Below are 72089 nucleotides of genomic sequence, written 5' to 3'. Positions count from 1 at the left end.
ATTGCCTTGGACAGGACAAATACATGAATCACCTGAGCAAGAAATAGTTTTTTACAGTTTTCGTCTGTCTGTGTAAAGCATGTCTGATGTCTTAACTGCTTGCTTGGATGGGAAGGTCACTGAAACAGAGTATTTCATTCCAGAGCTGGATAGGGAAGTAGAAGGCCCTGGCTTCAGAGCTTAACTGAGGGGAGAGTGGCTCCAGGAAGGAGGGTGGAAACCTTCAAAAACTGAATCAGGTCATAGTGTCACCCAGTTTGATATTCCCAGAAGCATCAAAAGGAATAAAGCTCCCGGGCTTATCCAGAGGAGTGGAACCTGTGCTCCTAATTGTTACACATGAATATCGATGGGAAATCCCTGATGCACAGAAAAAATGCTATTGATTTCCACTGCACCGTAGCAATGGCTGTGGCATATGAGGCAGGAAGTATTACAATGACTGTTTCTAATGTGATGGATAGAACAGATTCTCTGAATTGCCAGAACAAAGATGGCGTTCAAATTTGGAAAGGGAAAATCTTGGTGGTATTGCTTTCAGTACCATAACTTCTTGAAGAAGTGGGGACTTAAAGAACACATGGTGATATGAGGGAGCCGAAGTGGCGTGCTGCTTGCTTTAACCAGGAGTGTGGCATGATGTGAAACTTCGCTGTGAGATTCAGACTTAGGCACTCAATTTCTGCAAAAGATCAAAGGCTGGTGAAAACCATCAATCAGATGGAGCGTGAAATACCAAAGAAGATCTCTTTTGGCTCCTTCAGCCTTCCCATTTTCTGAAGCTTTCCCTCAGAATAGGGTATATGATACTGCCTTGCACATTGGAACAGATGCATAAGCATTTATACATGTCTGTCTACGTATACACCAGAGGTAGTAACTTGCATGCACGCTTGTGGAAAAGCTTTGTTCAAAATGCAGGAATTTATACTAAAGAGATTTTGGCTCAAACCAGTTCCATACATCTGGGTAGCCAAGAGTTCAGGCTGCCGTTCCCAGTAGCAAGGTAGATATTTGTTCCCTCTCTCCACTGATGTGACTGAAGATCTGTTTCAAAACATGAGTATGAACGTAGTTATGGTCCAGCTGAAGATTTTCTACTTAACATATGTTGGAATATTCTGCATACAAGATACGTTGCCTATCAGCACATACTTGCCTTTGCTTTCAATTATCACCAATAATACCATCAAAATATTTTAAATTCTAATGCAAATAAAATTGTCAGTCTGTTTCAATGCTATAAATATTCATAATCTCCTTGTATTTTTTTATACATTTGTCAAAATAAGCTATGTTTTTGTTGGAGGCCGGCTGCTTTTCTTACTGTATGCTCACCTACCTTGAGAAACAAGAAGCCCAAGATCACTTTCAAAGCTTGTCTCCCATGCCCTGGACTCTAAAGTGACCTGAAATCTTTTCACTGTTTCTTTTCTCAAGTGCTCCCAAGTCATCTGCTGAAAAGTGACCACTCACCTTTCACCATTTAGTGTTGCGGTTCTTTGAAAGAATGTCTGCTGCTGTCACTTCTCATACTATGACCACTTGCAGCCCCTTCAAGGGGGTTTCCTTGAGCATTCTCTGACGGCGCTGGTGTTGGAGCTGCCACGGCGTTACTGACACCCCTTTTGAGTCTCTGAGACGCCACGGAGAATGGGCTTCCGTGAACTCAGCTGAACTTGGAGCGGTATGAAAGAAGCACGTTGGGCTTTGTTCGTGGGGAATTGTTTTCCACAATATGATTTTGCAAGGCTGTGAAATACTGAAACATTAAAGGGAAAGCAGGGTGCAATGAAAGAAGCATTTATGTATGCCTCACACCACTAGTTGATTTCAGAGATTTTACAAATTTGTTGAAAATCCTTGGTTTAGTATACCTGCTTGGATTTTGAGCTCACAGCTGTCTTGTGGAGAGATACTAGGTGAATAATACAAGTGGTTGCTGGTGAATCACAGGAATATAATTTACAATCTGGTGAATTAACTACATAATAAAATAAAATGCTCCATTACTACAAATGAGGCTTAAACTGTTCGTGTTGTGGATATAGGTGTGTTTTAACAAGGTTCCAAATTAAAACAAGGTAATTATTGCTTACGGGCTAGCAACAAATATTTTATAAACAATTTAAATAACAAAAAAGCCCAGTAAAGCCTGAGAAGGTGGAGAAGATTCTGAGGAAACAAATATTGAATGTTTCATTAGAAAAAATATTTCAGTTAAGGACATCTTTCTGCAGAAGACGTGCTTTTGAGAGGAAAATTTCATGCAGATCATTCAGAATTTGGCAGTTTTATGTTAAATGCAATGTTTGTTCTTAGTATGTTTTAGTAACCTTTTTCCAGAAAACTACTTTTTGAAGGAGAAACGTGGTATCTGTGGACTTGTTTCTGCTGCTTTTACATCATCTACAATTTCATATTCACAATATGTGTATTAGTGTTTGACCAAAAAAAAAAAAGAATGCAGTGACCAAATAATTTCAACATATTCTTTAATCAAAAGTAACGTGTGTTGCTTCTGAACATCCATCTCTTTTGGCTTTAAAATTCATTTCTATTGTTAGGATAGCAAATGAATTTTGTTCTGTCCCTGTAGAGTTTGGTGATATAAACTCTGTTGTAGAGAAATAGGGTCAAGTGTGTCTTTGAAACCAGTAAAGACAAAGGATATTATATCAAAATAAATTTGGCCTCAGTGTTGAATGCAACTACTTTGAAAACATTTTTAGAGTCCCAGTTACACAAGCATCATACAGGGACGAAGAAAAATTGTCCTCTTAAAAAAAAAAAAAGTCTTAATTCAAAATATAAACACATCTTGACTATTAGTGCTAGACTCAGAAAGAGACCAAGGCAAGTCATACCACTTCTAGGCACCTGATGGTGTCATGAAAATTTTTTTTTTTTAATGCAAAATGGAACACTTGCATTGAGGGGGAAGTGCCAACATCTCAACCCACGGTGTTACGTATCACAGACTTGGGGCAAGCAGGAGGTGGAGATTTATGCCCACTCAGAGGTAGGAGTTGAAACTTGGGTCCTCAGATTTCTGGATACGGCTCCCAAGTCAGCCTTGTTAAGGGAATATAGGCAGACTGAAGTTATCCATGAAATACGTCCCTAGCTGCCTGTGACAGCAAAGTCTGAGGTGCCTCTGAGCAGAACAAGAGCCTTCAGAACTTTGGGCACCACTGTTTAGGACAGCAACTTGGAGGCAGCATTCTTGGCTTAATTAGCATGATTTGTAAATATCCTGTTTAGGGTAAGTCTGAGCCTTTACAGCTTAAAATATATAAATTCCTGCAATGTATACATCTGCTTACTGGAATTCTCTTTATTGGAATTAAATAACGTTAAACCAACATCCTTTTCATCTTCTCGGGATTTGCAGTAGCTTGACATTTTTTGGCAATAAAAAAGCTAGAATATTCTATTATTCATGTTGTGCCTCCATACTGTGCTTCAAGGATGCCTTGATCGATGAAGACTGCTTTTTTCCCTTTCTGTTTTTATAACACAAATCCTCTTCTAAGACCTAGTAAATAATGAGATCAATCACTGTGCAGTCAGCAGAAAAGCAAGGACAGTGACTGAGCCAACCTCAGACTGTGGGTGAAGAAGAAGGGGGGAGATATTTCAGATACTTAAAGCAAAAGAAGGACGTGGAGCTGTTGGAGTGAGTCCAGAGGAGGGCCGTGAAGATGATGTGAGGGCTGGAACACCTCTCCCATGAAGACAGGCTGAGAGAGTTGGGGCTGTTCAGCCTGGAGAAGAGAAGGCTCCGGAGAGACCTAGCAGCCTTCCAGTACCTAAAGGGGGTCTACAAAAAGCTGGAGAGGGACTTTTTACAAGGGCGTGTAGTGATAGGACAAGGGGAAATGGCTTTAAACTGAAAGAGGGCAGATTTCGATTAGAGATAAGGAAGAAATGTTTTACAATGAGGGTGGTGAAACACTGGAACAGGTTGCCCAGAGGAGTTGCGGATGCCCCATCCCCAGAGGTATTCAAGGCCAGGTAGGATGAGGCTTTGAGCAACTTGGTGTAGTGGAAGGTGTCCCTGTCCATGGCAGGGGGGTTGGAACTAGATGACCTTTAAAGGTCCCTTCCAATCCAAACCATTCTATGATTCTGTGATTCTGTGATAAAATCCTGGCCTGCTCAGGCAGATTGAAGGACTGCACAAAGGGATTCTTACAAAGGCTAACGTTAGTTCAAGGGGCTAGTCCTCTGGACAACCCATATCATCAATAAAAAGGGAGAGACACCCATCCAAACAAAGTGGGTGAAGTAGACTTTACTCTCATTTGCTGTATCTCTTTCTGGTTATCACTCAGGGAACTTTCTAGTAGCCCAACACAAGTGACACGAACTGCCTCCCTGCTGGATGCACCATCTGAAACGTGGTGAGCCAGCTACTAGAAGATGGGAGAAGGCGGTGGAGGGGAATGCTTCCTCAAAAAATTGTGGGATCTAGGACTGCAGGTTTCACCTGTACCACAGAGCAGATTCTGCTCCTCGGTTTTTTGTCCGGCTACTTTCAGGCTCATGAGTTTACTGCAGTTCTAGAGCTGGAGAAGGGATCAGTTCGTAACTGGGGCTTTAAGTCCATTTTAGTTAAAGTAATAAAAAAAATGATAAGAGGTATTGATTGTTGAGAGTTTAGTGGAGTTCATTCCATGACTACTACCAGGAAATACCAGTTTGGAGACGAAAGTGGCATCACATCTTTCTGTGCCACAAGTGAAACCTGTGAACTGAAATACTGTAGACTTTTCTGGTGTCCGCACATCAAGAAAGGTGTTGAAAAACTAACAAGGCTTCACAAACACATTTCCAGAATCACTGGGGGTCCATAAAACCCGATGTTACAGGGAGAGACACCCGAGGGAAGATTCAATACAAAAAAAAAGGTTGAAGGACCATTCGATGGCGAGTTATGTTGGTAAATGGCTTTTAGTCTAGTAGTAAAAAGGTGCAATGAAGCTCAGTGGTTAGAAGATGGAGTTAGCTGAAAGCAAGAAAGTGCACATTTTTATCAGTGAAAGGAAGAGCTTTTACCCAGATGAACTAAGCAGAGAACACCCCCAGCTGTCTGCTCTGCCCCACTGCTGCAGGTGACTGCTCTTACAAGAGCCTACAGAAGAAGGTGAGGGGCTGTGTCTCAGGTACTTCAGAGTAAATTTGGTATTTTTTAGTCAAACTCGCCTTCGCTGGTGACTGAAGCTGCAGTTCTGGGGAAGGGGGAATGGTATCATGCTAAATTACCATAGCAGTGTTTGCCAGAACTGGTGGGTTGTGCCATCGTTACACCGTGAGAACAGTATGAAAGGCCTGGTTGACTCTGACTATGTGTCACTTGGGGAAATAACTGTGACGAAGCAGGCTGGAGTAGTTCTCAAACACAGGATGCTGAAATTAGCTAACCTCGTGGTTTTAACTGGATCCTAGCTCCGAGGTCATTTCCAGTCTGGACAAGAAGTGTGACAAGCTATCCTCTGTGTGACATGGAGAGTTGGGTACCTATGCCTGGAAGACAATTAGGTACTGAAGATTACTTACGGAACGTAACATATAACTAAGCGTGTGCTAGGATATATCCTCTGTAATATATGAGCATGAACATGAGCCAGCAGTGCACCCATGCGGCAGCCAGTGGCACCTGGGGCTGCAGGAGGGGAAAGTGGAGGGAGGCGACCCTTCTCCTCTGCTCAGCACTGATGGGGCACATCAGGAGTGCTGGGACCAGTTCTCGGCTCCCCAGTGCAAAAAAGGCATGGACATAACTGGAGTGGGTCCAGTGAAGGGCCACAAAGATGGCTAAAACAGATCCTTGTATAAGCCCACAAAACATGCAGTCCCTTGGAATGAAGACACTTCAGCTATACTCCACTCTGGTGAGACCTCACCTGGAGTACTGCATCCAGCTCTGGAACCCTCAGTGCAAGAAAGACATGGACCTGTTGGAGCAGGTCCAGAGGAGAGCCATAAAAATGATTGGAGGGCTGGAATACCTCTCCTATGAAGAAAGGCTGAGAGAGTTGGGGCTGTTCAGCCTGGAGAAGAGAAGGCTCCAGGAAGACCTTATTGTGGCCTTTCAGTACCTAAAGGAGGCTTACAAGAAAGCTGGAGAGGGACTTTTTAGCAGGGCCTGTTGCAATAAGACAAGGGGTGATGGTTTTAAACTAAAAAAAGGTAGATCAGACTAGATGTAAGGAGGAAAGTTTTTATGATGAGGGTGGTGAAACACTGCAACGGGTTGCCCAGAGCGGTGGTAGGTGCCCCATCCCTGGAAACCTTCACAGTCAGGTTGGACAGGGCTCTGAGCAACCTGATCTAGTTGAAGATGTCCCTGCTTATTGCAGGGGTGTAGGACTAGGTGACCTTGAAAGGTCCCTTCCAACCCAAGCTATTCTATGATTCTGTGATTCTGTAGTTTTGTGACCTGGTTGTTAACTAGTTTTAAAAATTACCACTCAATATGTGTAACACTGATTTTGTTTAGGCTTATTTCTTAATGAGAGATTATGTCATATGTTTGGTAAAGACACTCTTTCAACCACAATCTTCATTATCGGTCTGATGCTTAATCTCATTAAAACACTATCGAATTTGTTTGACAGTCTGAGTTCCTGGGAAACCGTGCTGACTGACATTAATAAATCCGTAATCCATTAATTCTTTCATTAGTACCCCATATCAGCGTTTCCGTTAGTTTGCTTGATGACGCTTGCTAGCTAAAGCTGCCTGTGCTTACCCAGGCGATTATATTGTTTGAAAACATTGGCTCGACATGAACTTTTCTCTCTCTCCATGAAGTCTGAAGTTCGAAAAATTGACGGCAGAAGCACAGGATCGCCGCGCGGACCGTTTTGTCTTCAGTTTCTTAACCGTCCTCTGGTTCCCTAAAGGCGATGGACGGGGGTTTTGTCGCTTCCCCCCGCAACGCCGCCTCGTCGGTCCCAGCGGGCGGGGCGGGGCGGGGCGGAGCGGAGGGAGGCTGAGGGGGCGGGGCGGGGCGGCGGGCGCAATGGCGCTGCGATGCTCTAGGTGGGGCTTCAGCACCGGCCGAGGCAGCGAGCGGGCCCGGCCAGCGCTGTGAGGGTAAACCCAGCGCTGTAAAGGCTATGGAAGGGTCTGAAAGAGCTTTGGCCCGTCTTTAAAGTCGTCCCTGTTCCTTTCATCCAGCTGCCTTTCTGCACTGGCTGGCTTGCTGGGCTGTTTTCTTCTCATCGTGCTTAACGAGAAAACCTTTTTGTCTGGTCCTCTTTATTTTCATGGAATCATAGAATGGGTTGGGTTGGAAGGGACCTTTAAAGGCCATCTAGTTCCAACTTTCCTGCCACAGGCAGGGACACCTTCCACTACACCAGGTTGCACAAAGCCTCATCCAACCTGGCCTTGAATACCTCCAGGGATGAGGCGTCTACAACTTCTCTGGGCAACCTGTTCCAGTGCCTCACCACCCTCATTGTAAAGCATTTCTTCCTTATATCTCATCTAAATCTGCCCTCTTTCAGTTTAAAGCCATTTCCCCTTGTCCTATCACTATATACCCTTGTAAAAAGTCCCTCTCCAGCTTTCATGTAGGCCCCCTTTAAGTACTGGAAGACTGCTAGAAGGTCTCCCCGGAGCCTTCTCTTCTCCAGGCTGATCTTCCCTTAAAATTTGTATACATGTGGCAAGTAGCCAGTGTGCGTGGAGGTCGTTTTCACAGCAGTGCAAGGATGTCATCTCGTTAGTAGAAAGTACATCCACAAGTCCTCTAAACTGTTTTTAACATCTCAACCTTCCATCTTACTCTACTAGTAGGGAATGGTGTTGCCTTGATCTGGCACCGAGGTCTCTGCAGGCTAAAGGAGAGCTGGCCCAGCATGCAATTTGTGGTCTGGGCTATAGGCTGGGACTCTGTGTCTGCAGCAGTGGACCAAACCATGCTGGGAGCCTCTTGGTGACTCGGCTGCTCCTTGCTGTGGTCTGCCTACTTCCACACCTTTAACTCTCTTAGCCTCCACAGGATGCTTAAAGCCTGGTGAGAGGGAAGCTCAATAAGGTGGGTGGAAACCACCAGACTCCCTGTATAGAGTTTGTCAGGACTTTGGATATGTACTCCCACTCCTGGGGTTTAGCTGCTGGAGCTCAGGGCTAGCTGCTGCCGAGAGTGATCCTGTACCTCTGGGTCTTGGGAGGCTCCCAAATGTGTTGCAGAGAGCCTGCAGCCAGGACCAACCCTTGCCATCGGGAGCTGCTTTCAGCTGCGTGTCTTGTGCCAAGGGCACTGACCAGCAGATGAGACCTCTCAGCTCATCCATAGACGGCCCTGTGGTTGTGGACCAGCCTGGCGACTGCAGGGTCTGAGCTGACCCTGTCACCTCCTCAGCCTGGCCCTGCTCACCTTGCAGGTGCTGTGGGGCTAGCCCCAGCCAGTGAGACCCTCAGGGCCCCACTGTCACCCTCAGGGATGGAGTAACCCCATGCAGCAGTGCATGCTGGGCAAGCACGGGCCAGGAAGCAGCTTTTCAGAAAAAGCCCTGGGATCCTGGTGGACAAGAGGTTGAACATGAGTCAGTGATGCACCCTGGGACCCTCAGTACAAGAAAACACTGAAAACCTGGAATGAGTCCTGTAAAGAACCACCAAGCTAGTGAGAGGCTGGAGCGCAGGATGTTCAAGGAGAGGCTGAGGCCACTAGGTTTGCTCAGCCTGGAGAAGAGACACTTTGGGGAGAACTTACTGCTATCTACAGTTACCTGCTGGGAGGGTGTGGAGAATATTGATCCAGACTCTTCCCCGAGATGCCTGGTGGAAGGATGAGAGGCAGCTGGGCACACATTGCAACATGAGGAATTCTGACCCAACGTTAGAAGAAAATTGTTCACCACAAGGGTGGTGAAACACTGGAGTAGGCTGTCCAGAGAGGTTATGGAGTCTCTGTCCTTGGAGATACTCAAAACTTGACTGGACGCAGCCTCAAGCAAGCCAATCCAGTTGCCCCTACTTTGAGGAAATTGTCTGACTGATGGCCTCCAGAAGTCCCTTCCAAGCTATATTAGTCTGTGAGTCTGTGATCCTGAAATTGTGTAGCCATATCCAAACCAGCTGTGCTCCTTGGCTTGTGCTGCCTCCCAAACTGTGTTTGGGGATCACTGGGGAGAGTGCTAGCGACTAGGGACAAAGCCATGGCACTGGCCATGGTCACAATTTAGCGGTGAAGGAGAGCGAGTTCCAGTGTCTGGAATGGCTTGAGTAAATAAATAAAATATAAATATGGAAAATAAAAACTCTGCTTTATTGCTTTACTTTGATGCAGATGCTATTAGCTTATTCATTCCATTCATCTCATTTATGACAATATTACATGTGTGAAATCCTGATCCTTCTCAGGCTGCATACTGGACAGGTATCACCAAAGGCTGGTGCGCACCATTACGCCTATGTGCAAATATCTTTTCATTAGCAGTGATATTTGTCCTGGTTTCAGCTGGGCCAGAGTTAGTCCTTTTTAGCAGCTGGAAGAGCTCTGTGTTTTGGTTTTACTCTGGGATTTGTTATGAGAAGAACGCTGATAGTGCACTGATGTTTATAGTTGGCACTGAGGTCTCAAGGACTGTTTTCAGCGTGCCATGTTCTTGCCAGTGTGCAGGAGCACAACAGGATAGGGGGGAGCACAGCCGGGATGGGGGCTCCACAACTCCCCTTATGATTTGTGCTTAGACTTAGGATTGAGGGCCAAACTGGCCAATTAGTATTCCATATCATGCAGCGTCATGCCCAGTATAAAAATGACAGTCAGCCAGAAAGAGGGGACTTTGCTCTTCTGGGACTCTCACTCTCGGACTCTCAGTGCTCTCTCTGTCTTGCTCTCTATTTTCGGGCCTCTCACTCATCCAAGATTGCAGTATCGGGATTTATCTGTTTCGGGATCGTTAGTTCGGGACGAGACAGGCCTCGGTCAAGGGGTGGTGAGCAATTACACCGTACATCACTTGTTTGTATATATTTATCATTGTACATATGTATATATTCGTATATTAGTAGTAGTAGTATTAAATTGTTCTTATCTCAACCCACGGTTCTCTTTCCCTTTTCTCCTTTAATTCCCTTCCCCATCCCCAGAGGTAGGGGAGGGTGAGTGAGCGGCTGTGTGGAGTTTAGTCGCAGGAGTGGCCTAAACAATGACAGTCCTTTGTGGTGCCCAACGTGGGGCTCGAAGGGTTGAGATAATGACAGATTTGACCGGAATGTGTTAAAATAAATTTGCTGTAATTGTTCATTATGTTTTCTTGGATATCGCTGGCCGAAATGTTGTTTTATGTGCTCTCATACTTGTTGCCGGAGTTCTATAATTTAGCACCATTTGCTTTTTTGTGGATTGAAAACTCTTTTTGAAAATGAAAACTGACATTTCAAGACCAAACTAAAGAGTTCTTAATGTTTGACTGATTTTCTGTAATAATACATATATCTAATTGTTAATTCCTTATTCCTGGTTAAGATTCATTCATAAAATGTGATGACTTTTAGGATTGCTCAATTTTTTGCATGCAGAAGACAGTATTTGCTTTATACGTACATTTAAGCATGTTTTCTGGTAAAACAGGAAGCTGAGAATTTTTTCTGCACCTTCCAAGTTCACAGTGTCATTCCTGGGGGGGGGAGAAATATAATCCAAAGCAACTGAAAATGCCCTGCCATCAGCCTTTCTCTGTTTAATCTATTAGCCACTCAGCTGTATAATGTATTATCTGACACACAGTGATAAGCAGCTTAGCTGTCCGAGATCATATTAAATATGTTTGGTCTAGCCTAATTCTGCAGAGCTCCATGAGGAGACACCCTGATGTCCATCTGGAGCCCTTTTGAAGTCAGTGCAACTCTGCGTGGGGATGAGGACCCTCTGGCATGGCTCTTGGCCCTGGAGGAGAATATACTTTCTGAATGTCTGGCCCTTCCTCCTTTTCTAAAACCCTTTCTTCAGCTCCTGTTCATGTACTTAAGAAATGAAATATTCAAGTGAGTCCATGCCCTAGAAAACAAAAATATCCCTGTAGCAGATCATCCAGAAGTTTATAGGTTAGGATGGAACTGTCTTGATCTCTTGTTTAATGAGCACTGCTGGAAAAAAACACATTTTAAAAAGAACTCCTACCCTGCATTTTCCATACTTTAAAAATATATCTTTTTAGTATTTTTTGCACAGGTGCGGTAGCATTCTTTGCCTCTTTTTGACACCTCTCTGAGGTCAAAGGGATGAAGACTGTGTAATGACAGATCCTTTCAGCCCCCTCTCCACTGCGGCTCCAACTGTTCCTGGCATGGATGTGGAGACTCCTTTTGCTGTTCGGGGAGCTCCATCTGCAGCTCAGTGATCACAAGCTGAATTTTAACCAATAGATATAAATAGATTTGGTGGGGATGATGAATGTGATAGTCATCCCTAGACAGTCACTGCCAAGAAAACAGTTATGTTATTTAAGAAAAAAAAAATCCTAAATGTTTGGCTTTTGGCTTTTTTTTTTGAAAATGAGGACAAACTAAGGTGGAAGGAAGCAGTTAAGGCAACTGTAGAACTCAGAAATAGTATTAACTGATATTAACATCAACTAAATATAGTAAATAAAGCACTGACTAAAACACAGATCTACCAGTATTGGTGGGTGACCCTGAAGTAAGAATTGGTGAATACTGCTTGTGGTAGGAAAAGGAGAACAAGCACAAGTTTCTGACTCTTTTTTTTTTTTTTTTTTTTTGCTTGACTTGTCTATTCATTTTTTGCATATTTTTAAACACAATCACAGTCCTCAGATCATCAGCTTAAAAAAATATATGCTCAGGCTTCTTCTCCTTATAAATTCTAAAATGCCTATTTTAAGGGGATTGCTTGTACTCCTTTTGGTGGGAAATTACATTTGACATTGGAGTTAAAGGTCATATGACCTCAAACAAGATGGGTGCCAGTGCTGAGAAAACTGAATAGAGTGGTACAATTTCCACAGGATTTAAAATTAACCTCATTGCATGATTGGCTTACATTTCTAATCCGATATATAAGGCTAAATATAGCCTTTGAAGACAATTTCTTTCCATGCAAATAATAGCTGCAGGCTGAAAATGAGTAAAAATGCAAATTAAGAAAGAAAAATGTTAAATTAAATTATAGATAAACTGTCATCTTGCTAGAATATTGACCTGAAACTGCACATGTAGAAGATACCTACAAAGGAGAGAAGGCGAAAGGGAAAATATAAATAGAGAAATTATTATATGTTTGAATATATATTTATAGGAGGAGAGTTTCTGATGCTGTCAGCAATTTCTGACAAAGATCTACCTTCAGAGGCATTACTGTTGACTTTCAAACATTTCCTGTTTTATTACTGCATTTTAATCATTAACTATGAATGGCGTCCCTGGATGATCCGCAGGAGCTATGAATCATTCATTATAACTAAAACAAACTATCTATCTTTTCTTTTTCATTAAAATAAACAAATACAAAATAGTTTCCAAAATATCAGGACAGCAAAACCTTTAGAAAAGAACTAATATTTTGGGAAATGCTACAAATCAATTCTATAAAAAACTCCAAGGTCAGAGAAGGAACCAGAGAGTGGGAAGCCGACATTAAGACTGTATGCAGGTTTTTTTGTTTTCTCTTCTCCTGAAGAATGTAAATACCATAAAATGTGTTATGTAGGCAGATGCAATTGCAATTTAATAAGTCCATACTAATATTTTGTAGATTAGAGAGCTGCTTCTGTGTGAGAACCAGCTCTGTGGCACTAAACCCATTTGGGAACAGTCTTTCATTTCCCATATTAGTGCAAGGCATGAATTTCCATGTGACAGGCAAAAAGATTGACTTCACTGACAAAGGTTCCTATCTCTGTTGGAATTCAGCGAGCTCCAAACATAGAAGAAATATTATAAACCAGTTCACTTGATTTTGTTTATTTGCTAGTGTAACTTGTACCAAGAAGTATAAATAGCCCTTAGTTCCTGGGGAATTTCACGGCACTATTTTTGATCAGCATCACAAGAAATTTGCTCTCAATCCCTAAGGGGTTTATTATTCCAACCTATGAGAGAAACTACAACTTCAACTGTGATCTTCATTAAATCCAAGTTTCATAACAATCAGTCTCATTTGATTCCACATCTAGATGCAGCTTTCAGATAAAGAGGTGAGACAATCCAGGCTTGGAAGTGACAGCAACGTGGAAACAGCGTGAAGATGTCACAGGTTAAGCTGAATCTGAGCAAGATGGAGATGTCTGTAGGTGTGAAAACCGTGACTAACAAGTATCTACTGCTTGTCATGCTTAATGGCTGCATCCCAGTGAGTGACAAAATGGAAAGATCCTAAAAGAAGTATCAAAAGAGAGAGACTGTTAGAAATTGCTTTAAAAAAGATGTACCTGATGCACAGTCAGTCAAGTGCAAAATTCAGAATGAAGTCAGGTTTCCTGGCCTGTAGGCCAGTGTCTCCCCACTTTGTGAGGCCCTCAGTAGCCATATGCCAGAGAGAAGTCTGCTGTTTGAGTTCACATTGATTCACAGTTGCTATCTCACAGCCTGAATCTGCCACCCAGTTTGCTGAGTATCATCCATTCACACAAATACTCCCATTTATTTTATGGAATGCTACTTGTCTGAACGAGGTCTGCCGAACGAGAGTGAGGACTGCAGATACAGGCTTTATGATTAGATGGGGAGGCAGGCAAGTGGATCGAAATGACGAAGCTCAACTGGCTCTGTGGGCATATGAAGCAATATTTTCCTTTCTGGGAAGTCTTCCATGAGGTCTTTGCTGGACCCTTGCTCCTCTTGACCTACTGATGATGGGAGGGATCTCAGGAGGAACCCCTGACACTGGCCTCCAGTGCAGTCTATTCTATAGTCCAGAAACTCTGAGAAAGGGTCAGTTGTATGTCCTGTTATCTAGATTCCACTAAGAAATGCTGCGTCCACTTGTGATACCAAAGTATGCATTGCGCTAAGTTCAATATTTCTCAGATTTTCCCAGACTGCATTCATCAACATTAAAAAGTTAATATTGAGTCAGTTATCTCTTTAAATTGAACTTTTTTTTTTTTTTAAGTGTAGAAAGTAGACTGAGCATCACAGATATTTATCCATTTAGGGTTTGAAATAGCTGTGATATCATATGTTTGTTTATGATCAAAAGACAACTTTCTGTATACAAGTAAGGAAGTAAAACGTAGGTTTTTAAAAACTGCAGCTTCTTTTTCAGGAGTTATCTAAGAGCAGCCTGTGCTGACCAATTCATGGCTAAAACAATAGGTTATCATTGAGACAGGTATGCTATCTAAAATAGGATAGTTTGCATGCATTGCTCTTGTAAACCTTAAGATTTAAGGTGTTTTTCTACTTGCTAAACAGCCTCCTTAATCATTTTATCTTTTAAATTATAGTCCAATCTTTAGCATTTTTACACAGCCCAGGGTCATATTGTGCACTCAAATTCTTCCCCAAAAGCATCTGAGAGCGAAAGGTTGCTGTTAGGTTTAGTGACATAGTTGCTTGGCCATACCTTCATTAGTGATTTTCTATGTGCTCTTCCGAACGTAATTCTAGTTCAGTCCAACTGCGTTTAGGAAAGATCAATAGCAGCTGTGACACGCTTACCCTTGCCATGCCATTAGTGCAACAGCAGACTTGACCCTGCTGACTGCATATGTCTGTTGCTTAGTGAAACAGAAAGTATGTATCTCTAGAAAATGATTTTGATGACTTGAGCAAACAATATTTCTTGCAGCAAGATTAATTTTGCTAACCTCTCTTAACTTCTCGTTTGACTTGTCATGTTTGTTTTACAGATTTGTGATGAAGACCAGTTGTGTTCCTTTCACCATCTTTTTCCAATTAATTAAGAAAAAAAAAAAGTGTTGAATTACTTTTTGTTCTTACCATCCAAGTCATGCTCTGAATAGTCTGGAAGAGCTGTCCTAAGCTGTGCCTTCACTGACAAAAGTGATACATACTTATTGTGTCAACCGGCAGTTCTTCCAATGGCAAAACATGGACACAAAGCACGTCATTTTTTCTGCAAAGCAGAGCTGTTAAGGTCAAATGTGACCAGGGTAACAGTACTGAGTTTTGCAGCCAACTTTTGGGAAGTGCTAAAAATGCCACTTAGCATTTTTATCACTTCACATTTTAAAACTGAACACCAGTTATAGGTTAATTAGTCCTCTATGGAAAATACTACTTCCCAACCACTACCTCCCCACTACCTTTATGGCAGTAGAAAATAAATCTCAGGTAGCTCTGAGGCAGAGTAACAGCTGCGCTGAGTATCTGATCTGGGAAAACGTGGTGCAAAAACAGGACATGGAAATGCAAAATGTAACAAACTTTATGCTACAAATCTGAAAGGAATAAATAAATGTTGGCAAATTTTGCAGCGTTACTTTACCAAAGAATACAAAAACTGTATCTGCTTTGACAGGCAGGTCCATGCTTCGCACAAAAAAAGCCTGGGTTGAGACTGGTAAGATGATGCATGGAAGGGCAATGATTTGCCCACCCATTGCTTGAGACGTTGTATGGTTTCTCATTTATTTAGCTGCTGTTTAGCCTGGCTCACGTGGCCTCCTACATGCTCCTTTGCTCAGTGTGTTAGTTGCACAAGCTGTGCCTAAGCTTGACTGATGGTGCCAGGCCGGGCAGCTCATTTCCATCCAGTGTGCTCCTGCTCTGAATCCACGTCTCTTTCGCTTCTGTCCAGGCAGGAGAGAGTCCTCTCTGTTCAAACCAGCTCATGAAATTGCAATCACTTCCCATGTAGGTCAATATGATCCGCCTGCAGCACATCCCTAATCGCTGCTGCCACGTTTTCCTTTTCTGCCTTCTCCCTGCACCAGCTCTGGCTCCAATTTGCTAGTCCACTCTCCAGTTTGGGACGCAGGACCCACATGCTTTCCCCACCCCCTCATTCTCCTTGGCCCCTGCCCACAACACCTGGAATGCTGATAGGGTACCACACTCCTGGTCTAGAAGAATGCTGGTAGGTTGTCTGCAGCCATCTGAGCTGCTTTTATGGAGTTAAATTCACACCATTTACGTATCCTGTCTGCAGAGAAGGGCTCTGCCAGTCACCTACATCATCTCCAGAGAAAGGGGATACACTTGCGACAGGGCAGGGGCCAGCACAACACGCCTGGGCCACCCACACGGCACATGGGGACACACCTTTGGCTCTGAGCTGAGGATGAGTGCGGGTCAAAGACTGTTCCCTGTGGTCTCCTAAAGGTCACCTCAAAACTATGCCCAGGTACAATCATCTGTCCCTGCAATGTGAATGTGGCCTCCATTTGTGGGCTTGAACCCTTGCTTGAAACGCAGTGCACATGTAATCTTTATCCTCAAGTTTATGTCAGCTTTCCAAGTTTGAGATTTTTTTTTCCCCTCCTCTCTGTTCAGTGAAACATCTGAAAAACTCCTAAGTACTATAGAAATAATAACTATTCTTATTTTATTTGGTGCGAATGCTTTAGGCAAGTCACCAGTATTCATGTACTCAGCTGCTTCTTATTCTCCACAAGACTACTCACTCTTTGTCCTTGTATATATAAATATTATTGCTGACCCACTTCTCCTGTATCCTGCAAGAAATGAACCTTCTGAAGTGCCTTGTCAGAATGGAACTGGGCAGACATGGAAAAACAGCTGGAAAACAGCCAGAATAAGCGTGGTGGTAGATTGCTTTTCTAAGGGCTTGGCAGAAGGTCCCCCAGAAAAGGGCTGGCAGAAATGTAATGCTCTATGACCGCTCCCTGAGTGCACTTCGCATCTTGAGTGCTTGCTAGTTAAGTTTCGATGTAACTGCAGATGGGGAAATGAGATTTGTGGGGGCTTTCTTCCCTCATCCCTCTGCAGTAATGTAGATTACTAAAGGTTGTTCAAATTAGCAGAAATAAGGACGAGTCCTTTCCCTAAATTGAAAAAAAAAAAAAAAAAAAAATTGGAGAAAGCTGCTCAGAAGTTTGGTTTCACCAAGAAACACAAGCCTACCCGGCTTCACATCGTTGAGCCTGATTTTTTTGCGATATCTTGGGCTGAAAGGGCAGGTGAGGCAGAAAGGCACTGACTGAACCCTGGATGGATTCCTGCTCCTCATCCAGAGCCACTGGCTTCAGCAATGGTGGGATATTTAAAGGCACGACTGCAGAATGAACTCTGGCACTTCTTACACCATGCAGCTGTGAGTTTAAGGAATGATGGAAGATTTAATACAGACATTCTTACCTCCAGGTACAGTTATTGCATGTCAGACGACTGAGCTACATCATATGATGAATTTCACAGGAAAATGTTTTTCTTTTCAAAGGTCCTTAGTATTAGGAATCCATGGAGGGAATCAAAGCAGCCGCAGATACTAACAACTAGTCATTCTTCAACTAAAGGGCAGCAGATTGTGACTTCAACTGAAAGGCAGCAGCTGAGAAGAATGGACCCTTATTTACCTTTGGAATTCTCTAGGTATATTTAGATTTAAATGGCGTGAAGGAAGGTTTACTCAGCTCTCTGTGGTTTGGGGTTTATTTTGCTGTTGGTTATAAAGAGATGATACAGAAATTATTCTGAAATCAAGAACAGCTGTACCTTTCTGCTTTCCTCAACATGCCACAAAATTGTGAATGCACAAATCAAAACCTTTCTCAAAATTATTATTATTCCAGCTCTGTCTCTTCCCAAGAGCCTGCTTTAACACCTGCACTTCGTAGTAGCTTCAGAGTAACTCAAGGCAAAAGAGAAAAAGCTTTATCTTGGGACAGCATTTAATTCTGTTGATGTTATCTCAAAAACCTGACTGTGGGGAAAGCTGAGAAATGCTCTGAATGTAAACTTCTGGCCACAGTCAAGGTTCTGGAAAAAAGGGAGTCCTGCATGAAACGGAGTTTCTTATTGAGACACTACAGTGTGATTTACAAAACCTCCAAAGCCATTTTTTGCAAAGGATAGGGCGATCTTGACTAGGAGCTGCTTGACCTGTTGTGCGTGTAGAGGAGAAATCGTAGCACTATGCACAGCACAACTCATGACTGCAGGCATTAATGCACAACTGAGAGAGGGTACCCTGGAGGTTCCTTCTGTGATTAAATTGATGCCTTAAAAAATACAGTGGCTTCTAGGATGTATGTGCAGAGTCAGCTCCAAACAGCATTATCTCCTACGCTTTCAGGCTATGTCTAGCCAAGACATTTACAGGCTATCAGCCACCACACTGAGTGCCATCACTCAACAAGCGGAACAATCCTGTACTTACATCACATTACTTTGGCCATTTTATATGTTTTAGAGCCTTTATCTACTTTCTCTTGGGGTCTGCAGTGTGATATCAGCTGATGATAACTCTGTAGCTCTATTGCAGCTGGAGTATTCTGTTTTCTCTACTATTTATCTCCTCCTTTTGCTGCTTCCTGGCATGATGGCCACGTTTCTACCAAGGAGGATGGCTCAGGATTGTCAGAGCTTTTAATGACACTCTAAACCAGTAATTTTCAACATGTTTTGATACTTAGAATTTTTAAAAAGTGCTAAATACCCCTTTAGAAATGTCAAGAATGTGGATTATTGCAAAGTCTACGTGAATTTACTACTTCTTAGCAACCTTTCATAGAACCCAGAGAAATAATTGATGGGTACTGACAGCCCACAGACCAGAAACTTCGAAAATGCGTCAGACTGCTCCTTTCAGGTGGGAGGTGAAGCCATCTTAACCACTTTTTCAGTTCTGAGTATAATATTCCATTTCTCCAGGATTTTTCTCCTGTGCCTGTTGCATCTTGCTATACAAATAATCTTTTATCATAATTCGAATCTTCTTTGTTCGAGGTTGTACTTTTATACTTTTGTTTTCACGTGTTTGCAAGCCTTGGTTTTGTGTGTTCTTTGTTACCTTAGCAGCAGTAGAGTTCTGTTTAATCTTCCATGAAGATCTGGCATAACAATGAATCATTCTTACCATGAAATCCTTAGAAACTAACCCCTGCCCCCCGTAAATTCACATTTTCAGCTCCAGTCTGCACCTCCTGTAAACACGGAAAACTCTTCATAAATCATTTTAACAATGTTTTTAATTTATGGTATTTCTTCTATATAACTAAAGTGTTTGCACCATTTGATCTTCAAGCCTCTAGAACTGCAGAGTAGAAATGGAGAAATGGAGTTAAAGGTATGGCCTCAGGACCTTTAGCAGCAGCGGCTGCAGGACAGAGGATGATGGCCAGTCTTAACCTGTACACCATCTGAAAGTGCAAAATGTCACGTGGCGATCTCCAGTAGGTTTTACCCTCCACAGAGTAATAGTTTTCTGCTTAGGAGCCATGTAAAGTAAGAGGCCGCTCTACAATCTTTAAAATTATCAACTTCTGAGTGTAATGTTTCTTTGTCCTAACTTTCTGGACTACTTCCACAACAGAACTAGCTTCTTTGTGTGTATGAAAACACTAGAAAAGAGAGAAGTGGAAAAACTGTCTGGATTCTCAATGCCCATGCTACGTCAAAGTTGATACTGAGAAGTTATAGGTGCAAGATTTTTCACTCAAAATATTATAAATTTACTTATAATTACAAGAAAAGTAATTGAAATACAGCTTGAGGTTGTTCAAAATTTGTTTCAAAGATGTTTGAAAGGACACTTTAGTTAAGTTGCTGCATTCATAGTCAAGTAGTAGAATGCAGGCAGGATGCCCCTGGCCGTGTCTTTGATGGTGTCTCTAAATATGTGTGGAATAAGGATGCTGAAGTGTTGGCTAGAAGCTGTGTCAAGTGTGATGGATGGAATTTCTTCATGAGCCCTGGCACTTTAGCTCAATTTGAGTCTACCAACTCTGGCCAGAAGTTTGGCTGCTCAGACTCTATATTGAAGTTGAAGCTATAGGAACCTACTGACCCAAGGGCTACAGGAACAAAAGGGAGACTCTAAAAACAATCAGAAGAAAAACATACATTGGCTTGGCTGGCTGGGGATCAGTCTGGGGCATTCAAAATGGAATAGTGGGTTTGGATTCTTTTAACGAGTGCTGGTTTTACCTTTCCTACCAGCCGTTTTTTCCCCACAGCTTTTGAGAATTTATGCAGCTCAGTAATACTTTCAAGAGGACTGAAATGAAAGTTGTTTCTTTTCCAGATGGGAAAGGAGACTAGATTTGTGGCTTTTGGAGCTGACAAAGTACAGAACTCCTACAAGGAGAGGAAACAACTTTAAAAGTACCTTATTTAGAGTTTTTCCAGTCCCATTAGAATTTCTTTATTTTCTTACTTACATCTCATGCTTTTTTCCAGTTAGTGCTATTGTACTCTATTTCAGACTGTGCCACAGTTATTGGTAATGTATCAAGGTTGTCTCTGAGAGGTAGGAGCATCCTCTTTTGCCTAATGAGAGGGAAAGATGTGCAGCACCCTTCAGAATTAGACTTCACTACCTTTTTTTCTGTTTTGCTGTATGTAAGAAATGCAGTAGAAGGCAGGAGTTATAATTATAATTTAAAGGTATATATTAATGTTATGAGAGAATCAAATACAACCAGCTGTAGTGAGTTGCCCTGATTCTATTTGTTTCATGCAATAACAGTATGGCCAAAGTATAATATTAAAACCAGTACTTTCTAGTAGGGAGTAAATAGGGAAGTAAGGGGGGAAGTAAACATCTCTGGCTTTTAAGAAAACTTAGAGAAAGACAGGAAAATATGTCATCAGAAATAATGCTTCATTTTGAAGGAAATTCACTGAGTAAGGTAAAGAGGATTTTCCAGTGAATTCCTATAATTACTCACCTATCACAGAGTTTTAACAAGTTGCTTGGAGTTACATTACAAACCAACATAAAAAAAGTTTGTCTCCTTTGGTCCTTTTGCTGGTCGTGCAGCAGCAATTAACCAGTAAATACTTATTGGTCACTGGTTTGTGGTTCCCATAGTAAGAGTTGCGCTCAAATGAAGCCAGGAGCACTGAAGCCAGAAAACCTTGACCTTTGTACCTCTGTTTTCAGTAAGCACTGTCGTGAAAGCAAAGTAACGCATAGTTATAAATCTTTGCAAGATTGGTTCCTGAATTCCCATTACAGGATTGGACTTTATACTGCTGATATTGAGCTCCACTCCAAAGGATCATGAAGTCAGTGGAAAGTCTCCCAATGACTTCCACAAGATATAAATCAAGCTCAGAATGAGCACTGAACGTCCTGATTATTTTTTATGGCTCTTGCTAGGTACCTTCGACGAGACCTGCAGCATTTCAAAATAAATTGTTAATATTAAAATGTAAAGAAGGCTTTAAGGACGTATTTGGCAGCGAGTTGAGGTCTGCACTTAGTCTGGATGGTGGAAGTTCACTGAAGGTGGTGGCGATGGAAGGGTATGAAGGAGGCTGACACCACGCACTTCACTGTTGGGGTGAAATGGTGGGAAGGGAGAGTTTGGTCCGAGGTAATGAGTAACTGTCTGGCTGCGTGTAGGGAAGTAAGAAGGATGAGAGTTACGACTTCGGTAACACATATAAGGCTGTCAGCTACTTGTTTCTGAGTCTTTAATTATAAAGACAGGCCGCGTCCTCGCAGACCCAAAAGCTGATGAGGGCTGTAGGGATTCCCCTCAGTCGCTTGCAGATGAACTGACTGATGAAGGGTTATTTGGGGTGATCTGCTTATCCCGTTGATTTGCAACATCTGTTCCACCGCTGACAATATTGCGAACTCTACATCTATACCAGCAAGTGAAAATGGACAGCGCTGTTTAACTCCTTTGAGATGTTTGGTCTAGGAGAATCTTCTCGCCCAGCAGCCCACCTCCCTTGCCTTGTCCCTTTGCCTGCCCTGACAGGAATGCCCTTGTGTCCTGTCCACAGCAGCGCCATTTCCCACCCCTTCACTGCTGTAAATGGTGGTCAGCAGGGCCAGACCCGGGCCCGTCGGAGTGGAGGTGGTGGCTCCACATGAGACAGGAGTGCGTGGAGTGCCTAGGCAGGCTGAGCTGTCAGGGAGGCACAGCGTTAATGGCAGAGGGGACGAATTGAAGCGCGTTTGTAGTTCATCATGTGCTGGGGACACCTTGACTTGCAGGGAGCGCACCTGGAAGGTGGCACAAACCCCTTCTCGGCCCCTCAAACGCGAAGGGCGGCACTTGGCAGCCCCGGGCGCTGGGGGCGAAGCTGCCTGAAGCGGGCGGGCTGCCGGCTCGGCTCGGCTTTGCTGCCGAGGAACGGCCCAGGGAGCGCGGTGCCCCGCCCAGGGAGAACTACAGCGCCCGTCGGCCCCTGCGCGCCGCCCCCACCTTTCCCGCCTCTCGCCGTTGCCGCCTGTCAGCGAGCAGCCGGACCCGGCTCGGCTGAGAGGGGCTGCTGCCGCGGGGGAGCGGGGTGCTGCGGGCGGCGGCCGCTCTCAGGGGGCGGCGGCGGGGTGGAGCGGGGCGGCCCCGTCCCCTGCCGTGCGGAGAAGCGGCGTCCCCGCAGCCTCGCTGCCTTGCTGCCCTGTCCCGTCCGGTCCCGTCGCCGCGGCTCATGAGGTGAAGATGGTGATCCGCGTCTTCGTCGCCTCCTCCTCGGGCTCGGTGGCGGTGAGTCAGGGCGAGCGGCGGGGAGAAGGGAGAGGAGCGGGGCCGCTGCGGCCAGGGCTCAGCCTCCGGAGCCGGGGACAGCGCGGGGCGAAGCTGGCCGGTGTTGTCAGGCGCCGCTCGCCATCCCGCGGTTGCCGAGCCCGCCCTCGGGTCCGAGACCTCGCCCCGCACGCCGGCATGGACCTGCGGGTCAGCAGGCTGTTGTGAAACGCGGGTCTGAATTTGCCGGGGTTGCGTGTGCAGTGGGGGAAAAGAATGACAACTGCTTTCCCTTCCCCCTCCCCACCCCCGAAAGGCTGCCCAAGCTTAACTTTTTCGTAAATTGCCTTTGGCAAACCAAGCCCCCCTGAAACCTCTTTGTAGGGTACAAATATTGGGTGTGTTTAAAGGGTCTTAAAGGTGATTAAAGTGGGCTAAACTTTCCCGCTTGGGAAGGGGGTTCAGCGCCCTGGTGCCGGGGGAGACCGCCCTCAGGCGCGCTGAACCGGCTGAGGTGTGGTGCCTCGGTGCCTGCCAACTACTGCAGGGTTAAAAAATAAATAAAAAGAGAGCCTAGAGACAAACTTCAGGCCAGCAGCACCTCTCTGCATTAACAAATACTCTGGAATACAACTCCTTTCGAACTCAGCTTTGAAAGACATCACTGTGTCCTTTGCTTAATTGAAGCTCTTATAGCTTTCTCTTGTTGAATTAATTATGCATGTGGCCTATGAATTGCCATATTTTCATATAAAATGATAGCTCTGATATCCGTTAAGGCAATCTGAGCGTAAGCGTTCTACTGAATTTGTTCTTTAATGAGAAACTTCAGAAGGATTTAGATATAATTGCTATTCTTTATGCTTCAGTAGTGAAGGCAGTGGCGGTTTTGCATTGTGGAAGGATGTAGCACTGTATTTTCCCATCTGAAGGTTTATTGTGTGTTCACTTCCTTCAGTCTTTTACTGTGCGATACTTGTTTTCAGTTCAGTGGCATGGTGGCATGTATGTGTTCTGATATGTTTTGGCATGAAGTGTTCAAAATGCTTAGTGACTGCATTACAGCTAATAAAAACTAATTATCCATTTCAGTAGCCAACTAAGTAAACACAGAGCATCTTCAGAACTCTATAATCCATGTTCATCAAGCATCCATAACAGAAATATGTCCTTCCCTGCACGGGCAATTGGTTCATGCTGTGGTAGCTCAGTATTGCTGGGTTTAGTTTCTGTTTCATGCCTCATAGCTTGAACAATAATCCATAGTTTTATATTTTGTTTTTGTTGAAGGGAGGAAAAAATGGGCCACATAATTAGCTCACCCCTATCTCCTGTTCTGACCGGTCTGCAAACAGGCTATTGATGGGAGTTTTTGATTCTGCCCTCTCCTTCCCCTGCCTGCAAGGTACATAGCCCGGTAGCAGCAGCAATGTAACACTCTTCACTATCTATTAACCCAGCAAACAAAATCTGAGGTTGACGTGCAATTTAATTTGCACATCAGTTTGATTTGCTGACTTTTTTCTGGGTTGAACAACAAGCAGATGACATATAGTATGGATAACAGTTTGCATACTGGTGATAGCTTTCTTCCATCTAGACAGCAGTATGTTTGAGTACAGCCTTGCCACAGAAGAGTAGCTAGATTAATGATTGAAGGTACTGTTACACAGGACCAGAACTGTGACATCTCCTTTCTGTCAGTTTTTCTTCCTCTGTGTTGTCACAGCATTTAGGAACCTTTGTTATGGGCTAAGTTCCTGCTGTGCTCACTGTCACACCACTGAGGCTTTTTAGTGTGGGCTTTGCAGGGGGTGTCCATAGATCATGGCTAAGTGATTGAGGGAAATGACAAAGAAAAAAATTATCAGCTGGATACGTGGGAATCTGCATCTGGAGAAAAGAGTGTTTACTGTATTGCATGTCTCTAAACAGGGAAGTTTTAGACTTATTTTCATTGTCCTGGAGCTAAACTTTAGTGAAAGGAAACAAAAAGTGTTTTGAGTCAGGTAATTCCTTGTCTCCTCCAGCCTTCAGCACAACTACGTCAGCTGCTTTTTGGGATCCTGTGCAATGCATAAGACAGGATGATTTCCCTGTCTAGAGAAATGGGTGCCCCTTATAGATCCTACTCTGTTTCCTGCTAAAAACAGGGTCAGAATCCATGGTTTAATTTTCACCGGTAGATCAGCTTGAGTCAAATTGTAGGTTAGCTGCTTGTGAGAGTGGATGTGGCTGTGATGAGTGTCTGTCCTGCTGTAATTGACCAAAAACTTCTATATGTAATATTTGCTGATAAACTAAGCGATGTCATAGTGACACAATTCAATGTCTTAATCTCACTAGAGATATTTTAAGTTACTCTTTATTTTAAAATGAAAGGTCCATTTAGCCTCTAGAGTAAGCTTTTGGTTTCGTTTGTAACCTCACCAGCAGTGTGCTGTTAAAGCAGGGACACTTCTCAGTCCTCTTTCGTCTTTCTGCCTGGAATAAGACTGGTTTGAGTTTGCAGGGAGGGAGGAGTGAAGACAGTGATTTACTTCAATAGAAATAATGCAGCAATTTCCTTATGTTAACTGGTGAAAGAGATGATATTACCTAGCAAATACAATGAGCTAAACTCTTTGCTTATCGCTCCTTTTGAAATTTTCAGAATACCCATGTCAAATGATAGGCATTTGGCTGAAACATTCCTGAGAAATATACTGGTTGTGTAGTAAGCAAAGGCTTCAGTTTGTGTAAATATAATGTTCCCTGGAAACTTTTGAAATGTTTATTAATCCTGATGCTTGGTGTAATACATTTTGTTGCAAAGAAGATAAAAATACATAATAGTCATACATAATACTAATAGTTTGGCGCATAAAATGTTTTGGGGATCGTTTCGGAGAATGAGAAAAGAAGGTAATTGGTGTGGATGAGAAGAAATCAAAACCAATGTGAACCTTTTCTCCATTTGGTTTTGGACTTCTTCCTGCAACATCTTCCTTGCATCTGAAGGTTCTTTAGACTCCTGAGAGGTTAATACTAGTAACTATTTTTTCTTATTCTTTTTTAAAAATAAAACTTGTGAATATAAGTGCCTCATGAGCTTAAAAGAGCCCACAAATCCCAAAACCTAGTTGTTGCTTGCATGGAAACCATTCATCTTCAGTGTTTAGGGAAGCTGGACTGTGAGTTTACCCTGTAGAGATGCTGTAGACAAGTTGCCGAGACCTTCTTGTGGGAAGGGAGGAGAGAGTCGTTGTGTGTATGTGTAAATTTCTAAATAACCTCGTGTTGTTTTAAGCGTGCATTAGGCAGATCCAAATGAATTACAATGGGAAGCCTCTGAATAGACAGGCAGGCATGTTTCTACAAGCCTTACCATCTCCTACTTTTCTGACCTGAATTTCTACTTGTTGTTGGTAAGCTGTGTCTCGAATTCCAAGCACTTCTTTGTAGGACTGGGGAGGCAAGCTTTGCTACTTCTCCCTGATAAGGTTGATCAATGTTCTTTTGTGCTTAGGAGAATGGCTACTTTAAAATTAGCGTTTACTTTTCTCCCTCAGCAGTGCTTCAGTGTTTTCAGGAAATATTTTATGCCTTTGTTTTTCACCAAATCATTCCAAGGTGACTTGGAATGTTTCACATTTTTCAGTTTATAAATAAAATTTACACTTGTGCTACCGGACTGTATATTGACTCAGTTAAATGGTTTTCAGTGTTTTAAAGCAGCTCTACCTTTGACAGGAAGCTGGTCGTATGAGCTAAGTAACTCTATGCCTGGAATTCCTACAGTTATCTAGAAATGGCAAACCAGAGGAGACTTCAGTCCTCTTGCAGTCAGATGACTGAAGATCGGCGAAGGAGAATGTCATTGAAGGGCTTTCAGATAGTGGAGAAACTTCAAACAACTGGCTCGCTTGCACTTTCTCCTCTGTGATAGTAATTTATTGCCTTGGAGCTTCATCTGTTGAGCTGAACAGATAATATAGGGAGTTACTGAAATAATGGAACAGCAGGTAGAATCTACTCTGACTACTACACTTTCTGATTGAAATTTTTGTGTGTTCACGAGACATGAAAAACACATCACTGCAATGAATTCCATTTAGTGTACAAGGGCAAGTGCTCCTCAGCAATATTCTCCATGAGAACATGTTTAGGTGGACAGGAGGGTTTGGGGAGGAACTGCACCAACCCAAAAAGAGGAGACTTTTTAAATGACCAAAACTTGGACTTTGACTTTTGCTACTGAAGAGGATTACAGATTTTTTACTAGGAAGCTTGATAAGATAGGTGCAGTTACAGTTAAATTGTTTCTATAGCAAATATTGGTTTTATGAGACTAAAACTCTGCTTTTGTTTAAGCATGTTATGGCGGTCAAACAAATTGGAGTTTTTGTTTCCTGGAATGACTTTAAATCATGGTATAAAACATCAGAATGTCAGAATAATTACAGTCCTGTTTGTTTGGTTCACGTGTTGTTGGATAATGTAATGAAGACAAATACAGTGCTAACATTCTTAAGGCTAAGCTTGTCTCCTAGCGGTAATAATGAAATTCAACCGCACCCTTGTTTGTACAAAGTCATTGTAACTCAAATTTCTCATAGCACCTCTCAGGAAGAATGTGCTTCTTATTGAGAGGTGTGGAATAAATTAGCTTAGAATATGTCACTTCTAGAATATCCACCATCTAACAGGGTTTTTGCCTCTCTGCACCCCAAAAGCACAACAGTCAAAACTGAAAGTGATTTGGTTGAGTGATGCAAGTGCCTTTTGTGAAATCTGTTTTAGTTACAGTGGTCATCTGGAGGGATTTACAACTTGTTGCATGTGATTTATGGAAATTCAACTACCTGTGATACAAAATATTAAGCTTTGCAAATTATAAACATCATGATTTTTTAATGTTAGAAGTTTGTAAAATCAGATCAGAGCAGCAGGTAAGTTAGCTTTTCAGAAATTAGACAATAACCTTTACAATTAGAGGTGATCCTGCAGCATTTGCATGGGAAATAGCAGCATTTTAAAGGCATAACCATAGTATTGTCTAACGTCTGTCAGCACGCTGAGGATACACCTGTTGGATTGGATCCTCAAAGCCTGCTTTATGAATCTCACGTGAACATCATACTGTGTCACTTCACTTGGCCAAAATGGTGGTGCTTTTGATTGTGCACCTACAGAGTAGTGCTGTAGGAACAGCAGCAAGACTGGAATAAAAGTTGGATCCTTGCTCAGTCACAGGACATGTCATGCGCATCCGTGTCTTGGACCTTAGCGATTATATCATGCCCATGGGAGAGATCTAGGGACTTTCTGGATCTAGCCTCTTTGATGGACGGAATTAGTTCCCTCATCCTTCCTCAGGTTTCCTATTGTCAGGCCAGGTGGCTCATATTCATCTTTGCTGGCTTCTGTCAGTTCTATTTTGCAGGGTTCACGTGGCAGAGGGAGCCTGAGAACCTTGCTCACGATTGTGAATTCTGTGAGGCAGGAAGGTCAGTGCTGAAAGGCTTCGACTATTTTTCGCCCTAAGTATCCTCTGTGGATCTAGCTCTCAAGTCTGTAGTCCAGAGAAGTCTAAATTTTAGTTACATACTCCTGCCTCTGATGGAGAGAACTAGGAGCCTCTGAACAGCGGTTCAGATAGCTTAAGGAACGTGTTCAGGAGGGAGCCGAGTGAGAACCCTATACACAAGGATACAGGTGGAATTTAGATCATCTGTGTATGATATTCAGTACCTAACTGTTGCACCATTCTTGTGTGCTCTAGTGCTTTTCAAATATTTACGTTTCTTCTTGGCAGATAGATTATGTCAGAAGTAATGTTGCCTTGAAAAACATGCTTTAGACTACATAGTGTCATGAGCAGTAGGACCTTTACTGAACTTTGATTACGATTGTAGCTGTAATAAAACTTCAAAGGAGGTATTGTTCTAACTGAGTTTCTGAAGAACGTTTGGAGTGTGTGTTTTGACTCTCCGTTTACTGATCTGCTTTATACAGGCATATGGTTCAACGTCTCTGACAACTATATAGTGACGTTTTCATTAAAGATTTAGCCCTTCGTTTTGAATATATTCACATGGGTTGGAAAGAATAAAATGAGTAATAAAAGACAGCTTGGTCATTTTAAAAATGTTTTAAGGATGTTTTTTACCCTCTATTTTTCTAGAGAGTACAGCAGTGTCAAAGTGCAAGTCCCTGAATGGACATACTTCACAGATGGTGACCTATTCTCCTTAATCATTGACCCATATCATCAAAGCCTAGAAATTAATTTTACTAAGTCTAGTTATAGTGTCAGTGATCATGGGAGGTCACATAAAACTGAATCGATTCCGTTAATGAAAAAAACCATGGAGTAGTAATTAACTTGCATGCAATTTATTGGTACAAATGACTTCTGAATTACATTTATTTTCCACATTGTTTTGAGACGTGAAAATAAATTTGGGCAGGTAACTCACCTGTCTGTTTTCTAGAGAGTACAACCCAAGAGGAAGGGCAGGGAATGAAGCATATGCCATTCCTTGGTCATCCCCATTTTGATGTCTGGCACCAGTACATCAATATATAAACTGCCACATTTATAGCTGTCATTGTCAAGTTATTCTCTGCCGACATTGCTCCTGAAGAGAGAAACTCCAGCAGAGGGGCAGGCAGGCAGCTCTCATGCTGTAGCATTGGATCACTGCAACTGCCTGCTTCAGTGCTGCTGAAGTGGAGCTGTTGGTAGCAGCAATTTTAGTCTGGTGAATTCAAATTGAAAGCGGCATGTTTTCCATATGCAAACCACTGCAGGCTTGTTGTCTGCTTTCTTGTCACTACAAAGGTCTCTCAGCCAAGGGATGATGAACTGAATTCTGTTACATTTGGGCATCACAGACTGCTTTCCCAATATTTGTTCAGCTATTCTTCTGTAAACCTAGGTCAGATATTCACTTCCTTTCTAGATTTTTTTCCCCCCCAACAAGTCTTGTTTGTGCAAAATATGCTAAGCACCAGAGCATCAGTGTTTTTTTGGGTTTTTTTGGTTTTTTGTTTTTTTTTTTTTTCTTTTGGAACTAAATATCTTTTTACAAAGTGTTACAAAAGGCTGTTGAATTCAAGTCACTGCAGATCACAGGATTCACATTAGTCCAGCAGTAATTTTCTGGGATGTGGTGTCTAGTGTAGTAAATTCTTGTAAGAAGTGATTCAAAGCTTGTTGAAATTAGTGAAAACATCTTAATTGACTCACTGGGCTTTCATCTGAGCCAGGTGGCTTCCATAGTTACCATTAAACCTAAGGGGTGACTCATATGCGTGAAAAGTTCAAGACTTAAGTGATGTGTATTGTTCTAAATGTTTTTATTTATGCACACAAGCCATATAATGCTGCTGGCTCCAACTTGGAATTGCTCTACTACTTATTGATTTTAATTAAAATCAAAGCAAAGATTAAATCTAGAATGCAACATGTTACAGTTGACATATGTTAGATTATATGTGGTACTCTTCTGTACAATGCGTCTTCCAATTTAATTATTTCAAACATTTCTATTTATCCAAAGAGGGAAATGTAGAAGAAATTAGGATTGGTGGAAAAGTAGTCAGCATTTAAGGAAGTTCCTTATTGTATAAAATTGGGATCACTTTTGTCTTTAGCAATCTGAATGCAATTAGGAGATAAAGAATGATCACCAAGCTGGTAGCCTGGACTGTATCGTTTTACGAGCAAATGCACTAAGGGCAACAGTTTCCTCACCTGTAGCCTCAAGTGCTGGCCTCCTAAGGGAGCCTATCCAGAATGAGGTACTACAATCTTTGTTTCGCTTGCAGTGTGAAAGCTTGATAAGAGAGTAATGAACACAGAAATGCTGTAGTCCTTGGAGTCTATTCTTAGTTGAAATCTACTGTATCCAGAACTGTGATCATGTTCCAGTATGTCTGTGGTTTTTACCAGCTTAATGTTTTGATAAGTTTACAGAAGATAATTAACATTTTGTAGGTCTCTTAAATTGGTGGATTTCCTTCTCTGCAAGGTGAGGAGAAATGTAGAGGTGGTGACTGTCGATGGAAACAGTCTGCAGTTAGCTGCAATAGCTTGGAAGAGCTTCTGAGTTCCCCGGTGTCCATGAGATTGTTTCCTTAATCTTCTCTCCTGGGTTGGTATGTTGTTTAGTCAGCACCGCTTAGATGGGCAGATGGAGTCAATTCAGAAACCTAAGTCATTGTTGACTCTCATTTTAAAAAATAAAGATCAGATTAATTTCAGTGGGACTCATGTAGGTGAACAAAGTGTGACCTGATCTTTGAAGGAATGACTGAAAGACATTGGTGAACTTCGGGTGCTTTGACTGAGAGGAAGGGGTGACCGAGATACAAACATAGTGCAGGCAACTCATTTAACATAGCGTGTCTCATAGCAATGGAGCACAGATGCAAAGCCTGCTTTCTTGTCTTTCTTGGACCTTAGGCCTCCATCTGTGAAGTATTTTGGAGTGAAGTATTTTGATTCTTCTGGTGAAGGCTGTGGCAATCCTTCCATTCAGGTGTGCTACTTTACTGAAGAGTTATTTATCACCACTCTGAAGCAGCTGAGTGTAAAGCATGTGGATATCCTTCTTTTGGGGTGATAAGAGCTACAGTGATGAGGAACTTTTCTTAAAACAAGTTATTTCCATCTTGTTAGTGTGAGAAGAGAAAAACAACTGGATTTTACAACAGTAAACAAGCTTATTTAGTCTAAATTTAATATTGTACTTCAGAATAAAGTAATTGAATTTGGCATGAAGGAAGGGGAGTAACTGTCTCACTAACTGATTTATGAAGAGAAGCTCTTAGGAGATGCAGGTTCAGTAACTCATGTTAATCATCAATAGCAGCATGCCCTTCTGTTGTTGCCCGTCTCCCTTGGGTAGGATAGAGCTTGTCTTGACAGTTAAGAGTTCCAGGATGTGTCCGTTTGGTCTTGCTTTTTTACCTCTGGGTAACTAATCCCCACCGTTCTCCATCTCTGTTATTCCATGAGTCTGGCCTATACTTAAGAGCTTTACTGATGTAACTTATTTCAGATACTGAGGTGCTTACAAAGCATCAAAATAGTTATGCCAATGTAAGAGATCCAGTATAACTGTGTTGGCTATTGGGGACATACAGTGGCATAACTGTTTCCCTTCCTACCCCGGAAAAATATAACATCAGCATAAACAATGTTAGGAAGATTTTCATCTGAGAGTTCTGACAGGGCTAGTGGTGGCCCTTTAAGACCTTACTGCTCATAACTTCAAAGTTGCTCTTCTGCCTGTTGCAGGGCTCTGAGACAGAACACGTGCCTGCATTCTAGCCTCTTTGGTTGCAGCCTTGTGTGCTTGCCTTCATGGGTGCGAAAGGTGGGCTAGTAATACATTGGACCACGACACGTCCAGTTTTGCCGTTGTTGCAGGGGAGATGATAACTTTTGGCAAGAGGAGGATAGTAAACCTCTGCTTGCGACAAAGCCTTAAACAGCCACAGTTTCTGGCTTTCTGAACATCCCATTTCATGGGATTGTTCTACTGCATGCTCTGCCAGCAGGGCTAACCTCAGAGCTTTTGTTTGTGGGCAGAGCCCTGAAACCACAAACTTGTACTCTGTATTAAATACAAATGAAAGCACGTGATTGTGTATGTTTCCTTCACACATGCTGGTAAGTTTTTTCTGTTGGCTTTTGGCTTTTTATGTTTTTACAAAAAGACACAAATTTTATTTACGTTCCCATGCTAGGAGTTATGGCCCATTGTGATCCTTTTCACCAGTGTAACACGGGTCCTCTGAATCCACTGAATTCACCCAGTTGAAGCAAGAGAACATGACTCAGAAAAAAAATTATCAGAATTTAATTGTGGAAATTCCATCACAACTTTCACAAATTTGTTTTATTTCCTGCTACAGAGGATGATATTGAGTATTATCTGTGCTATTAAAACCTTAATGAGTGATTATTTGGAACAATTTGATAGTAACATTACAAATCAATTGAAGACTAGTTTCTTAATCATGGAATTGGGGTCTGTGTCTTTCAGAGAAAGGCAAGTGAATTTTTGTGTGTCTTCATTTTGAAGAAAGCTTCCTTTGATCTGTTGAACAATAGAGCATCAGCAACTGAAACCTGTCATTACTTTGCTGTAGGGTTAGTGGAATTCTCATCCCTGTCTAATCTAAAGAAACACAATTCAAGTATGCATTAAACCTTTGATCTGGATCTGCATCTGCTCAGGTCAGACAATCTTCCTGCAGCATCTCTAATTGAGCGATCTGATATATTTATATAGAAGCAGATACAGGAGTGGCATTTGAAGGATTTAGATAGCATCAAATTCTTCTAGGAAGCTAAAATTAGTTAGAAAGAAGATACAAAACTAGTCTTTGATCAGAGAAGACAGCTGCCTTGAAGGCCCTGATGTACAAGTAGCCCCTTCCTACTAAGTGAGACTGGCTTACCTGCAGCAAGATCTGCTTTCTGGCAAAGGTTCCCAGCATCAGGCCCCAGGGGAGTCTAAAATTCTGTGGGTTTATTCAGCATGGTATTCAGCAATGCCTTTGGCTATGTGAAGATGGCTCCTGTTGACCTTGCAGGAGATGTGTCTGCAGGTTTTGGGGTAATAATCAGATGGCTGCAGTGTTTGGAAATGCCGCTAGTCATTAAGAAATGGGGCTGCAGAAGTACAACAGAAAAAGTGATTTGCACATACAGAGCTGCAAGAACATGAGTTATGTGGATATAGTTGCATTTGGTGAAAGAGAAATAATGTTGACATTTGTTAATAAAGTCAGAAGCCTCCTTCTGCTCTCAGTTGAGTCAAAGGTAATTCTGTTATTGATCTGAGTAACAGCAGTGGCAGTCAGCCCTAGTTTAGAGAATGATATCAACAAAATCCATCATCCTAGCCTTACAAAAACATACTGATAGAACTTTGCAGTAATACATTCCAATGTTATCTGAAATCTGACATTTGTCTAGAGCCACAAATGTGTTTTTCTCTTGCTGTTTCATATACCGCTGGGAAAACCTGTAAATATCCATAAAAACTTAGCAGAACAAATTCTGGATGACTTGCACTTTTGTTACTGCTGTAATTTTAAAGTGTGCTATCAAGGGTGTGTATATCTGTAGTTGGCAGATTGACACATCTGTGCTGTGCGGATAGTAGCTGTCAGGAGAAAACAGTGAAAGTATTGACAGCTTTATTGTGCAAACTTGTTTTTCAAATTCTTTGGAGCATTTTGGAGTTATAATATCTCTGATCCTTCAGGATGAGAAGACAAATAAATGCAAACATAGTCCTTCTTAGGGAAAGGCTAGATGTTTTTACAAGTGTCTGATCATTCTCTCAAATGCATGGAGAGGGATTAGTAGCTGTGTGGGAGAAATATGGATATGACCTTGTGTTTATGTGGGAATAGGGTTCTGTATGAAACCCAGTATGCCACTGCTGGGCCTAGGCGATACTGTAGTCTTGGAGCTTGCCTTAGTTTCTCCTTGAAACTCTACCATACTGTCAGGAGACTGCTGCATGTGGCATCTTATGGCTTCACATTCTTCATCAACTAGCTCTTGTTTCAGAAATAGCTGGAGCTGCAGTTGGCTGTAACTAGATGTTGAGCTATGGGTCCTGAGTGACAAAATATAGAGGGTGCAGCCTTACAGGTGAGGTAGGAGTTGGCCAGCAGGACTTAAATCTTGAGCTAACTGAGACCTCACCCAGATGAAACAAGGCTAGTTACTTATTATGTCTCATGGGCTGCTAGGTGGTTTTATCTCTTCTAAGAGATAAATATTCCTGTGCCACTGGGTTTTGATGCTTGAAGCTAATGAGAAGGAAGAAACATGACCTATTTTTTGAGTGCCAAGAAATTTGCTTATATCTCATTTGCAGTAAGTACAGAAAATACAGCTGGGGATGCTTTATTCATTGTTACAAAACAATGTGACTGATAAATACATAGAACTAGTTCACAACACTTTCAGTGCTCTGCTGACTCACCACATCACAAAAAAAAGACAGTTGTGTGTTCTCATCTTAAAAGTCTAGGTGATAAACATGTTACATAATAGGAAGTGTGTGTGAATTTCTTGTTAGAGAGATTTTTTGGTTTTAAACTTTTATTTTTCTTTGCAGAATTTAGAATAGAATAGAACAGTTAGAACTCGTCTAGATCATCTAGTCCAACTGCCTGACCAATTCAGGGCTGACCAAAAGTTAAAGCATGTTATTAAGGGCATTGTCCAAATGCCTCTTAAACACTGACAGGTTTGGGGCATCGACCACCTCTCTAGAATGCCTCTTCCAGGGTTTGACCACTCTCTTGGTAAAGAAATGCTTCCTAGTTTCCAGTCTAAACCTCCCCTGGCACAGCTTTGAACCATTCCCACACGTCCTGTCACTGTGTTCCAGGGAGAAGAGCTCAGCAGCTCCCTCTCCACTTCCCCTCCTCAGGAAGCTGTAGAGAGCAATAAGGTTGCCCTTCAGCCTCCTTTTCTCCAAACTAGACAAAGTCTTTAGCCACTCCTCATAGTACATTACTTCCAGCCCTGTCACCAGCTTTGTTGACCTCCTCTGGACACATTCAAGTACCTTAACATCCTTCTTAAATTGTGGGGTGCAGAACTGCACACAGTACTCAAGGTGAGGCCGCTCTGACACTGAATACAGTAGCATAATCACCCCTTTCGACTGGCTGGTTGCACTGTGTTTAGTGCACCTCAGGATGCTGTTTGCCCTTTTGGCTGCCAGGGCACACTGCTGACTCATACGAGTATTATGGCGTTTGCTTACTTTCCAAAACCTGCTTATAAAACTGCTCTCTTCAGTGCTATTTCAGTGAACTCTAAACAATTACCAAATATTTAACATATTTTAAGAATATAAAGAAACAAAACATAGTTATGGTCTTTTTCTTTCCTCGTTCTTTCAGTACGAGGGTGGTAAGACTTTGGAGTAGATTGCCCAGAGAAGTTGTGGATGCCCCCTCTCTGGAGGTGTTCAAGGCCAAGTTGGACAGAGCCTTGAGTAGCCTGATCTAGTTGAGAGGCGTCCCTGCCCATGACAGGGAGGTTGGATTAGATGATCTCTAAGGTCCCTTCCAGCCTATGCCATTCTATGATTCTGTGATTCTTCCCTCCACAAAATTGTAATTCTACCAAGCAACCTTGATTCATAGTAACAAAGTGATACCTCTTAACCTCTGCAGATTTTCAGCTACAGCAGTATTGGACTTTCATGTGCAAGACACCAAACTTCCCCACTCTCCTAAGTCTGCAGGAGGAACTGTGAGATTCAAGGTCAATTTTGTTTTCATCACTGCAGGATAAGGACTGAGATTCCAATAGTTCAGAACTTTACGGTTCTTGACTACCTAGCTGAACTGGGACTTCACTGGGAAGCAAAGGATATTCTTCAGAATCAAATAACTTACAGAAATCAAAAGAAATAAACGTATGTATAAAAGTAATATAGCATTGAGATCAGAGAACAACTTACATTTAATTAGGAGGTACTAAAGAGTAGCTGAGTTAATAAGAGTTGCAGTTATCATACTTGTATTTATGTGTAGTATATGTTTTGAAAAGGAAGATAGACGTTGCTCACTGGAAGGGTTTCTTTCATGATGCAAAATACTTGCTATAAATATGCCACTTTGACAAAAGAGAATAGTATAAGGAGGAGTTAAATGTAGAATGCTAAACAGGAGATTTAAATTATTCTCTGGCAACTTTGAGAGGTTTCTGTTGAAAAAATGCATGAAAATAACACTTTCTTTTTAACCACTCTCTTGAATCACTGAAACATATGGTAAAGTACAAACAAAAACATCGATCTATTGAAAGAAGTTAGCTGCCAGCTAAGGTTTGAATTGTTAGTCTTTTGAAATGAATTATTCTAGTCCTGCAAGATGGTTCCATCAGGAGAAGTTTTTGATAGCCGAAAATACGCTTCATGAATCCCTGAAATCTTCCAGACTGCTCAAAGTTTCTCTTGTCTTTTGTGCTGGACACTAGAATCTCCAACCTTGTGGTTTTTTGGTTTTTTGGGGTTTTTTTAAGAGATAAATTCCTAACACATAATTCTAATAATTTTGAAAGTTGGCTTGTTGTTGACTGAGACATTATTAAAACCAGACCAAGTTACCAGCATGCTCTGGTAATCTGCCCTCTGTTTTAGCTAGAGGCCCAGCCGAAGGAGAACCAGTATGCCTTCCCAGGTTACTCACAAGAAAATAGCTATGACTAGGAAAGATCCTGTATCTGCAGCACAAGTATAATTTCCAGTGTGCATTTTGTTAAATAGAAATGTAAAAGTTTTCAGGATAGTGTAATTCCATAGAATGGAGCTCCTGCTGTCGGTTACGATCCAAACCGACAGCAGGTTTTGCCAGCTTCCCTGCTAGAACAACCAGCAGTGCATCCTGACCTTCAATCTGGCAGTCACCTGCTGCTTGCCAGCCTAGGCTGCAAATTCTCTCGTTACATTCCTCAGGCTGCATGGAGTCCTCTGCCTGCTAGTTTGTCAAGGTCTCTCTGGTTCGGTGCTGCCTGCCTGTACACTCAGTGGGACTTCCAAGTTCTGGTTCAGTCCTTGTTGCAAAGTCTTCAGGTTTCACTTTGTTTTAGCCATTTTTCATTTCCACAAGCAATGATGTGTTTTTTTTTTTGTTTCACCTTGATGCAATGGAATACAAATTCACATCATTAACTCGAAGATCCAGCTTCTGTGGCATTCTTATTCTTTTGATGGAAAGTAATAACCAAAATTTGGGTCTCATAGCATCTGGTTTCTTCCAGTCCATCAGAGACTTATATGTAAGTGGATTTTCAGCACTGTAGGAACACATTGTTAACTGCTGCAAGAAGAAAACAATGATAGAATCACTTACTCCATTTGTGTACATCATTGGCAAATCTTGTTTCCTGGAACAGAAGAAATAAAGAGAGGTAGATTTGGGAGTGACTGGAGAGGAAGAACTTCTTCCCAGTAAGGGTAACAGAACACTGGAACAGGCTGCCCAGAGACGTTGTGGAGTCTCTTTCTCTGGAGATGTTCAAAACCCGCCTGGATACGTTCTTGTGTGATCTGATCTAGGTGGTCCTGCTCCGGTAGGGGGATTGGACTAGGTGATCCTTTGAGGTCCCTTCCAATCCCTAACATTCCATGATTCCGTGAGAGGCTTTCTTAGCTGCACACGGCTCAGAGGTGCCCTGCATGGCAACGCCTGTAGCTGATATTTCTGTAGAATCTTCTCTTTTTCCTTTCTTGGTCTTTCCCCTTTTTCTGTTTGGTCCATATCTGTCTCTCCTTTTCTCTTACATGCTCACTTAAATAATACTAACTAAACCTCTGAGCAAACTCTCATCATCTCTTGTTTTGCTCAGTAATAAACGTATTTGTAATTGCTAGACTCCTTCATGTTTCTGAGTGTCACCTTGTTACTTGCACAGAGAACAATAGTTTCTTAATAAAAAAAAAAGTCTTAAGTAAGAAACTTTCCTCTTCAGCTTGTAGTAAACATACATACACAGAAATAGATTTAAATGCCGTTTATCATAGTGCAACATAATAAAACATAACATAAGAAAATAATATGTTTTCCTTAGCTGTCTGCTTGTGATTAGGAGTCTTTTAAAAACCAAACCTGGCTCAGATTTTAATTGCATTTCTTAAATAGTGGGCTCTTCCAAAGACACTGTACGCATTGCTCAGAGGTAAAAAGGTGTGCAGGTTGCCTGGCTAAGCAGTGTCTCAGCAGCTCACAGGGACCTAAACTTATTTTGCATACAGCTGAACAGATCGCCCTCCTGGTTCAATACAGTGTTTCATATGGTGTGTCCTTAATTATGGCTCTGTATGGAAGCGGAAGAGTGCTGCTAGCAGGAGACCAGGGCACTGCAGGCTGCATGTGGCCACTGTACAGGGACTGTTCTGTTTCTTTTCAGATTGAAAAGTTCCGTGGTCAATTTTTAGGATGTTGAAACATTAACATATAGTTTTTCTTGAGGATGAAGTGTTGAAGGTGATTTTAGCTATTTGGAGCTCTGTTCTGAGAGGACTGTATTTTCCTTCTGTCACATGTAAGGCTGTATTTGCTACGGCAGGTAGCCACTTACTTTACTTTTGGAATAGTTATGTAATGCTATTTTTTTTTAAATCTTTGTTTTTTAAATTTCTTCTTTATTACCCTCCTAAACCTCACCACAGCTTCTCATCTCCTTTTTCCCTGTGTACATTGCTGAGTTGTATTTTTGTGTGCCAAGAACAATGAATTAATTATATGAACCTTTGTAAAGGTCTGTCACAGCACTACCATCTCTCTGCGATAAAAATTTCCAGGGGTCAGTTGTGCTTTCCTTTCCTCAGCCAGGCAAAGAAAGAGAAATGTGGCAGGAAGTCTCTATTGCTACAGTTTGCAAAATGTAACAAGACCATGAGGTTATGCGTATCAGCCTTGGGGTGAATGTGTGAGATTGTTTTTATTGCTTCTCTGTGAAAGAAGAAACACAGCGGAAACAGAAGAAGAGAATGCAGATGTGACTTAGTGTGTTTGTGAGAGGCATTGCCTCCTCCTTGCTTTTCTAAGGAAGGTACGTGTAGGTTTGCAGTTAATGCTGTTTAGAGTTCTGTTCATTTGATGTGGTTAGGGCTTGCATCTCTGTAGAGCATAGTATCTCCTTATTATCTGGGAGTATGCATTAAGCCTCATCTGTATGAGAAGTGAAGATTAGTAATCCTCTGCAGCAGCTATACTACATCTGCATTTTGTACTGCAGCAATCCCTTTGGTTATGTTTGCATGACTTGTAAAGGCAGAAGCTTCCATTTGCTATTTTCAGCTGTGGGAGTGAGCTGGACCTTGTGTTTATGTAACACAGATGCTGTTTATGCAGTTCATATTTCAAATACCTGTAGCTGGTCATGCGTGAGCTTCTGCTGAGCCATTTTCTTAGGATGCAGTTTTGCTACTGGTATAAACCGATGAGATTGTGGTGTTGACATTATTGATGCTCCTTCCCCCGTTCCCCTGGTTTCTGCATTATGCTTGTGGAAGGAAAGCTGCAGGAGCTGCTTGCCAGGAAGGAGGAACATTGCGTTGTCTCACTGACAGGCAGTGGTGAGATCCGCTTCGCTATATCATCAAACTGCACTGTAAAGGTGCCCCTGACAAATGCAATACATTCAGATTTAAGCTGAGTCAGTGGGTGGATAACGTGGCTGCTGCAGTTCTGGAGTAAGGGCAGAGGTCAGGTAAGCGTAACAAGATTGAAATAGAAGGAAAGGAACCAGCAGGACCATCTCTGTCTTTAGAGGCACAGGTCTAGATGTGTGTCAGTCTGTGAAACAAGTCTTTAAGGTGGACTTAGACATGCATTCTGTTTTGTTTTTTTATGTGTCAGACTTCTAAATTGTGTTTGTGGTCTGACAAGTCTGCTTGGAAGATATTAATTGTAAGGCCTTGTTCTCAGTGTGTGTGATCTGAGTATTTTTTGGGGTGAGATTTTGTGTTAGAAAGGATGCTAGTTGTTCTTGGGATCTGTCTGCGATGAGTGGACCGTTCAGATTAGGCTTTTAGTCCCTTCAGTTGCAGGATGAAGAGGCTGTAGGACATCTCACTCACCAGCTAGTGCACTGGATGGTACCTGCTCTCGTTCTCTCCACTTGCAGGCAGGAGGACTGAAGCCCAGGGAATGCCTTTTCTCCAGAAGGTGGGAGTTAAGAGTCCAGAGCAGAAGACCAACCTCCTGTATCCGCTTTGTGGGCACCAGACACTCAGCAGCATGCCTGCTGACACTGCGAAGAGATTGGAAACTGAGAACGTGTCTCTTTTGTATGATTTATATTAACTGGGCTAACGAAATAAGGCAGAGAAGTTCTCTTTAATCATGGCTATTTCATAGTTCCTATTAATACTGCTGCTTGAATCATCTTGCCTATAGTATAGTAGAAGTAACATTCCTTTGTCCTGAGTTAGATAAATCCTGGACAAGGAAGATTTTTGCAGTGTATTCAATATTTTGGTTAAAATAGTATAGAATAAAGAAATACTGCTGCCATTGAGTAATGGAGAGACCACATGATATGCTCCTCTGGTTCAGCAGCTGGCAGTAGCCAAGCCTTTCTAGTACAGGAGAACTACTAAAAACAGGTTCAGGAGGCAGAGAGGGAAAAAAAGAAGGAAATTGTGACCTCTTGGAAGTGATGAGAAGCTTCCAGGGAATTTTGGATACAGAATGTGATCTGATTTTGCTAAACTTCCGGTTCAGTCTAGACATTATTTATGATGGTAACATCCTTATTTTGCTATTAAATAGGTGATAGAGTTTTTACCAGAGATCACTGCTCAGGTTAGCTGGGTGATCTGCTTCCCCCTTATATTAGTTGTGTGGGAAACACATCTTACAGATCTGCCAAAGATGTAAAGAGTAAAGTGGCTAAAAGCTGGAAGTGAGGTGAATTCTGAACAGAAGCAAACAAATATTTTAAATGAAGGCAGTTAATTAACTATGGGAACAATTTACAAAGGCCAGCAGATTCTCTGTTAGTTCAGGAGTGGATCTTAGGAGGGAAAAAATCTGAAGAAACTCTTTACTCCCAAGAGGAATTAATTCAGGGATGCTGAAGGTCAGAACAGATGATCCCAGTGGTCCCACCTGGCCTGGCCTGAGGATATCTTTAAAGTATTTCTCCACAGCAGTCTGAAATCGCATCCTCCTGTTACCTGTTACAAGTCAGTATAAAGAAATAAAAACTAGGGGAGAAAGCCAGGATACTTTAGCTGAGATGGACTTTTTTTTTTGTAAATTGGGCTAGGGCTACTGAACAAGTGATTAGCTCCTTTTAGCAGTTCTGTATGTCGAAGTGGACATCCTGTTTTTCTGGTTTTTAATCCTAATTAAAATCCAGCTCCAAATACTGGGATAAAATGGAGATGTCTCTGGGAGTTTTTTCCTGTCTTGTGAGTAAAACATAGATGAACAGTAAAACCAAACCCAGAGGAATGATGTTCAGAAAACAGCCTGCTAAAAATATGGGAGACAAACATCATATTATGAAAGTAGACTATTAGCCCTATCAGAGTTTTCTTCACCATGTTAGAGATAAATTAGATTCATATTATGTAGAGAGACACGGCTTTTATTTCAAAGTCAGTGTCACTGCTTAATCAAAGGAGATGATATTGCCTGTTCCTGGTTGTATTTATGGCTAATACTCTGTCATGACTACAAGGAAATTAAAAAAAAAAAATCTACGTCAAACTGCCTGTTTAAGATGAGATAAATAGGATGCATATTAAAGCTGCAGTCTCTTAATAGAATACAAAATTAAATGAGGGATATGTTTTCCTCTGAAACTTCACAATGGATATGTATTTTGATGGTGTATCTCACAGTGTCTTCTGGTGTGCTGAAACATATTAAAACCAAAATATTTTGATGCTAAAGCAGCCTATCCTGTAAGAATACAGATGCTTTCCCAAAGTGATGTATGAATAGCCATGAACCAAGTTTTTCTGAACATGGTACCTCTGATTATATGAATACTCTCTTCAGATCCCTTTTGATTGCATCACTCTCTGGAAACCTCAGAAGCGGGAAAGTACAAGGCTAAGTTTCACAGAGAGGACTGAAGTATCCACCTCCGGAGTTTGTCAAATGAGGATGAATTTTTCTCCACTGGGCTCTTGATGGGAGCTCAGGTCCTCTGCATAGGCTAGTGAGGAGGGAAGAACTGACAGTGCTCTTTGTGTCATGTTGTCCTTGCTCAGTGTTTCATCTGGTCGAACGCTGGAAGTTTTTATATCTCAGAGTAACCACAGAGAGCTGCAGGCAGGATTGCGAGGCTGACGCACTCCTGCGGCACAGATCCAGTTGTAGAGGAAGACAAAGGTCCCGTGGTTTTCTTGGGAATAATCAGATGGCATCTGTTGTGGCAGATGCTCTGAGCATCAATGTTAAACAAGGCATAATTTAATAGGATTTTTAATGTAACTAATGCGCTTGTTTCAGTTTACAGACTTGAATCAAATCACTTGGGGTAGTAGAAGAAGACGCTACTTTTTTGGCTAAGAGTTTTCAGGGCATTTTGTTTAATTTATGCAGCTGGCACATCCACAGCTGATAACTCAAGCAGATGTCATGTGGAGAATTGCAAGGCTTCTGACTAAAAAAACCCCACAATTTATTTCACTTCAACATCTTAATTAGTTTTATAAAAATAAAAAGGAAAGATTAGGAAATGTGGGTTTGTGAGAGCATTCTCATGGTGTGAACAGTAAAATATGAGGGATCTGATTAAATCTGAGTTGCAGTGAAACTTGTGCCCAGTGTACAGGCTACTGGAAGACAGCAAATGAAAATGGGTAATGTAGATAGGTGTGTACCAGTACGTGGCCTCGGCCTGAGCAATGGAGCCCTCTTGTCTGTCCTGTGAAGCTGTTACTGTCGCTGGCACGGACAGCTTTGGCCAAGACTAACTTTCAGCCTTGCAGGCAGTTTGTGGCCATGATTTAGATGTTACAGCATGCCAAGGATCATTCCCGATGTACAGTTTGCATGCAGCCACTTTGAGAGGGTGCAGGTTTAATAAACTTGGCCAGATGATGCCATTTGACCTCAGGGCCAGAGGGCTGGCCCAGGCACTCTGAGTTTACTGGTTGCTCTGACCAGTGCAGCTGGTCAATGCTGTAGGAGGGAATTCGTCTTGGTGTTAGCTGTACTCCGCTATAAGGAAATGACCTCTCGCACGCATCATTTTAAATATCTCTCTTCTGTTTGAACAAATATGTAATATTCATGTTAATAAAATCTCAGTCTCTGTCTCTTTTGGGCCTCTCTTGCAGCTTTTTTTTGGTCAAAGACAGAGGAAAATGTTTTTGTCTTTCAATCCTACATTGACAACAGAATTTGTCTTTGGAATTTTTAAGGAGATAGTAAAAGGGATGTTGTCTTCGGTAGCAGCAGTGATGATGATGCAGTAATTTTGCTGTGGTTGATAATACATTACTTGCACACAATTTTAGGAGCTGCCTTCTGCATGAAAGAGTGATCATTCCACATATGCCTAAAAAAATCCCCGCCAATATATGTAAGAAAAGGAAAAAGAGTAAGACTCTGAGACACAAACTTACTATGCAGCCCATTTCTTAAGAAAGACAGTTATCATTAAAAGACAATCATAATTGTCTTTGCAGTTTCTTGGGATGGCTACCCTCTTATTTCAAGGAAACAATGATTCCATCACCATTACTTCTAAAAGTTATGTATTTTTTTCGTGTGTTCAGGTAGATAGAATGGATAGTGTGATGAGAACAACTAGCACATGCACTTTAAAAATTGTCTGATTTCCAGATAGTATCTAGGTCATATGATACCCACAGGCATGATTCATCTACCTGGGCTTTATGCCAGTCAGCAACTGAGTGGATCTGAACTCCAGGAATACCATAAAATCATTAACGCTGGATTTTTTTTCTTCAAATAATGCTGTTGATTATAACTGTAAGAAATACAGCATATAATTTATAGTTCCTTTCTGAAAAAATTCACTTCATTAAGTAGATGCAAGAAATACAGTATGGACTGAAGAGGATGCAGAGCGGAACTAACTGAATGAGCTTTGCCCTACAGACTTTCATTTCAGAGGTTACTGTCTTGATATGAAGCCCTGTTTGAGGCAGAAGTAGTCTTCACCTGAGTGTATCTGCTTGAAGCCCAGCTAGCTGTTAAGGGTTGATCTTAGCTACAATGAACTAAAAGCTGCCAGTGTTCTGCCTCTGTTAGCCTTTTGTATAAATATGATAGTCTCTTTGAGAGGTTTAGTACAAACCCCATGCTTTTTTTTTTTGCAATGAAGTTAATTTTCAAGAGATGAGATCATGCTTATTTTTAAGCATGTGTATTATGCAGGCAGACACTCTTAATTAAAGATTCAACACGCTTTGTTCAGGGAACCATCAAGCTGCATTTTTAAGATGTGTAGGTGTATAGGAAAGCAAAAATGTGTGTAGCTGGGGTGTTTTTTTTTGTTTTTTCAGACGTACCAGCATGTTTATCTCAATAAACACTTGTAGGAGTAGATTCTTCTGGGGCTTGCCAGGTTGCTTACCTGGCATTTCTAGGTGCCTATATACTTTAAAAATATAGGCCCTAATGGCTTTGAAAATGAGCTACCTCTTCTAACTCCTACTTCTGAAGAGCAGATAATTTAAAAAAAAATCATCTTTAGAGAGTAAAGGCTGAAATTCCCACAGTTAAATTAAAGAGACAGCGTTCTAGAAATGAGGTAAGGAAGTCTAACCTTTGCTAACTTGTAAAGAAACAACAGTGTTTAACTTTTATGAACTGAAAAAAATATTTTCTCCTTTGTCTTCCTGAGTTTGCGACTTCCCGTATGTTCTTAGCTTTGTAAGTATGTCTGGGTTATGATGGACTTGCTCTGAGTATTGTTTTTTTTTTTCCCTTTCTTTCACGTAGATAAAGAAGAGGCAACAAGATGTGGTGAGGTTTCTGGAAGCCAATCGCATAGAGTTTGAAGAAGTGGATATCACAATGTCAGAGGAGAAAAGACAATGGATGTATAAAAATATTCCTGAGGATAGGCAGCCTGCGCAAGGCAATCCACTGCCACCACAGATATTCAGTGATGATCGATACTGTGGAGTAAGTAGCTGTTATGGTTGTCAACGGGTGGTATATTAGTATACCCTGTTGGCAGTTTAAAAAACTGGGAGTTGCTGTTGGACTTTCTCTAGTAATGTCTGAATTAATGGTGGCAGTTTGGGGCGATAGGAGTAGGTAATGATCATACAGTGAAAATTCATATCATTCCTCTGTAAATCTTAAGGTTGTCTTCAGCAGGTGGATTCCTCTCCATGATTGTAAGAATTCGTAATGTCACATGCTTCATGTTAAACCTGTTGATAGTGAAGTCCCTTGTGAGACCACTATAAGCTGGGGATTTATAGTTTTCTTGCTACTTGGGTCTAGTCCAAGCATAAAAATTCAGAAGGAAATCTTTGGCACAGTAAATGAGAACATTGGCTATATTGAGTTATATTGTCATTTTAATTAAGCTCCTTCTATGCTGCTGTCATAGCGTAAATTTCATTTATGCTTAGAGAGCCTTTATGCAATCAGAGTCTCTAGGATAAATGAAAACTATTTGCACTGTAGAACAGTTTTATTTTTCCCTAAAGTGAAGCAACTTGTGGCTTCCTCTGCTGAAAGACTGCTAAGCATGAGAGCCTGTGAATCTGACAACAGATCGATGGGTGGGCTGGTTTCTTTGATAGTGTAAGCTGCAGTAACTTCTCCACCGCTAGTGCAAGCTGAAGGGGTAGCCTTTGACCAGTATGTTGAGAATGGCACCATATGAATGTTTTACTCTCCTGCTTGGTCACCATGGCACGCTGCAGCCCTGAGTCTTGGGCACTGTTGTAGTCTGGGAGAATCTTCCCAGAACTTGGACTCATCTTTGAACAAAATGTTGTAAAGACCATAGCTGGGCCCTCTTCGCTTTGCTGCATCTTTTCATACTTTAACCATGTGACTTGTACATCGTTTAGGAGGCAGGTTTGAGGACTGGCTGGTGGGAGAAAGGGAGGTTTGATATGCCAGCCTGACTGCATCAGGAAGTTATCGGATAAGGTTTGTCTGTGAATGAAATGGGGGAATGAAATGGGTCTTTATGGTTCTAATGGATATTGTGTGGGTTTTTGGCTACAGTGCGGTGAAGATACATCCAAGGTTGTTCTAACTTAGTCCCTGCCAGACTCAACAGTGCTGTAACAAAGCTGCTTCAGGCTGATGAATTGTTCAGATCTGCTGAGAACCTGTCAACTGCAGTGCAATTGTTAGCTTAATGTAGGAAGTGCAGAAGAAGTGATTTAGGATCCTCTGCAACAAACAGATTGAGTATGATGCAGCAGCTAACTGGCTCCTTGAAGTGACATATTTAACATCCCTCCCACATGCTTTTTATTGGCCTTACTTGTTTACCTCAGCAGTATAGCTCCTATCTTCCTACTTCCAGGTAAGAAACTTCAGTTAAAGAAACATATCTGAGACATGGAAGAGATTTTGACCCTCACTTGTGGAGCAGCCCCTCATTTACAAATAGCAACATTTACATTGTTCCATGTGATTTTAGTTTCCCTGGGAAACACAATGTTTTAAGCTGTTGTTTCTTACCCTTTCAGCTTGTCTTTATAGCGTGTTTTAACCTAGTCTTAGAAATTGCGGTTTGGAATTAGCAAGGAAGAAGATGTCATGCAACATGTGAGATGAGCTCATTAATCTGTCTGCTCAGCTGATAGCTGTTTTGGTTGAGCAGAGTTAATCTTATTACTAGACCTCACTGTCTGCATGAACATCTTTAAAGAGGAAACATGCTTTGAAAGAAACTGTATTTTCTGGGATGAAGGAAGAAGTGTGTGAAGGATCTCTAGCATTCATTGATAACAGAGCGGAGGCAAAACATTAGGCAGGAGGCAAAGGAGGTCAGTGCTGGAAAGGGAGTTAAAATATCACAATTAGATGAAGTCAGCAGACGTTGCACATCTTGTCTCTTTTAGCTTATGTACCTTGATTTGTGTCCAGGCAATTTCTAATCCAATTTGCTTTATTAACAAACACTGTCTGTTTTTCTGCCTGCCAGTTCTACAGCCTCACCAGGAAACTGCCTGTGTACTTACTCTGACTTATACATTGTTACTGACAATACAGACTTAATTATGATACAAACTGGTAAGATCCCTTGCTGTTCTTCTAAATGTATGAGGGCTAGACAAGGCAAAGCAAAATACGTACGCTTTTTATTTTATTTGTGTTTCTTCAATGGAGGTTCACAAGCATATGGTGTATGAGCCATGACTCAATGTCATGTTCATAGCCATACTGTTTTTTTCTGTGTTAGTAAAAGCATTAATAGGTATTTTTTTTCCTCATTTTCTCTTAAGTAGAAAACCTCAGCAATGCACACAAGGATCTCAGAGTAGATTTTTCTGGCTAGGACATTACCGTTTGAAATAGTTACATTTTCAGAATGTAACTGCAGTGTAGACGAAGTTTGTCTTCAGTGTTTTCAGTAAGTATCCATAATGGGTTGGTGTCAGCCATTCGAACATGTGAGAGCTGATGTAAAAGGGGAGAAGGGTACAAAAAGATGACCAGTTCTTAGTGGTTCACAAAACATCTTGTACCACAGGGGGAGGGATCCTTCCGGTGCCAACAGGCAAATTCCATGTTTTGAATTGTGAGCAAGACCTTGAAATTTTTCTGAGTTGATGTAATCACAAATATGATCATTAATCTATCTTGTCCTTTTCTCGGTCTTCTGAGATCACTTCCCAATTTTTCAGTAACGAATTCTGCTAATGGATTTTGAAATAAAGTACTCAGCAAGAACCATTTTTATTTCCTGCGAACAAGATAAGAGCTGTGAGCACACAATAACACAAATTATTTTACTGATAATCCAGTGTTATGTCATAGCACCGATGCTATGATAATTTACATGTTTTTATGACTTTACAATCTGTTGTTTCATCTTAGTGACTTTGCTATAACATAGTAATGTGTGAGAAGAGAGACTACATTTCAGACAAATCAAACACATCGACCTGCTGTTCTAATTTACAGTAGTGGAAATCTGAAATTACTACCATTACCTTGCTCTAGTTAGTGCTATGTAAGTGTAAGGAAATGTTAGCGCCTAGCGCACGTTCCAAGGGAGAACTTGTGCACTTTGCATTAAGAATAAGGTGGAGATAATTTGGAAGAGATAAAAAAAAAAAAGAGCAAGTAGAGCCTTAATAGGAGCTGGTGTGTTGGGTTGGGTTGTTGGGCATTGAAACCAGTTGCGCCTTGCCCAGTTCCTTAAAAGATTCACCCTCAGTTAGTTTTAGTGTCTCTTGCTGTAGTGGTTTGACGTACAGCTATGACATGCAACTCAAATCATGCAATATTTTCCTCCAAGGTTAAATCTCCTTGAGGTACACATAAAGTTTCCCCATCCTCCTCTGTTAGCCACCAAGTGCACCCTGGCCCTTGAGCAAAAGGAACTTCATGAACGGGTTTGCCTTTTCCTGAAGGAGGATCAACCCACACTGTCTTTCCAGCCACTGTTCTCCACAGCAGAGATGCTTTATTCACTTGGCCTGTTTAATCATGGCGCATGTTTCGCATTCGTGGATGACCTGTTCAGTGACTTCAATGATCAGATTGGTCAATGGTCAATGATCAATGGTCAGATCCACCCCTCGATCACAAGCCCATCTATACATTGCATCTCTTCCTGATGTGTCATGGGCCCTCTGAGCTATGCGTAGCTCGCCTTTATGTTCCAAGTCCAGGTTTATCTTAGCTATTTCAGTTCTGGCAGCCTGGTCTACCTGCTCCTTGCTTCCATGTTCTTTGGTGGCACGGCTCTTGGGCATATGAGTATCTACGTAACATACTTTTACAATGAGGTTCTCTACCCAGCAGCAATGTCTTGCCACAATGCAGTAGCCTAGATGGGCTTATCTCTGTGCTGCCAGTTAATCAGCTTCTGTTGCTGTAGCCATCCCCACAGGGCATTTGCTGCCATCCATGAGTCAGCGTAGAGATAGAGTACTGGCCACTTTTCTCCTTCGGAAATGTCTAGAGGCAGGTGGATGGCTTTCATTTCTGCAAACTGACTTGATTCGCCTTTGCCTGTGACAGTTTCTGTGACTTGTCTTGTGGGACTCAATATGACAGGACCCATCAGTAAATAGAGCATATTGTTTTTCATTTGCTGGTAATTTATTATACAGGGGCCTCTTTGGCATGAGTCACTTCCTTGGGCAATGCTTCAAAATGTCTGCCTTCTGGCCAGTCCGTGATCTCTGCTTCCTGCTCTCCCTTAGGAGGAGTGTCTATCTCCTTTACTAAGTGCCTCGACCTTTGCTTTCGTTGTTTCTTCTTGGCTGCAGGAACAACTGTTGTAGTTGAGGGTTGGATTTCCAATTTAGCCACGATATCTGTTTGTATCTCCTCAGATCCAAAGACCCTTACAGTGTCAGTTTGTATGTCCTCAGATCCAGAGACCCTCTTGTTCCTTTGAGCATAGGCATAGGTCTACTCCAGGCCCCAGTGCAGTGCTGGGAGTTGTGTCTTTGTGGAAGGCATCTTTCCTTCAAATGGTCTGTCAATTCAACAGGATTCCACATCTGTTCAGGAATGAAGTCCCAAACCACAGGAGGTGAAAACTGCCCTAGGCACCTGCCCCAATTCCCCCATACACCTTGCCACCTGGGTATTGGTTGCCTCAGGGCACATTCCTATGTGGCATTCCCAACTGGCTGGTTAACCTTATGAAAAGCCAAAATCAATGTCACCGCACACACTTGTACAACCTTCTGGTTACATTGGGATGTTCAAGAAACTGAAGGGCCATTGCAACAGGCGTGGAAACCTCTGTCCTGGAGAAGAGGAAGATGCCATTCTTCATTTCCTCCACAAAGTGGCTCGTGGAGAATAGGAGAAAGGTGTAATTGCTAATTGTATCCATGAGATGGTTCCCAGAGTACTGGGATGGCAACAATGCAGAGGCTGAATACCAGATTAGGCTCAAGGCCGTTGCTTTTATCATGGCTCTCCCAGGCAATGCAAAGGAAAGTGATAAAGCAGCAAACAGCAAAAGCTGAAAACAGCCAGTAACAACGTGTCGAGTTTGATGTACAGGAAGAAGGGGAGTCAGCAACAGAGCAACTGTGGGAAAAAACAAATCAGCATCAAGAACAAGCAAGTCAACATCATGACCAGCAACATGAAGTAACAGCATGCCACGTAACAGCGAAACAGGTGTAACAGCTGTAAATTCAGTCTAGCACACTCTGATCAAATCTGTCATTATCTCAAACTTCAGTGAGTCTGTTCAGGAGCCAAAAAGGACTGTTGTGGGTTGACTCCAGCCAGCATCCATACAGCTGCTTGCTCCCCTTGGCTCCCCTAACAGGATGGGGGAGAAAATAGGAAGAGCAAAAGCAAGAGAACTCATGAGTTGAGATAAAGACAGTTTAATAGTGAAGGAAACAGAAAGAAAGCCAAATGATGCAAGTGCAGTCACTCACCTTCTCCCAAAAGCAGACCGATGCCCAGCTAGTCTCTGAGCAATGGCCACCTTGGAACACAAACACTCTAGTGTTTTACAAGCATGATATCGTATGATATGGAATATCCCTTTGGCTGATAGGGGTCAGCTCTCCCAACTGCGTCTCCTCCTGTCCTCTTGCCCGCTCCCAGCCTACTCTCTGGGGGCTGCAGGTTGGAGCAGAGTGAGAAACAGAGAAGGCCTTGATGCTGTGCAAGCTCTGCTTGGCAATAGCCAAAACGTTGGTGTGTTATCATAATAGAATCATAGAATGGCATAGGCTGGAAGGGACCTCAGAGATCATCTAATCCAACCTCCCTGTCATGGGCAGGGACACCTCTCAACTGGACCAGGCTACTCAAGGCTCCGTCCAACCTGGCCTTGAACACCTCCAGAGAGGGGGCATCCACAACTTCTCTGGGCAATTTATTCCAAAGTCTTACCACCCTTGTACTGAAGAATTTCTTTCTAAGATCTAATCTAAATCTGTTCTTCTTCAACTTAAACCCATTTCCCCTTGTCCTATCAGTGGACACTCTTGTAAAAAGTCCCTCCCCAGCCTTCCTGTAGGTTCCCTTCAGGTATTGGAAGGCAGCTATTAGGTCCCCCCGAAGTCTTCTCTTTTCAAGGCTGTACAATCCCAGCTCCTGCAACCTGTCCTCGTAGCAGAGGTGCTCCAGCCCCTGGATCATCTTTGTGGCCCTCCTCTGAACACGCTCCAACAAATCTATGTCTCTCTTACGGTGGGGACACCAGAACTGGACACAGTATTCGAGGTGGGGTCTCACAAGAGCAGAGGGGGAGAATCACCTCTCTTGACCTGCTGACCACGCTTCTCTTGATACATCCCAGGATGCGGTTGGCCTTCTGGGCCGCACGAGTGCACTGCCGGCTCATGTTGAGCTTCTCATCTATAAACACCCCCAAATCCTTCTCTTCAGGGCTACTCTCAACCCACTCTGTGCCCAGTTTGTATTTGTGTCTAGGATTGGGCCGACCCAGGTGAAGGACCTTGCATTTTGACTTGTTGAAGCTCATGCAGTTTCAAGGCTGTTTTAGCTACAGATCCAAAACACAGCAGCCATTGGGGTTGCTGTGAAGAAAGTTAACTCCATCCCAGCCATACTCAGTAAAAACGAGAAGATGAAGACTGTAGTTAATTTTCTGTTTTCACTAACTAAATCCTTTGCTTTCCAGGTTACAGAAAAAGTTCTAAATGCTCTACCTTCCATTATGAATTTATTTTACACAGCCAGATCAGTGATTTTGCATGTGAGTTGTCCAGATTTTTCTAAAGTACTGCTGGTAGGATCCAACATACTGATAACTATTCAGTATCCTGCAGGTTAAAAACACTATTTAAAAGAATGATCAAATAATTACTTACAGAATCACAGAATGGTTAGGTTGGAAGGGACCTCAAAGATCATCTAGTTCCACAGGCAAGGACACCCTCTGCTACACCAGGTTGCTCAAAGCCTCATCCAACCTGGCCTTGAACACTTCCAGGGATGGGGCAGCCGCATCCTCCCTGGACAACCTGTTCCAGTGCCTCACCACCCTCAGAGTGAAAAATTTCTTCCTTATATCTAATCTGAATCTGCCCTCTTTCAGTTTAAAGCCATTGCCCCTTGTCTTATCACTATATACCTTTATCCTTACTTACTTATTACTGTTACCTTTTTTACACAGACTGTGTAAAGTCCAGACGGATGGAGAGATCACTGCAGATTGGTGCATTATGGCCAGATTCACAAAGTGACTATAGCATGATGCTAAGCACTGAAATGCCTAAATTTTGGGCATATGGCTTCCGGATGGAATTTGCAGCCCCAGCTAGAGTGCTAGCTTCTTCACATGATGGGTGAGGAACCATAGATACATGTATCCAAACAGGATCTGCAGTAGCCAGGACTCTGGACATGCAAAGCTCTTAAAAGTAGCAACCGAAAACGCTGGAAAAGTGATATCTGAAGTTAGGCCTGTGCCTCATACTTTCCTCTTCTGCTTTTTCGGAAATCTCCACAATTGAATACATAACCCTTCTTAGACTAGAAGTAACTCCTGGATCTTTCAGAAGGTTGGAAATCTCCACTTCCCAGTGAAACTGCACTCTACTTCTAACCTCACAAAACTGCAAGTTACCACTTTGAAACAGTGACAGTTTTATATGCAGAGATCTGCCATTGATATGAGATTGCCTGAGATTTAGGCCAACCAAAATTAAAAGGAAATCTGTTTCCAGGTGTGAGTTTGAGCTGAAGGGAAAAGATTTATATTGCAGACTGACTCTTTTTTTCCCTTCTGTTTTTTGTTTGCTGTTGTTTTTGTTTTTTTTTTCTTGGAAGCTGCTCTTGTGGTTTAGAGTGTTAGGGTAGGTCCTGATAGAGTGCCTAGTGGGCAGCAGTAGAGACGGTGATATGTGATATTTATTGTCCTTCCCTGAAATGTAATATATGGGTATCAATTCCATCAAAACAGTGAAGGCCTATACACAAGAACAAAATAAAATAGACTGCTGAAAGAGGTGCCGTGTTCTCGAGAAACTATTCAGCGCACAGGCAATTACTGTGGCACTGATTTCTTTGCACTCTTATGTATCAGTCTCTTCTGTTTTTTTTTTTTTGAAGATCCTGGAAAGATTCATACACATTTTTTTTTCCTTTTCTTATATGTGTCAAATGATAAATCAGTAACTACTTACTGATAAGAGAAAGAAGAGGATAGAGAGGATTTAAGAAAACTGGCTAGAGGCCACCTCAGAGTTTCTGCCCTGGCCTGTTGTTAGGGAATTTGTCATTCTTGTTCCTACGGATACAGAGAGCTTGAACTCTGTCTCTCTAGATCCTCAAACAACATGGCAGAATTCACCTTAGCATACCTGCTGTGGTGTGTTTACTTCAGGAGCTAGAGCAGTTGTGAGGCCAATTTGGTATTCAGCAAGTCTACATTCAGTTCCCTGCACCCTTGGAGATGTCTTATTTGACTCACTTAGCGTCTTGGTCGTCTGGATCTGTCCTTAGAAGAGGGATAATCTCGCTAGATAGAAGTTAATGTGAATTGCTCAGAAATCATGTAACAGCTGTTAATGATTGATAGTGCTGAAACTTTCTTGAGAAATTATTTTTTCTGTCAGAGGTAGAGTTTTCTGTATGACCAGTTTAAGCTGTTTGTTTGAAACCCTTCTTAGTTGCCTTTTGCAGTTGCATTGGAGTAGTTTGTGGCTCACAGGCATCCGCAGACCCTAGGCTGAACGTGAGTGACTTGGGGCCGGTGACACCGCACTGCTTATCTTCCTGATTAAGGTCTTTTCTCAAGCAAGGACTGTAGAAGGCCAAGCTGGCATTGGAAAGCAACCCCTGCCCATGTGTCTTCTGCACGCTGGCAAAATACTGCTGAGACCATCCACAAGGTCTGTGTGGTTGTATCTTACAGGCTATGCCTATGCTTTTGCTGGCCACTTCTCCACTGCTTTTCTGTGTCCCGAGGCACAGAGCTTTATTTCGCTGTGACATGTACTTAATAAAAGGAAGTGTGATACCAGAGGCAAGGTGTAGAGTAGCCAGCCTGACCAGTGTTAAAGCTTAAAAAATAGAAAAGTCACAACTTAGTAAAAATAAAATGGTCTTTCCTCTCTGCTTTCTGAACTTCATGAATAGCTGCTTCAAGGTGAAGTAGCAGGTATTTTCTTGTAAACCCTCCCACCACATAAAGATGATAGCTGTCAAGATTTGACACTTCTGGAGATAACTTACTCTATTTCAGCCACTCTGTTTGCTAAATATACTGATATAGGGTGTTTATGTATTTTAAAACATTTAAAGGTGACCAATATAAAATTAGAATTGTCATCTTTACAGGAGATAGTTGAAAATACTGCAATTTTTTTTTTCTTTTAGATTTTTATATATATTACATTGATGTTCTGCAGAACTTATGGATAGTCAGTAAGTGTGACAGAAGCTACTAACAATTTTGTTTGGGTTCCTGATTTTCCTTTGCATGGAATGGAAACTTCCTATTGTGCCATACTTTCTTGGGGAGAAGGGGTTTATTCTTGAAGGAGTCATGACTACTTTGGTTAAATTCTTTTATAAAGGGTCTGGTCATTCTTTTATAAAGGGTCTGGTCTATTATATTCAAATATACTGAGGAAAGGATAAAACAAGCTTACTAGGTGACAGTAATACTTTGAGGGCACATAGTACAGCATGGGATATGGATGCAGGATGAAATTAGAAATTTAGTGCGTCACTGTCCCACTTGTAATTGTGCTAATATGATTATATTCTAAGACACACTTTGAAGAGACAGCAAAGTTATAATCCATTTATAAGTAAAAACGCTGTTAATACATTGCAGTGCCATTACAATTAGTGTGGCTTCCTTCTTTCTTTAGTAGATTCACATTTCTGTCTTCCCTGAAGGAACCACAGAAAACAAAGGAAAGGTTGAAAGATGAATCTGCCGGTGTCCGATTCCTAAAATAAACAAATGGAAGTGGGAAATCCATATTTCATTTAGTGCTCTGAGATGTCACCTAATATTGATATGAGTAAAATGTTCTAAAAGGATAAACAACCCATGTGGTGGTCATGACCCTTGTAAAGTTACAGCTACCTTAAAATATGTCCAAGTTAAAACATGTGCATGCAGAGCTTCCCTGCAGCAAGGACAATTCGTGTCTATCAGCCATGATTTCATGTAAAAGGATGTCTACTACAGTTAACTCCCTGACATTTCAGTCCCTCCCTCTCTCAAACTCCTGTCATGGTTTCATTTTATAAGATTCTTATCCAAACAACTTGTAAAATTATGTGATGAGCAGGAAGATGCACAAAAGGGAGAAGTGGCACCTGTTATCATCCATAGTACTTAATGATTCTGCCACTGACTACTCCTGAATATTGCCCTACCTCAGGTGGGCACTATGCCAGTTTGAGGTCCTCAGTGCGTGGATGGGGGAAGCCCTTCTGAACTCAGACTCCCTGTCTTAGAGGTGAGGGATATTGATTCTTAGATGGTTGATGTCTGTGTACCCTGTCGCAGTTGCTGAATGAATGGCAAACATCACATCAGCCTGAGTTTGTCATGTACTGTCCAAACAATAGAGCCATAGTTGACATCTGCTCCCTTTTTTTAAAGCCTTAGTTTTTGGAAGCCTGCACCAAGAGATTGCTGAAATAAACATCTGGCCCTTAGGAGAGGAGTAACAGGTTGCTTTGTAGAGTCAATTGTACAAGCTCTTCAAAAATCCTGTCCAGAGATCTTATCAGAAGATTAGCTAATTGAAAGCTATCATGTTTACACTGTTCTGGGTTGGGCAGACAAGATCTTATTTTTGTGTGTTGATATAATATTAAAAAAGACTCACACATGCACACACACTCCTTCTCCAAGGAGGGCTGTGCTGAGTAAGAGCTTTCCATTGTAATCCTAATCAGATCAGTAAATGACTGTCATCCGTCTTAGAGAACTGGACTGCCCTTTCCAGGAAGGATGCTAACAGCTCATTCTCTATGGCATACAGCATTAACTCAGTCAGTGGCAGTGTGCTGGTTTAATGCATTTGAGTTCCCCTTTATTACTTGTTAGAGCAATTACCTTGCCCCTTTTATAAGAATGGAGACATAATAATCATATTAAGAGAAACATGCAAACAGCAGTGCCAATAGACTTATCTTTAAATGCTGTCCAATAATTAGTGTTTTTAAAAAAATCTGTATAAAAAGCAGAGTAACATACATTTGGGCAGGTTCCTTGTTTTTCTGCTTCTTGGTGTGGTGAGCAATAAGGATTTGTCTGTTTACCAAGCCCACTCTTTCTTTTTTTGCGAACTAAAAGCAAACAGCGACAAAGCCAACTTGGTCTTCTAAATAAAACTTACTGGGAGGAATTTTATTCACAGTTACTGTGTTTGAAATTTCATTAAATATAAAATTCTCCTAATCTCAGTTGCAGTAATGGATACATGGTGTCTGTATAATTGCTAATTGTAAATGAAATCTACTTTGTGTTAATGTTTTAATTTGACCCAGTGCCATCAGGCTTGTGTTATGTTCCTTGAAGTACAAATAATTGTTTACACTGATCTGCAGTAGTGCCAATTTTAACTTTGGTGTGCAGTAAATAGTTTCGCCCAGCAGTGACAGTGTTTATTTAAACAAGCCTCAGTGTACCTGCTTAACAAAATGCTGAGCCAAATTAATTACAGCAGTGTCTGTAATCACATCACTACAGTGATCTGGTTTCCCAGCACCAGGAATACGACATACTTAAGGCCTCCACATCACAGTTGGGATACAGCTGCTGCTGTAGCCAAGTTGAGCTTTGTGAACGTGGCAGTTACTGTTGAGAGAAGGAGAATCACAGAATCGTAGAATGGTTTGAGTTGGCAGGGACCTCAAAGATCATCTAGTTCCAACCCCCCTGCCATGGGCAGGGAAACCCTCCACTACACCAGGCTGCCCAAAGCCTCATCCAACCTGGCCTTGAACACTTCCAGGGATGGGGCATCTACAACTTCTCTGGGTAATCTGTTCCAGTGCCTCACCACCCTCGGAGTGAAAAATTTCTTCCTTATATCCAATCTAAATCTCCCCTCTTTCAGTTTAAGCTACCCTGCAAGTGGGATTTCTGAGAAGAGAATTCCCAAGGACCAACAGTTTTACTACTGGAGTAAATTGGCATAAAACTCACATGAATGTCAAAAGGACATAAAGCATTTGTGTCATAATGAGGAGTTAAATCCAGATTTCCTGAATGCTTGTCCACTCTCTCAAAGACTAAGTTACTCTTCCTTCAGAATTTGAGCAGTGGATGGCTGTTGGGATTTCTGCATAATCTAGACACCAAGAGAGTTCTCCTGCCTTTGATGAATCTGGTTTTAAAAAAGTGCAAAGTAACTTTTGGTTTCAGGATAAACTGCAAGGACTGAGATTTTTAAAACAAAGCTATCTAAGTGTGAGGCTTGGGTTTGAGGTTTTTTTTTTCCTTTTACCAGCATACTAAGTGGACAATATCACTTGACTTTGCTGATTATTTTAAGACTTTATGTAAGTTTTAAAATTGTTGTGTAAGAAAAAAGTTGTGTAAGATACAACTTAAGATAACGCAAGTGGCCTTAATTGTATGAGGCTGAAGGTCCATCTAGCTCAATTTTGTGTCAACAGTGGCCATAAGAATATACTTGGGAAAGACTACAGGTAAATCAAGCATATAAAATACTTCAACTGAGTATTCTCTCTGTCTCTAGCTATTTTTCTGAAACAAATATAACTTTAATGCATTTAGTAATTCTTGTTGCATTCCTCTTTCATGAACTTCAGCCTTCTGGTGAGCCATTTAGGATCCTTAGTGTGCTTTGGCAATGTGCACCATGGGTCCACTGAGCTCTGCATCTAGTACCGATCATCCTGCCACCACAGTGAGCTTAACAGCTTCTTCCCGTTACCACCTGGGGTAACTTTGCTCCTGAAGACCTTTGAGACCTTTGCAGCCACAGCCTACCCCTCTATCCTGGTTTAGAGTCACTCAACGGAAGCAGAGAAAGCAAAGAAGAGCTTTATGCCATGCAAGGCCAGCAAGATTTTCCTTGTCTCTGTAGGTGAGCTGTTGAAACTTCAGTACAGTTAGCTTTGCTTATTTTCAACAAAGCATTCTGGTGGTAAAGCAGAGGGGCTGTGTCTTGCTCAGACTACTTGGTGATAAAGCTGCAAAGGTGACTTTAAAGGTGAGGAGCCAGGCCTAAAGCAGTCAGATGGCTGTTACCCTGTTAAGAAACCTTTTTGAGTTGAAATAGCTTTCTACTTGCCTTAAATACTTGCCTTTATACTCCTGTCACTTCTCCGTCCCCTCAGACTTTCCTGAGATATATTTTTTTCTCCTATTTGTTGTTCTCTGCCGTGTTTCATACCCTTGTCTCTGTGATTTGTCACCTGCGTTTTTGGAGCTTTTCAACTTTTCCAGAGGAACTGAGTGTCTGTGCATCACTGATGATTCATGTCTGCTGTCTCTATGTCCTCTTAGTTTTCGTAGCTGTAATCAGCTGCTAATGTTGCCAGAATTTTATACATTAATAATGTGTAATTAGCAGCTCTGGAAAGCACCAGGGTTCGTGATTTAAAGCAATACAGTCAAAATTATATATAGTTGCCTTTTGAAGTGGGGCAGTGGGTAGCAGTTTGCCGTGCTCGTATATTTTTAGGTTAACAGCTGCTTTCTGAATGCCTCCAGGGTGTCAGTGGGAGCCACTTCCTTGCACAGGGGCAAGACAGCGCTGCTCAGCTGATCCCAGCAAAGCCACAGTGCTGGCTGGCTTGGTGGAGTGGTTTGGAACAGTGGCAAGGGGTTTGTAGTAACTTGCTAGCAGTGGCGAAGCCTGCTGCAGAAACAGGGAACCACTGCCTTGCCAAAACCAGCAGATGGTGGTGTCCTTCCTTTGAGGAAGACAGAGAGTCCCACAGAATTCTTCCAAATGGAACCTGTTGGCTCACAAGCAAGTTGGTCTCTTGCCTGAGTATGAAGTTCTTAGCTTCTGCTGAGCGTGGCACCATTTTTCTTCTTCAGCCTCTGCATCTACTGCTGGTAGCAGTGGGATGTTCTTTATGTGAGACAAGAATTTTCATGTCCCTACCCATTGATTTTAGTGTCTTTGCATGTGGCTTAAATCTGCACAGACTTTCTCTCCTTATAAAGGTAAGGTCAAAGGCAGGATGTTTTGGAACATCTCTCAGCTCGCCTGTATTACAGGGAAAGCCAGGGATGCCCACTGTGAACTCCTACCACATGCTGAAGCAAAACCAGTGAGTCCTTGAGATCATGTTCCTTGAGATCATGTTTCTCAAAAATCTCTTAAGAAACGGCCATATTAAAGTGATTTCTTTCAACTTTTATAGGACTATTATGCATTTTTATAACATCTTTTTCACATTTGAATATTTTGGGATCATATATTTTCATTGCAGAGATTAGTAGGAAAATTCTCCTATTTAAAATTTTACTGCTACTTTATCTAAAAGCATGATGCTTCTACCCACATCTCCCATGAAAGTAAGAAAGTGTCACTAGCATTTTAATATGTTTTGCAATGCAGGTATTTCAAAACATTGCTTCTGGTGGATAATCTCTTGCTGTTGTTAAATATTCTGCTCCTTTTAAAGTTAATCAGTCCACTGGGTTTTGTGCTCTTTCAAACATACACTTACTCAGTTTAGTTTATTGTTTCATGATTTTTGCAGTAAGCAAATCCAGTTTTGATAGCCTGTAAAAATGTGGAAAAACATACGAAATCAGGCCTGGTTACTTCTGGAAGTAAAAATTGTTAACTAGCACTTGCAGAAAGGTTTTTATGATTAAGTCTTAAATTACTTTGCAGAGATTAAGATAAACAGTTGTTCACAGATAAACATAAATAATTGTGAAGTCACAAAGTTGTTGTCAAACGCAGGAGTGCAGCCTTATTTCTTATGGCACTATTTTCTGGCTGTGAATCCTGTGAATGCTACCCTGGTTTTCTTTCCAGTTTATTATCAAAGAGTGAAAAACCCATGGCCTTAGAGCAGTGATGGTTTTAGAGCTAGTTGAAGTACTAGGATTAAGATACTTCAGGAGAACCTCAGAATTTGAAAACACTGATGAGAGATGATGACTTGCCGGAACAAAAACCCTTCCTTGGACAAACTATTGAGTCAAACAAGTGTCTGAGCATTCATGGAAACTGCCAGTGTGCTTAGAAGGAAAGGGTGCTCCTGGCAGGGAGTGAAAATGATGTCTGCCTTGAGCCATGCTGCTGCAGAAACTGTCACAATACAGCTGCCTGCCCACAGGTTGGCTGCTTCTAGTTTACAGGGTTGTAATGAGTAGCTTAAGGTAATTTAAACCTGCCTTGATATTAAAGAGGAGGTGCCCTTGTTCTTCTCACTGTGGGTTGTACTCATCCACTGCTCCCCTACCTTCAGCTCCAGAGATAGCGTGACTCATTTGTAGATGAACCCAGGGGAGAAAACTAAGGTTATGTCTCAGTTAGATCAGGCACTATCTTCGTATGTGGTTGCTTATTTAGCTTGTGTCCCTCATGGCTTTTTATCTGCTTTAGCAGAGTCAGGCTGGACCTTTTTCAGGTTTAACTGCGTCCATGCAGTTTTTCAAGTCTCATTCGTAGAGATCAAGGGCTTAATCAAACATCCTTCTGCAGAGCTTCAGTATTACTTATTGCTCCTCTAGGTATTCAATTATTACGTTGTCCCTTTTTAATCCATGGCATTGTTAGGGTTGCTTTCAATACTGTTTCAGCTTATGCCATGGCTTAGTTGAGAGATCTGTCTATTTGGATTTACTTTCTAGCTATTAATTGTAAATTTATGTTTATTCAGAAATTAGCATCAGTTCATCAGCTTTAACAATTCTTTAAATTGATGTAAAAGTGTCTTTTTCCTCTGTTTAATTATGTGTTTAATTTCAAAGTTAGATAGAACAGATCATACCTAAAATTAACAGTGAGGAAACTTAAAACTGTCTAATATCTTCATACGTTAGCATTTTAAACAGTAATGGTAGTAGTTCTGTGCTCATAATGATAAGCAGCATCTGTCTGCAAAGTCTGTTTTCCAGCCTATGACACTGATCACTGCAGGAGATTCTAGCTTTTTGTGCTCTAGAACTGCTTTATTCCTTGAAGCGTTTCATTCCCCTGGCAGTGAAAGCAAATCAACTTGCCTCTTCCCATAGAGTGAAGTGAGTAGATTGCATTCATTGGAAATCATGTATTGCACGTAGAGAAAACCATGGAACTGAAAACCAGATAGAAGAAATGCGTGTGCGCACGCTCTTGCTGTATATACATAGATACACAGATGTGTATGAAAGCTGAAAGGATCGGTAGACATAAAGCTTTGTCCTGGAATACTGACTTATTGCCCTAGTCTATAGCACAGCAGTATGCCATGTTTTAAGAAGACGACAACAAGAAGCCATCTTAAGAAGGCTTACACTTTCTAGTTGTGTCAGCCAATGCGTCTGAGGCTTGATGACCATCATACACTCCTGCTGCCCTCTCCGCGTCTTTCAGGGCCAATGCTTTTAGTATAGAGGGTTAGGCTGGGAAACTGCCTCTGTGCAGCTGTGTTTTTTTCTGGGCTGAAGGTATTCCAATGATTATGCAACCGCAAAGTAACACTTTGCTAGGACAGTCGTGTTCACATTGGTATAGCAGTATATCATTATGGAAATGCTAGTAAAGCGTCTTTGTCTAGTGCACCACGAAGGTTTTAAGAGAAATTCTGCACATCTGCAGGATGATTATGGGTCTCGTGGGAGGTGTGTTATCCTTGCTATGGTGACTATGTATTTTCTGTCCAAATAATCTTTTATTTCACATTGGTGGAGAGAAAAAAGACAACAAAGAGACGTAAAATCTTCATCTACAAGCACACACTTATCTTCCAAAGTTATTTCACAAAAAAGCAACCATCCTTCTGCAAGGATATAATTTGGTATATCTTATAATTGGGTCTGGCAGGTGGGATGAAGGTCTATTCAGAGATTCACACTGCATTGTCAAGACCCAGAGAAATACTGGGAAGCAGAATGCTTGCCTGGGCCGTTTTTGCTTCCTGCTTTGGATCTGAGAAGCCAAAATGTAAGCATAAGTGGATATTGGCTAGGCACTGAGTAAACTCTGGTTAAAACATAAAAGAAGGTTCCTAATCTTTGCATATCCTATGACAGCCTTCCAAGAATAGCCAGGTGAGAGAAAATATTTCTGCTTTTCAATTAGAGATTCTTCTGTTTATCTTACGCAGTCACCTGTGACTGTGGAGTGTTTTGTGAGGTTACAGGTTTGAGAGAAGGCAGGAGCGGAAGGAGACAGGTGGGCAAAGCAGCTGTTGCTGGGGAAAAATTGAGGTCCAATTTCAGGAAAAGCGCCTGGAACTGTATCAATGAGAGATCAGCTCTCAAAAAATAATAAGGTTAGACGTCAGGAGCCAAAGAAGTGCTAACTTTGGGGGTCAAGTGCATTGGGAATGACTGTTACACAGATGGGAAGTATGTGAAGGCACAGAGACTGCCTGTTACTATTCTCTGTTGAAAGCATGTATGTGCATGGTCAATATTTAAAGGAATTTCTCTTGTTGAATGCTTTCAAGTTAGGTGTAACTACTAATCTTAGATATTTGGAGATAATTGCTATGTAGTGATGAGCATATACCTGAAATTTCCCGACATTTACAGAGTGTTTTACATGTCAGAAGTTGTTACGTAAGGATTAATATTTCTGATTTGCAGTTACGTGGAGGAGGAAATGAGCCTGAACTGGATGCTTTATTGTTTGCTAGTGGTCATAGAGGAAATGTTTGCCAAACCACTAAGAGAACCTGAAACTTGCTGACTTCTTGCCACGTGCCAAATCCATTCACTAAACTGTGCTCTGTTTTCCTCTTTTTCCCTTGGAAACTGAATATTGTCAGCTCATCTGATGATAGAAGAGTAGCAGGTCTACAATGCAATAAACAAATCAGTAAAAGTAGTAGTAACACTTTGAGATGAGAACTTGATCTTAAGCAGCTGAAACTTAAAAGGAACTTAATCATGATAACGAAGCTTACTTTTTATCTTTCTATACGAGTGTCTTCATGGTAGCGTTTTATATATGACTATGTGGTTGTCCAAGGCTGAGATACGATTGCTGATTTCAAAGGATACAATGATGATGAAGTCTCTGTTCCACCACAGAAGAAATAAGGAGTTCAGCTACCTTAAGACTTCTTGGAGGTTTCCATGTTAGGAAGTATTTTGTTGGCTAATTGGTAACCCAGTCAGAAACTTATTTGCGTTGTTAGGCACTTAAATACCTTTAAAGTATAAGTATAAAAAAAAGTATAAAGTATAAGTATAAAGTATACCCACAATAGATTTCATTTGAATGCAAGTCCATGTTTGTATTTTCCTGTCAAATAAAGTAGTGAAAGGTGTTGTAGTTGCAGAATGTGTGTGTTTTTCTTTGCCATTTTAGTTGGTGATATCATTACAGTTTAGAATAGCTTAGGTTTTAGGTTTGCATAGGAGAATATGGGTATCAGTATTTTCCTGAGCATTATTACCATAGTGTGGTAAGATCAATGAGGAAAACATGAATACAAATGTTGACTCATGTTTATTTTTTTTTTCTCTCTAGGATTATGATGGCTTTTTTGAATCAAAGGAGAGCAACACTGTCTTCTCCTTTCTTGGACTGAAACCTACTTTGGCATCAAAGGTCAGTGTAGTATTGCAGAGTTTTCATAGAATTCTTGAAATAGTGAGATTGAGTTTTCTTTGAATCCAAAGAACTCTATGTGTTTGGATACACCACTGCCTTTATCCATACCTTGTCCATGTCAACTGCACGCTAATGAGGTAATTGAAACTGTTGCCATGAGAAGCAAAGTGTTTTAAATGAAACCAAGCATATTCATGGAAGTTAATTTGAGACAGCAGATAAATGAAGTTTAAAGAATACATTCTCCTTCACATTATCAATGTAAATTGAAAGCAACTGACTTAATTATAATAGGAGGCAGAACTAGGATCTTAATCACTGGAATATCTCCAGTTTATGTCACCAAAACATCACCTTACTGGGCCAGCCTGGCATAATGGCTCAACCAGGACAGCATTTATTCATTAGGCATTAATTTCTTTATTTTTTAAATGCTAAAATGCTGGAGCAGTCAGGAGTTACAGCAACTTTTTGGTTAAGAATTGAATTTTAATGAATACATATATACAGGTCAGAACACAAAGCCAGATAACATCTTTTTGTTGAGGACAGTATAAGAGAGATTTTATTGCCATATGGAAGCCTGGACACTTGTTCAAAGAGACTGTATGGTGCACTTTTGGGCAGTAGATCAGACACATAGGAGAGGACTTTTCTTCCCTTGGCAACTGTAGATACAGCTGTGTTTGGTAGTAGTATCATTTCAGACCTGGATGGTAGCTCTTGAGTATCTATAGAGTTTCTCTTCTGCCAAGAATTCATTTATTTCTCCACCCCATGAGGGACAGGGGTTGGAGGGAACCTCAGCAGGGAACCGCAGAAGCAGGTTACTTTGGCAGCTTGCCTTGCTTCATAGCTTGAAGAACTATTCCTAGGAAAAAGATGATGTCCGGCTGCAGCCAGAAATAGCAACTTCTATGCAGTTCTGTTCCTGGGAAATTACCCTTTGTAGGCCTGGAGGAGCGTCTCTATAAATTTGGCCAGATGACTGCTTCAGCATGGTAGTACTTCAGAGTGATGCATCCTCAGCCATTGTGTGGACCAGTGTTAGGAACACCTTGTATGCAAAAGTTACAGACACAGGAGATGAGAATTTGTTCATAGCATTAAGTATCTTTCTTTTCTCTTGTCTTTTAAATAGGAGTCAGAACCCTAGAAAGCCTATCTGAAGTATCGACAAGCACATCTCCTGGATGAATGACCCTGTTCTTCAGCACACAACAGCTTCCCTAATGGATCACTGTGATAGAGCAAACATGCATCATTAGTAGTAGTCTGCTTGCCATGAGACGGTGCTCTCCGATAATACGGAGTTAATAACATGTATATGAAACAGGATTAAGGCTGGGCTACTCATCTTCCTTGTTAAAAGCAGTCATTGTTAATGTTTCACTTTCGTCTTTGGATTGCTTTCGCGATTGGCACTGATATTCTAACAGACACGTATGTTTGAGAATAAGGAGTGGAAGTGTAGGGCTTATGTAGTCAAATTCCTTACCTTTTTTAATTCTTCCAACTACTGTAGCTGAAATTAGCTCATCATGATAGTTGAAGTGCTGATGGTCCTTAGAATGTTTGTGCTGGCTCTGATCCAATCATAAGATCTCAGTCTAAGCCAATAACTGCCGTATTTTTGCTCTACGTTTATTTATTGTGATGTTTATGCTAGGTCATGTTTGTTACAAGAGACATGGGCTGCTAACCTTGTTCATGACAACTTGATTTGTCTCATGATGCACATTGCAACTGACTGTTTAGAACCAGTTGTTACCATGGAGGAGGTGCCAAAGTGAAATATTTTGACATGATTCCTGTTCCAAATGCAGGTGAAATGTGCAGGAAAACACTGGTGGAAAATATTTGGTAGTTCAGAAGAAAAGGTCTCATAGCTAATGATAATATTAAGTTATCTCTTAACTGAGGAAGACTTAATACCCAAAGTTGGAGCTCTATAGTTGGACTGTCTTAAAATGAAATTTTGCCAAAACCTTGAGTTTACCTTCAGTTACACACAGCTCCATCATTAGTCACAAGAGAGTCAGAGGGATACTTTGAGAGCCAGGGCTCAGTCCCATGGATGGTTAAACACTCCGCTATGGTCCAAGAGCATACCTAACTCGTCCAGCTGTTGTCCTGGTTATATCCCCAGGTGTGGAAATGCGGAGGTGCCTCAAAGATAGGGAAGAAGCTGAGTGTGGTCTTTGCTGGATGAGGCCACAATGGTCAACTCAGCTGAGGAACAGGAGGCAAACAAATGAAGTGGAGATTGTTCCAGTGGGACTGCATTGGCGCACGTAGCAGAACTCAGGCCCATGACTTGCAAATTCATAGATTCATAGATTTCTAGGTTGGAAAAGACCTTAGAGATCATTGAGTCCAACCGTCCCTAATAACCTTTACAAAATGCATTCAAGACAGAAGTCAAATTGCATTATGCATTCTGAATCAAGTCTGGCTGTGAAAATAACAGCTATGCTGTAATGTAGCTTTTGCTCAAGTGATTTCATAATGACAGGGTAGTGCCATTCCTGTAAACATCCTTATGTCTTTGGGTAAACAAAAGAGAACCATTATGTGGGAAAGCTTCTTTGCAATCACAGCATCACTCAGACTGTGGCTTGAAGGAAGCCAAACTTGTAGAAAGTGTCTATAAAGCAACACTGTGCAACAGATCAGTAACCATGGCATCCGAGACATGTTAGTTGGAAGGGACAGCTGGTGGCCATCTGGTCCAGCACGGACAAAATCAGGGCTAACACCAACACTAGCTAGGGTCAGATATGGATTTGTCTAGCAGAGTGTTAAAAATATCCAAAGATAAAGATCTTATAACCCTCTACGTAGCCTGTGCTAGTGCTTCAGGAGTCTCCTAGTGAAAACTTTATTTTAATGTCCAGCCTCAATTCCCAGGCTGCCGTTTGTGGCTGTTGCCTTTGCTGTGTTTTCTGGCACTCACAGGAAGAGACAGGCACCATCCTCTTTGTAACTGCCCTCAGGATCGTTGTAGGCTACCATTAGATCACCTCTTCGCCTTCTTTTGACCAACTAAACGCACCTGGGCTTTCTCAACCTGTCTTCACAAGCTCTGTGCTTTAGGCTGCTGGCTGCTTTGCTTTGGTGGAGTGCTACTCTTTCCAAGAAAGATGGGGAGAGGCTGTTCAGGAGGGCCTGTTGTGATAGGACAAGGGGTAATGGTTTTAAAATAGAGGGAGGTAGATTCAGATTGGATATTAGGAAAACATTTTTTACCATGAGAGTGGTAGAACACTGGAACAGGTTGCCCAGAGAGGTGGTGGATGCTCCATCCCTGGAGACATTCAAGGCCAGGTTGGACGAGGCCCTGAGCAACCTGATCTAGTTGGAGATATCCCTGTTCCTTGCAGGGGGGTTGGACTAGATGACCTTTGAAGGTCCCTTCCAGCCCTAACCATTCTATGATTCTATGATTCTATGATTCCAGTTTGTTCACATCCCTCTTGAACTGGGAGAAGGTCCCAAAACAATATTTTGGATGTGGGCTCACTGGTGCTGAGTAGAGGGGAATAATAGCTTTCCTCAAACTCCAGGCCACACTCCTCCTGAGGTAGCGCACTGTGCATTTTCCCCTACCTGCAGTGAGTGTATTGCTGGCTTATGATCAACCTGGTATTCACCAAAATGCCCAGGTCCCTTCAGCAGGGGTATTACTCCGTTAGTGGATTCCCAGCCCATACTTACACCTCACCACCCCACAAGGGCAGAACTTTCTACTTGTGTTTATCAAATTTCATGAGGTTTCTGTTTGCCCAGTTCTCAAGGTTATTGAGATGCCTCTGGGCTGAAGCTCTGCCAGCTGTTACCAACCACCGAACCAGGTTCAGGTGTCATTCACATATTTGCTGAGGGTGCATGCTAGGTCATCATCCAAGTCTCTGCTGAAGACACCGAGTGATGGGAGGTCTGTAACTTCTCAGATTTTGGACAAGGACATATGGCTACAGAGGTCTGACATGTGCAATGTTCATGACGACCCGTTAGCTGGAGTAAAGAACAGGTTACCTTCCTGTTCCTGTTGTCTCAGCTCCAAACTGCTTACAGCTGTGTGGCTTTTCCCTCTAGTACAAAGGCAAGAAAGCTTTAAAAAAGGAGATGTTAAAGGAGTTCCATCCATAAATCAGTTTCTCCTTGGATGCTCTGGTGCCTCCTCAGCTGAGTTAAAGGGCGAGATAGAGCAAGAGCGCACACAGATTTCGAGTCCATGGTTGTATTTACTGGTCAAAACTTTAGCTACAGCACTTTCTCTAGAGGAATCCTGAATGGCAGTTGATAACTTCATTTTTAAGATTTATGTTGTCTGTGGTAAGTTCTTGTCACTAATCCCATATTTTCATGAGACTTGAATGTCACTATAGGAAGGGAATGTGGCATGTGGTGGAGCTGTACGTTGTAAACTTCACCAAGTTCAATATAACTTTGTAAAAGATTGTTGAAGAAAAATACTTAACTTTGCAAATGAATACAGATACAAATTTATGTAATTACGCAGTTGATTACAGAGAAGCCATCCTGGATTTATCATGTACTTGATATGTTGTAAACTTTGAGAACTGCCTGAAGTCCCAGTTTCGAAAAAATTACCTGAGTGTGTAAGTATATACACATGAGTAATCCTAGGCGAAATCCCAGACTTACTGATGTCAAAGGCAAAACCACACTGATTTCTCCAGGGATGAAATTAGTTTCGCAAAAATCCTCTTGAATTTTGGTAACTGTAGAATAGAAGCCTCCCGTTTAGTGAGGAGCTAGTCCTGTTACAGCTGGTAGGTAAAACTATTTCAGAGCACACGTGGGCATAATCAGTTATGTGGGGGACAGCACTAGCTCCAAAGATATCTTGCTTGCTTGCATGGATTGGCAGTGTAAATCCCTTAGAATATTCGCTTTGGAATTACGAGTGGCTAGTTTGGGGAAGAAAAAAAAAAGTATCTACGTTGCTTGAACGTGCATTTGGTCTTTTGTGTGACAGCCTTATTTTTGTAACTAAAGCAGGTAGAGTTCTAGTTTGTTACACCAGATGACCTGGAATTTTTTTAACTGGTTTTGTAATAACAAACTGTAACTATCAGGTAACTGAAAAGGTCTGTGGAAACTGGAGCCGTTTATTGAAAGAAATAGCGAATTCTTAATTCCGTTTAAAATACTTGTGTACAAAGGTGTGCTCGAGAACCAAACGGTCCCGATTTGTAGCTGATGCTTGTAACTACCCCGCTTTTTAAAAGGGAGAGCGGAGTGAATTAAACCGAGAGTCTTTGCACGGCGCTGAAGCTGCTGTGCGGGCTGCCGCGCACGCGCGCTTTCACTGTGTCCGTCGGCGGCTTTGACGGAGGCGGTTTTGTTTGTGCCACACACTACTGGATAGTGCCTTGCCGGAAAGAGGACTGTTACGTTGCGTCTTCTTAGATACACTTAAACAGAACTGAGAAAGGGATAGTTTCTATATTGCTATTTTTGTAATAATGCAGTAGATCGATTTTGAGGCCTGAATCAAAAGACACATGCTTTGTAGGGTTGAAACAATTTTTGATGAGTCTTCTAAACTCTTGATTTTTCGTAGTGTCACTTTCCCTTTTTTTTTCTTTTCCTTTTTCCTTTTTGTGGACTATCTAGAATCAAACCTTCCAAGGGAAGTGGACTGGAGTAAAGCCCCTAAATCCATGTTTACACTTTAAAATAACTCTGATTCAAGTGTTGAGCAGCCCAAGTACGATCACTGAAATGAAGAGGAGCTGCCAAGCTCTCAGTGGATTTCCCATTTGTCCTTCCCTGCCCTGTCCCTCTGTCAGGCTATTTATTTAGGGAGTCCAATTCTGGGAACACCATGATTCAGAAGTAGGACCCTGAGATTTTAAGCAGTGCCTTGTGGCACTTCACAGGAGTGCAAGAGTAGGATCATCACCAGGGAAGTGCCAAATCCTGTTAGTTTTCAGTGACTTGTCCACTGATTTCACTAGATCTTGGCACGAGCAGTGGGAGGAGGAGGGAGCCTCGTGTATTCGCCCTGCACAGAGAGCAGGAGTGGAAGATGTGGTGCAGGATGGCCCACGGCTTGTGGATGACACCCTGAGCAGTGGTTCTCATGGACGCCCTTGGCTGGCAGTGCCGTGTGTGAAACCACACAGTGCCGCTCTCCACGGGACTCCACCTGCATCATGAAGGCCTATCCTTCACCCTCTTGCTCCCTAAGGAATTTGGGAGAGGAAATGGAGAACAGCTTCTTGAGAGCAGTCCTTCAGCCAAGGCAGATCCGGCTTACTCCCTTCTTCCTATTCTTTACCTCTTCCTAATGTGCTTTGTCCTGTCCTGTGTAGACCTACCTGCGTGCAAAGCTTCCACTCCTGACTGTTTGTAACATCCCTGTGGTGGCAAACTCAGAGTTGATGTTCACCTTCACGGCGTCAGTGTTTCGTAACACAGTGAGGGAGGGAGCACATTGCATCCTAGGCTGTGTACACATGGAGTTTTAAATTATGTATTAAAGTCGTGTTCATCTAATAAAAAACATAATTCAGAGAAGACATTCGAACTGTGTCCTATGTGCCCAAGGCGACAAGGGAAAAATAGGAATCTTGATCCTTACCGGAGCTCCCTCTGGTGACAGCCCGTGCTTTGGCTCGGGCAGCCCCTGCAGATGGAAAAGCACTGCAGGGCTCTTCCCGTGGGACGGGTGAGCCTCGTTCTGTAAGACGGTAAGTGGCTTTGATCCCTGTTGACTCAGTGGGAATTGCAACGTGTCGAATACCTGCTGGGTCGGGGCCTAGGTCCTCCCCAGGAAAACAGCAGTAATGGAAAAAAAAAAAAAGGATGACTTCTTCTCTTCCATTTTTCCACCTGGGTTGGTTGATAAATACTACGGAAATAAAGGACACATCCTCTGGGGTGGCTTGGGCAGTGGGGCCAGGAAATTTTCACGTGCTGAAGTTTTGCTTCTGGGGCTAAAGCATTCAGGAGCGCTGCTTTTTCTTCTCTGAAAGGAATGTGAGTTCCTGTTTTGCCTATCCGCTTTGCCAGTCTGTACTTAAATATGTTTTATGCAGTTACGTGACTGCCAAAGGTACAGCTTTGCATCATCGCAGTCTTCCCTTGGTTATCAGTCTAAGATGTAGTTTTTAATACTTATCATTCCTCTCTGAAACTTGCCCGTTATTTCCAGTGTGAACACTGCTAGGAAAACTCTACCTGTTTGTGGCAGCTTCTGCACCCTGGAGTGAGGTTCTGTGCCACCTGCTCTAAGACAGGATGAGTAAAAGAGATACGGATGGGGAAGGGAAGCCTGAAATGCCTGAAACGCAGGATCAGTAGTACCTCTCTGAAGCGAGCGGAGCTGTAGCAGCTCAGCTGTTGTGTCACGGTGGGTAGGAGCAGCCAGATTTTGCTGCAGGGGTGGGTGGAGACTTGATTGCCAGAGAGGACAATGAAGAGAGATGTTCTGTATCGCTTCGCTCATGTCGCATCACTGCCTGCACTCTGTGTGTAAACGCATGGCACTGACATTCCTCCTGCATGGCTGCCAGAGAATACGCTGAGGGCAGTCAGCAGGCAGAGGTCACACCGCACGGGATGCTTTGGCACTAGTCATCCTCCTGTGTGTCCCCAGCTCTGCGTGTGCTCTTTGTGCCAGGGGAGCATCAGTGGGTGAAAGCACTGAGAAGTCACCTCTGCGTTTGCACACAGACGTGTTTGCGTGTGTCTGTCGGTCTGTCTACATCACCTCGTGCCTACCCCAGAGCAGTCCATCTGGGCTGTGAGAAAGTTCTCCTGAACTGGCACATTCACTTGATTTGCTTTTTAGGCGCCAGAAGGACTTTCCATGTTCATTCCATAGACTTCAACTGAGCTGTTGCTAAAGGTGCCTTCACGCTCTCATCTGAAGAAACGTCCCTCAGGCTGCACGGTGCGGCACAGGCAAATGTGGTTCTGGGGGTACGTCCTCCCTAAATTACTTTAAAGATGATCGTTGCACAAAATTCATTCCCCTGATGAATCTGGGATACAGTGGTAAATTATAAGATTAGGGAACTAGCACCCTAAACAAAAGGTCAGCTGCAGCCTTGAAAAATTGTGTTTGGAAGGCAAGAAAGAAATTGTTAGATTCTGACATGAAAAAAGGGAGTTC

General features: G+C 42.0%; 1 protein-coding gene across 1 annotated transcript; it reads left to right on the top strand.

The window, feature by feature from the left end:
- The first annotated feature begins 22476 nt into the window (after positions 1-22476).
- SH3BGRL2 (SH3 domain binding glutamate rich protein like 2) lies at positions 22477-66270 on the top strand. Its single transcript, XM_086608254.1, has 4 exons — positions 22477-22580; positions 45039-45224; positions 63854-63934; positions 65079-66270. The coding sequence occupies exons 1-4, from the start codon at positions 22536-22538 to the stop codon at positions 65091-65093; spliced, it is 327 nt and encodes a 108-aa protein (XP_086464380.1). The 5' UTR covers positions 22477-22535; the 3' UTR covers positions 65094-66270.
- Positions 66271-72089: the final 5819 nt, after the last annotated feature.

The sequence above is a fragment of the Tauraco erythrolophus genome, chromosome 2 (genome assembly GCF_009769465.1).
Source record: "Tauraco erythrolophus isolate bTauEry1 chromosome 2, bTauEry1.pri, whole genome shotgun sequence".
Lineage (NCBI taxonomy): Eukaryota > Metazoa > Chordata > Aves > Musophagiformes > Musophagidae > Tauraco > Tauraco erythrolophus.
The sequence above is the reverse complement of the archived record's forward strand: the minus strand, read 5'-3'. Positions and strand labels throughout refer to the sequence as shown.

Coding starts and splice junctions, on each gene's coding strand:
- SH3BGRL2 (XM_086608254.1), top strand. CDS start 22,536: ATGGTGATCCGCGTCTTCGTCGCCTCCTCCTCGGGCTCGGTGGCG. Junction 22,581..45,038: donor CCTCCTCGGGCTCGGTGGCG/GTGAGTCAGGGC, acceptor TCTTTCACGTAG/ATAAAGAAGAGGCAACAAGA. Junction 45,225..63,853: donor GTGATGATCGATACTGTGGA/GTAAGTAGCTGT, acceptor TTTTCTCTCTAG/GATTATGATGGCTTTTTTGA.